The sequence below is a fragment of the Anabrus simplex genome, chromosome 1, assembly GCF_040414725.1.
Source record: "Anabrus simplex isolate iqAnaSimp1 chromosome 1, ASM4041472v1, whole genome shotgun sequence".
Taxonomy (NCBI): domain Eukaryota; kingdom Metazoa; phylum Arthropoda; class Insecta; order Orthoptera; family Tettigoniidae; genus Anabrus; species Anabrus simplex.
In genome coordinates, this window is record NC_090265.1 from 1,534,250,859 (window position 1) to 1,534,322,947 (window position 72,089).

The window sequence follows — 72,089 nt, forward strand, 5'->3', positions numbered from 1 at the left end:
TTTACTTATATATATTCACTGCAAATTAACACCCGAATTTTCTATTAATTTCCCGTAAATTAATTGTTACCCCTCATCTGCACACCAAATATTTTAAGTCCACCTGTCGTGACCCTAAGGGATATACAACAGGCTGAGGACTTGGGTTCGGAGTTCTGGGAGCGTATAGTCAGATTGGCAATGTTTAAACACTAATTATATTCTACACCCAGAATATTCACACATTAACATATACAATAATACATACAATATAAAATCTCTGACACCATTTACTATCAATCCCTTCTCAACTTCAGATCTATGAGAATGTCTTTAAGTCTTGTTCCTAGTACACACAAGAAATACTTATAATGCACATATTTACTGTTGAATACTTAACTACGGAGTATAGCTGATTCTTGTACAGCTGACGTCTTCACTCTTCTCTTCTTGTCTTCTCCTCCTCTGCGTAGGTATCCCTGGAACTCGTAATCTTCGCGGCGACGTGAATTATCCCAATTGCAATTAAGCTGCTAGTCTATAAGCTGATATTCCAACACCTACTTTGACAATCGGTGTGGAGAATCGTTGTGATTGTTCAGCAACAAGTCTCACTCAGTTCAAGAGCCTGATACCCCTCTATCTTACTATCACTTTACTGCGTCTGCGACTCAATGCTAAGTCTATCAGTACTCCAACAGTTCTCCCTAATTAACTATTCACTCTTCTGCGCGATACTGCCTACCGTCGAAAAGCCTCCTTCCAGTGTCGTGAGTCAAAAAGCCCTCTTCGAGGGATGAAAGTCAAAAAGCCCTGTTGTTGACAAGTTACCAAGTCTTATAGTTTCTTCTATTCTTTCTCGAATAATCCTACTGATTCATATACCACCACCACAAGTCACTAGTTCACGTCACAACTGCACTGTTCTCCGATTGGTTGTTGCGCACGGAACCACCCTGTCACGTTGCATTACACACATTGTTCTAGAACATTTGGAAGCTGTTTCTACGTCTCTTACACGTGACTCTGTATATTTCTAACCCACAAGAAGTGCGTATTTTAACTTACACAATGTTTCACAGTATTAAGACACAAAGCTCTTGGCTTACGAGCTCCCAAAGCAACATCGAATATTCTAAATCCTTCTTTGAAATATTCTGTTATTTCTCTTATTATTATTACTGTCATTTATGAATTGTGAGTTATTAATATACACAAACTCTCCTATCATTTCCCTTCATATATACATGTGTTCATATGCCTGCTACTTTTAAATCACAGGCTTTCTACCCTGGAGTTCGCGGATTCGAATCCCATTCGAACCCGTTCGCTCTCTCGTTAATACGCGGAAGGCGCGTCGTTAGCCGCCGTTCACGACAAATCAATCAATCAATCAATCAATCAATCAATCAATCAATCAGACAGCGAACGTCCAGCATTCATGAGCATTTAGGTCTGTCGTCAACTGGCAGCTTTTCTATCGATTTTTTATCTAGTTGTTCTTACATGATTTCAAAGACCTTGGAAATGTATCGAAAATTTTCCTTGATAAATTATTCCAACTCTAATTCTTCTTCCTATAAATAAACATTTGTCCCAATAAGCCATTTAATTCTAACCTTATCTTAAGATTAAGATATTCCTAACTCTAAAAGTTCTATTTAGCTTGTTCGTCTTCTAATATCATTCCAGGAATTCTCTTCACTAATACCTGGGAACATACCGAGTAGTCGAGCAGCTCGTCTCCTTTCTCCGCAGTCGTCCCAGCCCAAACATTTTTGTGATAGTAATATTTTGTTGGAAATCATCCCGAACAAATGGTGCTGCTTTCCTTTGTACCTTTTCCAGTTCAGGTAACAAGTAATCCTGGTGTGGGAGACATACATTGGAACCATGCTCTAATTAAAGTCGTGCCAGAGACTTCTTCACCACATCCTTACTACAACCCCTAAATACTGACAACCACGCGAAGAGACCCGCAACCTTTATTTACACTCTCGTTAATGTGATTACCGCGATGAAGATTCTCCCTCGCTAATACTGACAGTGTTTCCCGGGAGATAATTTCACGTCATCAATACAGTATTTAAAACTGAAAGGTCGTTTCCTCTTTGTTAAACTTACAACTTGACTTTTCATCCCGTTTACAATCAATTTTGATGTTCTGTTTTCCACTTCCAGATAGCAGATAAACCGAAACTCTCTTCGACTATCTGAATAGTAATACTGGAGGGTAATCAAAGGACTTCTTTCATTCTTAAACAGTAAGACTATCTCTTAAGGGAATGAAGCCATGACCTTGCGGTCCGGAGTCGGATACTCGCATGAAAACGAAGTTATTTCCAACTTTCATACAATATAACTTACACCCGAGTCCCTAAAAGTGCACTGAAAAATCGTCATTCTTAAGCACATAAATGTGAAGATGTGGGCACGAAAATATGGGTATGTGGGTTCAGATCCAGTCACAATGAGTTCATTTATTTCTGTTTCATGTTTAAATTCAATGCCTTTTAAGGGAATGTATATTCGTGGGACGTTTTCCATGTTCGTATCTTGGGATTAAATAATAATGTTATTTGCTTTACGTCCCACTAACTACTTTTACGGTCTTCGGAGACGCCGAGGTGCCGGAATTTAGTCCCGCAGGAGTTCTTTTACGTGCCAGTAAATCTACCGACACGAGGCTGTCGTATTTGAGCACCTTCAAATACCACCGGACTGAGCCAGGATCGAACCTGCCAAGTTGGGGTTAGAAGGCCAGCGCCTTAACCGTCTGAGCCACTCAGCCCGGCAATATCTTGCGATTTATAGGTTAGGTTTGGTGTCTCACTCAAAGCTGTGTAATTTTTAACATGTGCTGGTTAGACACCGAATGCTGAGGGGATTAATTTAAACATGTTTGACGTATTCAGTTACGCGGATAAAGTTATATATATCACGCCCGTTATGCTAGGCGGTATCGATACTATCGAGACTATCCGAGAGCTTGTGTTATAACCTAACGATATAGGAGTCGTGGCGCTCGTTAGCGAATTTCCGATTCATTCTTGTTCTTGTGGTGCCTTATCCATTACTGAAGGATGGCCACAATCACAGTGAATTGTGTACAATATTTGGCTGTCCTCATCAGTCTACTAGAATCTAGTCCTGCCCAATCTCGTAAGCGCTTCAGCCAAGAGTCTTTCCTTCGATAGCGACCCCTACGTCCAACGTACGATGACTTCCTTTTCTTGCTTGTACACATCAACATCCGTCCCCTCCTTATGCGTTTGAGTATGGCGGTATTGGAGATATGGTCAGTTCACGAGATCCGTAACATCCTCCGGAACTCCCACATCTCTAAGGGATTTATTCTTTTAATAGTGTTACATTTTAGAGTCTATGTTTCAGCGCCGTACAGAAGCACTGAATATACATAGCATCTGACTAAGGTTGTAGCGTGGTTCCACGCTGAGGCTTCTGTCACATAGTATATTCCTCATTTTTAGAAAGCTGGTACGAGCCATTTCTATTCTTACACGGATCTCTAAATCCGGGTCTAAGTCCTTAGTAACCCAGCTACCAAGATTCTTAAATTTCCGCACTTGTTCAACTCAATCGAATGGTCATAAGAATGTGCGTGTTACATGTTCTGGAAACGGCCATCACCTTGATCTTGTCGGTATTAAGTTTGAGACCAATTTTATCCCCTTCTGCTACGATTCTGTCTACCAGACGCTGAAGACCTTCAGACTGACAGCCAAGATCACAGTGTCATCTGCGTGCCTCATATTGTTGATCAGAATATCGTCATCTTAAAATTACTTATAATTGTAATTCCTCGACTGTTTGATCTGGCCTGGATTAATAAATTAGATTTTTCCAGATTTCGTTTCGTTCTTAATCATAAATAGCAAATTTACCCGTCCTTCGCTACGGTATTCTAAATTATTTCTACGTAAATTACTATACACGCGTCCGTCCGCCTCTGTAGCGTCACGGTTAGCACTGTTAGAAACTTAAGAATGGCAGGAGGGCTGGTATGTGGTTGAAATGGTACATGCAGCTCACCTCTATTGGGGATTTGCATGAAAAGAGCAGCACCACCTCGGGATAAGGACAAGAAGTTTACTTTTACTACACACGCATAGAGTAAGATTATTTTAAATTGGATATCTGTTAGCGTTATCCGAGAAACACACTGGGAGTTCCCCATACATTCTTTCCGATGAAAGGTGCGCGTTGGGGAGTTTTGATGGCAATGGCAGGCCACGTTTGCTACTCCCATTCACAATCGTGTGTGGGAGTTTCTACTATAACGGCAGGCTCACTTGCCTACTGCCATTCTAATTCAAGATGGGGAGTTTTCATTATAATGACAGGCCAATTTTTCTAATGCCATTCACAATCTAGTTGGGAAGTTTTGATTATAATGATAGGCACACTTGTCTACTGGCAGTCACAGTCGAGATTGGGAGTTTTGATTATAATGGCAGGATTCCTTGCATACTGCGGTTCACAGTCGAGTTGAGGTGATATAATTATAATAGCAGCCCCTTGCTACTACAAGTTGCAATAGAATTGGGGTTTCTTCATTATAATGAGGGGCACATTTTCCTACTCCCAGTCACAGTCAAGGTGGGGAGTACTGATTAAAATGGCAGGTATCCTTCCTACTGCCAGTCACATTCGGGTTAGGGAGTTTAGATTATAATAGCAGTCATAATCTCGTTGGGGAATTTTGTTTATAATGGCGGGCAACCATGCCTACTGGAGTATGTAAACGAGTAGGGGAATTTTGAACAAATTGCAGGCTTTCTTGCTTACTAGCAGTGAAATCGAGAAGGGGACTCTTCATTAGAATGGCAGGCCCCAGTTACTAATGCCACTTGCATTGGAGTTGGGGAGTTTCCATTATAATGGCAGGACCACAATCCTACTGCCAGACACAGTCGATGAGGGGAGTTTTGATTACAATTGCAGAAACTTCTCCTACTGAAAATCACTATCGATTGGGGGGGGGGTCAGCACCCTTTCTAGATCGCCTCAAAATGGCTTCAGCATTCACGAGATCCGTAACATCCTTCGGAACACCCACATCTCGAAGGCATTTATTCTTTTAATAGTGTTACACTTTTGAGTCCATGTTTCAGCGCCGGACAGAAACACTGAATATACATAGCATCTGACAAAGTTGTGATGTGTTTCCAAGCTCGAGAATGCTCGATTATAATTGCAGAACTTCATTTCGAGATTAACTGTTGCTAAACGGTACATCATATCGTCAAACGGATTGTGCAATCAGACGCCTTTTTTAGTAGTATACATGGTTGTCAATACGATATTTCCTCATATCTCCCCTATTTATGCGTTAGATTGAGTTAGAAACCATGAATAGGGTGAAATTTGTGTACAGTATGCACATATTTCTTTAATTTTTCTCATACTTATGTGACAGCTAGAATCATAAAGTTTGGCTCCCACATGGTTACTATTTGTGCTAATGTGCATGCCGAATTTGATGATAATGTCTTTTCTATAAGTGTGTCAAGCAATAAAATGTACCTGTAAAAATTACAAAATTCACCTACAATCGAGACATTCAGTTCAGTCTAACGTACAAGGGATCGAAATACGACAAAAAGGCATAGGACCAAAGTTGTAGATCATTCTACACTGAACTGCGATTGTGTTATTTATTTTGCGATATGCCTTACGTTTAGCTACCAAATACCTCGAAACGAAGGTCTGCACCATCATTGAAATTGCCTCCATATTTCGATATTTTTTCGGGGCCATAATGTACACATTTGAACATCTTGGACTGTTGCCTCAAAGGAATTTAATTAAGTGAGAACAGAGAAGAAATTCAAAACCAAACCAAATCGCATTGTGCAACAGCTCCAAAGGGCCTTGGCCTACCTAGCGGCTGCTGCTCATCCCGAAGACCTGCAGATGATGAGGTGTCATGTGGTTAGCACGGCGAATACTCTCGGCCGTTATTCTTGATTTTTGAGATCAGGGCCGATATCTCACAGTTAGATAGCTCCTCAATTGTAATCACATAGGCTGAGTGGACCTCGAATCAGTTATAAGATCTAGACAAAAATTCCCTACCTGGCCGGGAATCGAACCCGGGGCTTTCGGGTAAGAGGCAGGCACTCTACCCCTACACCGCGGGGCCGGCAGAGAAAAAAATTGAAATATCAATAGCAACCGTTAGTGCTATTCGAAGACGATTGTAACCTCCAATGATATTCCTCAAATATCCCGCAGAATGGCAGCTTGACATCTCTCTCACTTTCTACCCAACGAACAAGCACGAGTTTACACGAATGATTACGAAAATGGCATTATGTTATTTCTCTGGTGGCAAGCAGCCAGAGATGTTGCTATGGTAACCCGTAGGTTCGTTGTGTCCGTCACCCAGTCCAGGACATGAAACCCGCAGAAAATGGTAATTTTCTCTGTGATTCTAAGAGTGAGCGAAACTATGTACATAACAAACGTTGTTTAAAATAACGGGACATTTCACATAAAATAGTGTACGGATTTTACAGAAAAGCAACAGTATAATTGGAAAAAGAACTGCTCTGGTCTTCCTATAAACCTCCAGTCTGTTCAGTGATTTTAAGATCATATGCATATCTAAACCTGCTGCTGGATGAGTATACTCGAAATATGATGTTTTGTCGAGGTCTACCTAGCTGTTTCGCCGTGATGGTGGAAAAAAGTTAGACAGACACGAAGGCTAAAACCACTGATATGGTTTTGAGTTGGCCTGAAACGGATAAATATCTTTAAAAAATTGGCAAAATAAACGGAGTTACAGACAGCGTATCCCCTAGAACTGTTTTATAGATTAGGTTTATCCTTGGCGTTCACATAGTTATTAGTTCATCAGGTTTTCTTGAGGCGCAGGGCGGTGCATAATTACGGCGTAAAAGGAATACAATACATTGTGTGTATATAGCCTATAATTGTTCATATTAAATCATGACTTAAATAGTTATATTTTTATTTTGTTAGACTTTTCGTTAAGTTATAAATAATTTAGTTATTCATTACCTACTCAGTGATGACTTATTTTATATTACGGTACATATCAATTGTTTTACACCATGCATATTTTAAATTGTTTAGCAGTATGTCTATTTATATATAAATATTATTTTAATAATTTCAGTTAAAATGTAATTTCAGTTTGGGCATGTACATATTATAACCTTGCAATGGTGTCCAGATCAGTTACTTAAGTTATTTAAGTAGATGCTTTATAGTATGGATTTTCGTAGACAGTAGTAGATCTTCATAATTTCCAGAAGAATAATCTCGGTGAAGCCGGATGCTGCTGGATCGTTTTCCACGTCTTCATATTTATTAATGATGGTATCAGCTGAATATTTTGTATATTAGGTGCTGCGAATATGAGTTTTCCAGGATATGCTGTTCCTATTCTGATTGAAATTATTTGTTATAATTAGTTGCAATGTCTCTGAATAGTATGTGATTTCGTTATTAACAAGCGAATAAATGTTAGTGGGGATACTCAAGTTGTTAGGTAGATAGTTAATTCATGCTATGAGTCATATAATTGATGGAATATAGAAAGATAAAATCTTGGACTAATGAATGACAAATATGAGTGAAACTGCTAATTTTTTTTCATTTTAATTCTATGATTGACGGACAATGAAAAAAATAATTTAATGTGTCGTGATGAATAAGCCTTCAGCAAGTTCCATGTTGGATTTGTTACAAGTCAAGTTTGATTTTAAATTAGTTTATTACCAGCATGTGAGTAGGGGTAGCGTGCCTGCCTCTTACCCGGAGGCCCCGGGTTCGATTTCTGGCCAGGTCATGGATTTTTACCTGGACCTGAGGGCTGGTTCGATGTCCACTCAGCCTACGTGATTAGAATTGAGGAGCTATCTGACGGTGAGATAGCGGCCCCGGTCTAGAAAGCCAAGAATAACTGCTGAGAGGATTCGTCGTGCTGACCACACGACACCTCGTAATCTGCAGGCCTTCAGACTGAGCAGCGATCGCTTGATAGGCAAGGCTACTCAAGGGCTGTAGTGCCATGTGGTTTGGTCTTTATTACCAACATGTGATTAATTATATTTTGATTCAAACCAACAAAGCCTTCAATGTGGATTTCTTTTATATTTTCCAATCATGTTGTAATGTAAATATTACTGTTATTTTATTTCCATATTCAATTGACTAAATTGGAATTTCTTTTATATTTTCCAATCATGTTGTAATGTAAATATTACTGTTATTTTATTTCCATATTCAATTGACTAAATTGGAATATCCTTCCAAGAAACTGGGACTCTCGATATTTTCATTTCGTTGAAATATGAATCAGAATAGCCTTTCATTGTTAAGTATAAAATGAGATATAACCGGTTCGCGTCGAATGTCCATGCCCATGAGTGGAGACTCATGTAACTCCGTTGACACCAGCCGAGGCGTACTTACACCATCTTCGAACGCTTAATTGAATCGATCAACGGACAGTTAGAATACAGGGTGCAGCAGAAATACCTGACGAAATTTAGACGTAAATCACTCAGCAACGCAACAAGCCATACACAATTTTGTTGCGCAGTTTAAAAGAGCGGGGTTGCCATTTATGTCACATACAGTAGATTGGAACGAACTAAAGGTCGTATTGGCCACAGCTTTCAAACAGGTGTTATCGCCGTGGTGCGCGTGGTCTTGGCCTTGGTCTTGGCCTTGGAGAACACGCGCATCGTCTCGTCCGGGCTAGTCAGTCAGTCAGCGAGCCAGTCTCCAGCATGGCGTGGAGTGCTGAACACCGAGGTTTCGTGATAGAGACTTATTTCAAAAATGCCGACTCTGTTACCACAACACAGCGCTTGTTTCGCAGACACTTTGGCTTAGGTCGACATGAGAAAGTTCCGAGCAGGAACATCTTTCTGTTATGGGTGAACAGTTTGAGAAAAAGTGGTTCGAGTGTGAAAACCAAGCCGTCTGGTAGGCCTCGTACGTCCGAACACCAGAGACCGTCCTTGCAGTGCGACACGCCGTTACGCAATCTCCTCAACGTTCGGTGCGTAGGCATTCACGTGCTATGGGACTCTCGGATCGCACCGTAAGGAGGATTTTACACGCAGACATGAAGTTCCATCCGTACAAAATTGTGGGTGTTCAGAAACTCAGTGAACGTGATTGGGCCAACCGCAGAGCGTGTTGCGAGGCTATCCTGGCAGCTGTAGTAGCTGACACCAGTATCCTGGCAAGTGATGAAGCGCATTTTCATTTGTAAGGCTACGTTAATACACAAAATGTTTGGTAGTGGTGCGCAACCAATCCGCAAGAGCTCCATGAGCGACCTCTCCACAGCGAACGTGTTACTGCTTGGTGCGCTGTCGCTGATTTCGGAATTGTAGGCCCTTACTCTTTGCAGAGGAGGTGAGAACTGTAACATTAACATCGGATCGTTACATACAGCTGTTACGCAACTGCCTGCAGCCGACACTCACAGACTTAGGGCGTCGATGGGTCTCCTCAGAGAAATGTTTCCAGGACGTCTCATCTCCTTACAGGGTGATGTGCCATAGCCAGCCCTTCCCCTGACCTCGCCCCATGCGATTTCTTTCTCTGGGGATATTTGAAGGATCGCATCTTCCAACGTAAGCCGCGAACACTACATGACCTGAAAGCTGCCATCCGTGAAGAAATCGAGGCAATACCACAAGACATGCTCAAGCGCTTCATGCGGAACTTCAGGGAGAGGCTTCAGAGGTGCATCGAATAGGACGGTCGGCATTTGGATGACATTATTTTCAAAACCTAGTGTGTATGTGCATGTGACGCAAATGGCAAACACTACTCTTGCCAACTTTGCATTAAATATTCAAATGGCTTGTTGCGTTGCCGAGTTATTTATGTTTGAAATTCGACAGGTGTTTCTGCCGCATCCTGTATATACCTTGGCCTAGTTATGACCAACTTGCTTTAAACAATGAATTAAACTGGTTAGAGAGATCGGGTGAATTGTCCGTCTGGTTACGATAACGTAGCTGTGAGCTTTTATTCGGGAAGTGGTGGGTTCAAATTCCACCTTAGCAATCCTGAAGATGGCTTCCCATTTCCATACCAGGCACTGCAGGGGCTGTGCCTTAATTAATTCCAAGGACATTACCTTCCCAATTCTAGCCCTTTCCCATCCTTTCATCGCCAAAAGTCTTCGATATGTTAATGTAACATTAAACCCCTAGCAAAAAGTAAAGTGAACAAAAGATGTAAGGAAAAGGCCACCTAGTTTTAATCTTGCCAGGATAAATACATCATTAATCAATAAATATTTCAATTAATTAATATTTCCACGTGAAAATTTAATTACTTTATTTCTAAATTTCATGAAATAGAAGTTACACCAGAAAACCTGAAGATACACTGAAATATGATGGAAACATTATAATTCTTATCCGCGAAAATGAGAAAAACTCGTATATCCATGTTTCTAAGATCCTATGCAACATAATCATCAATATACCTATTAGGAGACTTTGAAATATAAAGGAAACAGGTTCTTGCTTCTCCTGTAAAATTAGTTAAACCGGACTTACGAAGTTTTCGTTTGGAGTTGTCGGTTAGCGAAGTTTTCGTTTGGAGTTGTCGGTTAGCGAAATTTTAGAAAATATTCCCAAATTCTTCAATATGTTAATTTTAAAAAGGTTCAAGAATATCGCCAATGGAAACTAGAAGATAAAATGAGTGAAATAAAATCGAAAAAGCTTAAAATATCCTAGGGTGAGCGTGAGTCTAAATGTTGTGGTGTCCGAGCGCTGCATCGAATATTCCTACTGCTTCCATCTAACCTATGGAGGAAATAGTGTGATTTGTCAACAAAAGTAGACTCTAGAAGAAAATAACATTTTAAACCTAAGCTTGCTGCATTCACTTAATTCTAACACCCAAAGGACATATTCTACGAGCAGCCGTGATTCCAACACAGCCCCCGTACATTATAAAGAAACATATATTCTGTAGGACCCACATGTTGTGATGTACTCACCTGGCGGTCATTATATCGGCGTATCGCAAGACGTGAACTACTGCAACATAGCGGTCCACTGCTATGGCTACCAGCGTGAGACTTGAGGAGAAATGTCCCGTGCTGATCGCCACGGAGTGGAGAATGCAGGCCACGAAGTGATGGGCCGAGTATTCAGCTACGCTGCACAGATACCTAGGCAAGATCTGGTACACGAATGACACTCCCACGGTGATATCCGCCACACAGAGGCTGGTTATCAGGATAGTGGAGTTTATGTATGACGGTGGCAGCATTCGACGTTTCCAGTAGCGGAGGACAGCATACAAGATGAACAGGTTGAATGTGATAATGCAGATCACCATGCAGACGTCAAGAACAAGCCTCAGTATGCTGGGAACAACGAACTCGGAGCCAGGATCATCCAGGCATATCATGATGACCTGTGAAATACAAATCAAATAATAATAATAATAATAATAATAATAATAATAATAATAATAATAATAAAGAAAGATAGAACAAAAGTTTAGGAAGAATGAAAGCAGAGAGTAGTACAGGGCCTTCAAACGCAAACTCACTGGCTATAAATCACCATCTTTATGCTTTGAGCGAAAGGACGGCACACTGGCAACGTCAAATGAAGAAGATTGCAGCATTCTGGCAGACTACTTCAAGAATTTACTTAATTGCTCTAAACCGCAAAGCCCCATTGAGACCAAGGAACCCTTACTCAGGTACCCAGATTCCAGACCACCCGACAGAGATGAAATCAAGCGCCACATTGCCCGTCTCAAAAATAACAAAACCGAGCTCGATAGCTGCAGTCGCTTAAGTGCGGCCAGTATCCAGTAATCGGGAGATAGTGGGTTCGAGCCCCACTGTCGGCAGCCCTGAAGATGGTTTTCCGTGGTTTCCTATTTTCACACCAGGCAAATGCTGGGGTTGTACTGCACCCGCCCCATCCTAACTGGCACCGGCATGAGATCTACAGGGTCGCTAACAGGTCATGAAGTAAGAAATAAATAGGCGCTGAACTAAAGTAAGCTTAGAGGCGTACAAGGGAGGAGAAGCGGGGCATATAACTAAAAATGAGAACACCTTCGAATTAAAATATTTGACTCACAAACCGGTTTATTGAACCTTAATGATAATGGGAAATGATGCATTAAATTACCCTAATGAATTACATTAACATTTACAAATGCTTGTTGTAGGTTGTTTGTGGACCTCAGTCCGTTATACGTGATAGAAACGAGTACGTTATCGCGAAGCGATGTATCGTGACATATAGCGAATGGAAATTTCATCATAACACTGAGGCTATATTATCACTAACACATAAAACTAACATGCGTCCGACCACACGTCTGAGCAATCCCTATTATAATAAAGACCTAGATTTCCCAATGAAATGGCAAAAAAATGAAAATACACACATATGATACAACACCTGGGATCGAACCGACCCTCGCTATTCTAGGCATCGTCGAGCTGATGGACAGAACCACCACTGACCTTATGTACAACAACACATGACACAAAAAAAACACATACATGGTACATGATATGCAAGTAAAACACGTAAAAGGCACTGGATCTTCCTTCTGACACTGTAGGCCTCCAATGCCTACGTTGAACATCGAACTGACAACCTCTTGTGATGAAGGCAGGGTCCTGTAATCCCTATCTAATTATACTCGTACAATTAACAACGATTCATTGGCAAACATTACCATCATCTGCCGGGTCGCGTGTTAATTATTTCACAGCTCTGCCGTGTTAGGTAGATCATATTATTTCGCCGTTCAAAGAAAACAACTTCCCTTTTAACAGCCCCGTCCTATCCTCCTCCGCTTACGGGACATTCAGACAAAAAAATACACGCTGGGCCAAGGCCAGGCGGTGATTCACCCTCCCCTAGGGGTCAACACCCACATTATCAGGCGTAACATTCCCTTTCAAAAGGAAACTGTAACACATCACTCGGACGTACTTCCACAATAAACTGCGGTCTTAAAATGACTCGCGCAAATCACCTTAAAATAAACACACATCTACCCAGCAGTATCATATCATTCTTGCAACGCGACTCCCGCCCCATAATGGTAATCTTTGCCCGATTGTTATTATCATTATTATTATTATTATTATTATTATTATTATTATTATTATTATTATTATCGTCGTTCTACATAGCTTACCCGCTACCTTACTTATACGTGGCCATTGCGCGGAATCTATACAGCAATTACAACACAATTAAGCACTCGCGCGGCAATTAACATCTGATTACTGACTGCTAATTAATCGATGGCCGGCACACGGCTACACTATCGTCACACGGCAATACATGCATTAATTAATTACTTTTCACACGAATCGATGTTTAATACACTTATTATGATCACTTCCTGGCATATTTAATCACAGAATCAATTTAAACCTATCACTCCTTATCTAAGTATTTCAAAGGGTGGAAATTTTGAGGTTGTCACGTTGGCCGCTGGGTCTCGTAGTGACGTGCCTTTGCATACCGCAGTACTTACCGTTTTATATACCATGCACTTATCAAATTAATGAATGCTCTAATAACTACTCTCATTGCACTCCCATAAACTAATTATTACTGGTCTTCTGACGCAAATAAACAACAGAATCTCCCAAGAAAGAAAATAATTGAATGAATCACTATCCTAAGCAAAGCTAAAGTATTATATTCCCTTAATTATTTACACTCGATTACTCAGACCTGTAGTCGGTTTCCTAAGCTAAGAATTAATTACTACGCGCCCATTCCGGCGCTCTATTTCCACAGGACTACATCTTTAAATCCCTTATAGCGTCAGTTTACAATAAATATTCCCATCCCTTCTATGCATGCCAGATATTAGAACTTTGTACTCATCTCTATCACATGGTGGTGATGCCTTTGTCAACTCGGGAAGTCCATCCTGAGTTTACTCCTCCTCCATGGGCACCACGGTGATGATTTCCATTAATATTCCATCTTGAAGTTGCTGAGCCATTGTTTGATGATGTTGGAGCCGCTAACACTTAATCCTGCACAGACACAACGACACTGTTTAAATCACACTCCGGTTAACAGCGTTCAATGTGAACGTCCGGTCACGATCTCCTATGCGACTATGTAAGATTCTTATATTATAGTAATCATAATAAGATGATTTTCCACGTCACGGTTTTCCAAAAAGTTAACACTGGCGTCACTGAGATCAAACTAAACACTGTTTATGCAAATTGGATTATTTCACCTTAAATAGGAATTAATTTCTATTGAACAAAGACTTAACGAAGGCTTAAAAGAGCGTAGCTGCGCCGTCAATGAACCGCAAACCCGGACTGACGCTTGTCCCGTTCTGCAGTAGTTTTTACTAGGGAGCGGTACCCCTTCCCCTAATTTGCGTAGCGCCTATTCCCGGCGTACTCGAGGTAAAATAGTGCGGGCGACCGGTGACCAATATCTAGTTGGTGCGATTTAGACATAACCACTCAATTATCCTTCGGTGAATCTCTTTAAATTAATTAAAATCTGTTCTGCTTCCCCCGCCACACGGGGTGAAGTCCCGATCTCGAGGAGCTGTCGTGAGACTAAACAGATGGCCCCAGTACTTTTCCACGCAGAAACAACACAGTATTCTTTCTTCGGCTGAAAGTTATCACGGAAGAGGACATTAAACACCCTAAATAAATGTCCCAATGACATTTATCCCTTTTAAATCGGGAGATGAGCCCCTAATTAGAGTTTTGTTAATTTTCTATCTCGTAGGTAATTAAGTTGGCCAGTCCGATTCCAAGATGGCTCCTATATTCCGTTTCGAAAAAGTTAGTTTCCCCTCATTCTGTGAGTCTTGAGGAGGGATGTCTTCTCTCGAGTGATGTCACAGGGAATCCCCATTCATAACCCCTCCCGGGTCTAAGTTGGCTTGGCTTCATCTACGGGGCCCCCGCTACACAAAGGATAATACTGCGCAATAAGTCGCAGACAAAGAAATCTCGTAGAATAATTTTAAAATACACAATTTATCTATCTCAATGGTATGAATATTAATTAGTTTCGGTATGACCTCTATTAATGATATGTATATTAATCATTCTCAGCGTTCTTTCATTTTAATAGCATTGCGTGTGTAATTATGGAGATCGATATCAACCAAAGGTCCTTGGATCATGCCCCTATCGGGTTCATATTCCCCTCTCCCCGAGAAGAAATGGGTACAGGCACTGGACACATTTCGTCGCTAAATATTCAATTGTCAATATCGATTCACAACTGTTTCCAAACCTTTGCTTTCTGGCGAAGTTCCTGGTTCTCTCTTTCTGAATAATATGCTATCTGACGCAATGCTTCTCTGTAGTTCTCCAGGTACTGACATTCTGGACATTCTTCATCCCCAAGATCTCTCTGTGAAAACAAATTCTCCAAATAATTGACTTCTTCGGCTTCCTCATTTGGTCCCGACTCTTCATCTGACACGTCACGTCGATCTTCTTCTCCGTCTTCCTCATCGTCTTCTTCTTCCGTTGCTCCAAGTTCTTCAGCGTTGTCCACGTCTTCTAAGTTGCCTCCGGACGTATGGTACAACTTCAGATTTGACGCGTTGTAGATGGTTTCGGTCGCGCCGTCCATGCTTTGCACTTTGTACGCGTTGTTGTCGAGGTTCTGGATGACTCGGTAAGGACCGATGTACAGTTCAGCGAACTTGTGGTAGAACTTGTTAGGTGGATCAGAAACTGTTGGTCGTTTAACGAGAACAAGTTCCCCTACGCGCAGTGGTCGATGGTACCTCTTGTTACGGAGACGACGTAATCTTCGTTCTGCTTGGGCCTTCAAATGTTTTGCTGTCTCCTGTATGCATAGCTCAACCGATAGCCTAGGATCCTGCGGACATTTTAAGACCTCGTGCCATGGTCTCTTCGGAAAACTGTCGAAATGAATCACTGACGGAATTTGGCCAGTAGATTCATGGATAGTGCCGTTGATACTTTCTGTGATAACAGGAATCACGTCCACCCAACGCCAATGTTGTCTAGGACAGTAGATACGGCAAAATTTTGCGATTTCCCGCATTATCCGTTCTGCGGGATTCGACTCCGGATGCCTAATTGAACTTAAATGATGTTTGATGTTTAAGTTGTCGATGTCTCGCTTGAAGTTTCCCGATGTGAACTGCGACCCATGATCAGTGAGAACACATTCGGGCTTGCCCATACGTGGTATGATTTTAGTTTTCAACTGATTTATGACGGCTCTAGTGTTTGCCTTCTGGATTGGACAGAGAGTGACGAATTTTGAAAACACATCCACGCATACCAAAATGTATTGAAGCCCTCTCTTTCCCTTGGGAAGTGGTCCGTAAAAGTCTAAAGCGAACAGTTCCCGAGGTTTACTTGGCAACAACGGCTTCGGTTTTTGCTTAAGTAGGTATGGATTGGGTTTTACCCGTTGGCAAATGTCGCAAGTAAGGAGTACCTGCTGAACAGTTTTCCTCAAATTTTTCCAGATAAAAGTTTCCCGAAGTGTAGCAATCACTTTATCTCTCCCTGCGTGACCTGTAACGTGATGAGCGAGCCAAACTAAATCAACCTGCAACGTCGTTGGAACCACGATCCTGAATTGCGTGTGGTCCTCGTCCACGAATTTATGCAGCATACCATTAAAAAACTGGTACTTCTCGGATCTTTTCTGAAGTTCACGGTATTCCTCCGTCCCTGGCTGTACTCTACGTTGAAGGAAATCGATCAATTTCTTCATTTCCGGACATTTCTGCTGTTCTTCACCCATAGTCCGCAGCCTTTCTATGATTTCGCGGTCCCCTTGTTCTATCAACTGTATTTGGTTAACCACGATAGGTTCCGGGTCTGGATTTCTACTGAGGGCGTCTGCAATTACATTTGCCTTTCCGGCGCAGTGCTCAACTGTAATGTCGAATTGCTGCACAAACAAGCACCACCGGCTGACTCTCTCGCTTGTTAATGCAGATTTCATCATGAACGTCAGAGCTTTGTGATCCGTCCTTAACACAATTGGATACCCATAAATGTATTTCTTCCAATGGTTAAGAGCGGTCACGATCGCGAGCATCTCCAGTTCAGTCACGGTGTATTTCAACTCGTGCGATCTTAATTTGCGACTCATGAAGGCCAAATAGGTGATCCTCTGTTCGGGTTCAGGCGTCTCTTGACATAGGACTGCCCCAACTCCTATAATCGACGCATCAGTTTGCACAATAAACTTTTGTGTATAGTCCGGATATCCTAATTTTACACTATGGGCCAACAGATCCTTTGCTTTAGCAAATGCTTCATCGCAGGCGAGGTCCCACTTCCACCTATTGTTTTTCTTAAGGAGATCTTGTAATGGTGCAACTATACTGGTGTAGTTCGGACAATGATCCGCGAAAAAGTTACAAATTCCTAAAAATTGCCTGACATGTTTCACCTTCGTCGGCTTTGGAAAATTTTGAATTGCCTTTAATTTAACAGGATTGGGCATAATTCCTTCTGAGTCGATCACATGACCTAAGAATAGGATACTCCTTTGGCAGAAATTAGACTTGGGTAGGTTCACCTTGAAGTTGTTCCTTTCTAAATCAGCTAATAGTTTATCAAGTTTCTCCAGGTGCTCTGGCAAAGTTTCTGATGCAATAAGGATGTCATCCACGTACCTCACCGTAAACTGTTTAACTTCGTCACTGAGGTTACGATCTAGTGCCCTAATGAGCGCTGACCCTGCTGTTTTCAACCCAAAGGGTAACCGGTTAAAAACGTAGGTTTGCCCATCAAACAGAAACCCGGTCAAAATTTTGGTAGCTGGGTCAAGTTCAACGTGATGAAATGATGATGTCAGATCAACTCCACTAAATAGTTTCATGCCCCGGAACTTCTTAAGGACCTCTTTTATACACGGGGCCTGGTCATACTCTGGGATTAATCGCTGGTTTATTGCTCGCGCGTCGAGGCAAACCCGCAACGAACCGTTGCCCTTCTCCACCACGACCAACGGATTCAAAAATGGTGTGGGTGATTTTGATATAATTCCGTTATCTTCCATCTCCTGTATAATTTTCTTCACCCCAGCGTGAAACTTTTCAGGTATCGGATATGGTCTTTGCCGAAATGGCTCCCAATTGTTGACGACTAAGGAATATTTGAAATTTGGAATTTTCCCTGGACGTGAACCAAATACATTTTCGTGTCTCTCTATGACTTTCTGTAGTGTGCCTTTGTCTTCCTCCCCTATCTTCGCTTCGTCGATCTTTTCTTGGACTACCTCCGCTAATGATGGTCCTTCCTTCTCCGCTTCTAACTTGAAAATCATCCCTTCAAACTCCTTGATCATCTCGTCCCGATAGGCATTCCAGTTTGGGAAGCAATCTCCTCCTTCATGTTTCAATTGTTCTACCTCCATAGTCCAAATCTTCTCCTCCCCGTGTTGTCCCTCGAAGTCGTTTAACCTTACATCTCCCTGAATTGAATCGTTCCTGAATCTAATTTCATTCTTGTCCATGTCAATGACCGCTTTGAATTCCCGAAGAAAATCAGCTCCAATGATGATATTATATTCCATTCTAGTCAAAATTATAAATGGATGTGATATGAGGTTGTTCCCGATTTCCAAATCTAGATAGGCCTGGCTATTGCACGTAGTTGTGCGGTCCGGAATTATTCCTCTAACCTTAATATTGGAAATCGGAATGATTGGAATACATTGCTTCGATTCCAGTTCTTTGACTAATACTTTAGATACCACGCTGACGCTCGCGCCTGTGTCTACGAGGCAACGAACCAGCAACTGGTTGACACGGACAAAAATGACGGGTAACGCTCTGATTGGTTTTGGACATGCCTGAACGGGATCTTCAACGAGGTCATCAGGCTGAACTATCCAAGATGCGATGGTCACGGACGTCCACGGTTCCCCCCTTCGCGTCGGTAGTCCTCGAAAATCCGACTATCTCCTCACTCGGTTTTCCTAATTTTTTTTTAGCTGACCTCCGCCTCCACTTGAATATGGTGGTGCGCGGGGATCAAGATTACTGGCACGGTTTGCAGCATTATGTGCCTGTAGTTCGAGGCTCTCTGCCCCTCGACATTCATCCGACTTAGCAAACTGCTGCATCGAATCTTTCCACCGATCGTTTCCGGCCTGGGTATCTTGCAGATCTCTGACGTAACGACGTGACTCATTCCTTCTGTCGTTGAGGTCACCCCGATAGTATTCTCGCGGTCTGTTGTTCTGTCGACCACGGTTACCCCAGTAGGAATTGGGTGTTCTCTCGTAAGGTCGTCGCCCTCGTGCGCCGCTCTGTCCGTGGTTGTACCTCCCTGACTGATACCATTGACTCCTACCCTGGTCATTTCGACACTTCCATTGGTGGTTTTCCCACTTCGGAGACCTCCAATCCCTATTATTCCTGTTCTGGTTGCCTATCTGAGCGTCTGTCTGAGTACTTATCACCTGAGTACTCCGGTTTACCGACTGATCTCCCTCTCGAACATTTAACGTGTTGATGGCTTCTACGTTTCTAGCTCGACCGTGCCCGACATGAGATGTCTGATCCAACTGTCTTAGCACGTGCTCGGCTTCCACTGCCGTACGAATGTTTGCCGCAATCAACATGCGCTGGACGTCAGCTGGGAATTGCTTTGTGATGGCGGTTATTAATTCACTTTCAGTCGGCGGGCTGTCCAGTTCGCGCATCTTCACCAGCTGGGAAGTGAAATAATCGCAGAACCTTGTGGGTCCTCCCGAAGCGTACCTCCTCGAGTAAAGCTCTAACCTAAGCCCTTGCTGCGTGTCCAAACCCCAGTATTTTTCCAGAAATAGCTTCTTAAAGCCTTCGTAGCTATCAAAACAGTAGCGGAAAGCTTTAAACCATTCAAGGGCCTGGTCTTCCAAGAATTGTTCCACTACTCGTAATTTCCTATCCGCTGGTACCCGATGATCCGCCATGTAATCATCTACCTCGCGGAGGAAACTTTTTGGCGTAGTCCTAGTGCCTGGTTTGAATTTTTTTGGCTTATCGTCCGCCGAACGTAAGAGGCTATACATAGGTAACGAATTTTGGCCAAGCAGGGTCGACGTTCTCTCGTCCATCGTCGGTAATTTATACTCTTCATTGCCGGGTAGTTGCTCCTTGAACAGACTGTAGCCCAACTGATGTGATCCGCTACCTAATTCCATTTTCTTCATTCCAGCTGTTTCCATTTTGAAATGTGGTTCATCCTGAATGTCTAATTTCTTCATTCCCTCTATTTCTTCGCGAAGTGCGTTAATTTGTTCTTCGTGGATCTCCAATTTCACCATCATTTTCGAGCCTTTCTCTTCGCTCCATTCGTGGATCTGTTTAGCAGTCTCTCCTACTATTTGTCCTGACACTTCCTTCCGTAACCTGGCAAAAGTTAGTTTCGTATCGGACTGCGCTGCTTGCGATACCGACGTAATCTTCTCGTCCAGGGCCTCGATTACCGCCAATGCTTTCTCCGTCCTTTCTTCGACGATCCTGATATTTGTCTGATTATCCTCGACCTGCTCCCTTATCTCTTCGATCTTCGTGTCGCGGTCATTCGCTTTGGACCTGACCTGTTCCATTTCACCATTCAGCTGATCGATTTTCCCTTTGACATCCACGATTTCGCCATTCACGCGAGTTATGTCTCTCTCGATACTGGTCTCAACCTGATCAAGCCGCTCAACTATTCCCTCGACCTTTATTTCAACAACGGCATTGAGCTGAGAAACCGCGTCTATTTTGTCGCTTAGTTCCTTAGCCCCCTGTTCGCATTGTTGTTGAACCTCCTGAATTTTGTTCATTAAACTACTGCATTTCTCCTCGATCACCCTACTGGTCTCGGTTCGGTTTTCTTCCAATTTAACCTCAAAATGTGTTAATTTGCCGTCAAAGTTCTCTAATTGATCTCTGACCTCTGCGCGCCCCTGTTTGCATTCATTTTCAAGCGTCTTAATGTCGTCCTTCACACTGTCCCTGATCCGCGCACTATTCTCCTCCATCTTATTTTCGAGCGTCTTAATATCGTCCTTCACGCTATCCCTAATCTGCGCACTATTCTCATCCATCTTATTTTCAAGTGCCCTACTCTGCGCACTATTCTCATCCATCTTATTTTCAAGTGCCCTACTCCGCGCACTATTCTCATCCATCTTATTTTCAAGTGCCCTACTCCGCGCACTGTTCTCTTCACTACTTTTCTTTAAATCGTCCTTCAACTCCCTAATCTGGTCCATCAAAGCCCGCATGGCTTCACTATCCATGTCGCTATCCTTTGAGATGACAGGACCCCCCTCGCTAACGTCGGCGTCAACAAACCACAACAATATATAATTATTATTTATTTTGAAAGAAAGGATTCCTCTATCCAAACTTTACGTTTTTCCAGCTTCAAATAATCTTTACTTTAATCATCATTGCAAATTAAGCCTCAAATACGGCTATCATTGAAGCTGCCTAACCGCCTAACATCATTAAGGTTCATGAAATTTATATCAGAAGGCAACGGGAAATTTCCGAAAATGATTATAATATTAGCCCTCAGATTCAGTTAATAAAGTTGCCGGTTGACCTGTGATTCTAAAATTGGGCTCGATTTTAAATACCAACACATGTGGTATAGTGCCAGTAAATCAACCCATGCCCTCAGCATTGAGGTCCTTCAAACACACAAAGTCATCAGAATCTCAAACTGAACCCATGAAATCAACCTACTGCCACTCGAAAAAGGAAAAGTAGGCGTGAGGTTACCTCTTCTCATCCACGGTTATACCAACGTAAAATATATTTCCTAATAGCAGGTTGTTTGGTGAAGAAACACACCACTGGCTCATATCCGTGAATAAATATGCACTAAGAAAGAGCCACTATTCACTTCGAACCTCACTTATGGGAAATTCATTTTATTGTTTCCCGGGATTCAAACTAATCCCCTTGAATTTTGGATACGCCCCTGCTGACGCGAATGTCATGGCTCTGCCCATATCATTGGACCATGACTGTGTTCTCATTCATAAAACGATTTAAGATTGACATCAAGGTGTCACTTATTCAACTATAATGAACTGGGCCTCGCGTGGAAATGTCAGAAGCAGACACGGGTTACCAAAATAATCGTGCCCACTCCTGGAAGCCGCACCAGTATGCCTTGCCTATTAATCACCACAACACGCCCCTATCTTCGCATTAATGGTATGCGATATGTGGGATAATTATGCGCCTATTAAACATGAAAATTCGTCCATTAAACCGTAAAACATGTCCCACCTGGAGCATCATTTTATATAGCCACATATTAGATGTCATTTTATATGGCGCTACATTTCCTACATTTGGGTAGCCCTTATTTACGGACATATCGAGCCCCCACAGTTCACTTACGCCCTTTTATCTCGCATCACGTTGGACGTGCCATTTTGTATATGTGCGCGTCACGTGGAAATGTCAGATAATATAAATATACGCGCCTATTTATATACGCACCACGATGGAAGCGCCATTTTAGTATATGGCGCAACGTGTACAATTATCCTCCTCGCTATCGTGACTTAGGCCCCACTTGGACGCGCCATTTTATATATGCACCCGCCCCATCCTAACTGGCACCGGCATGAGATCTACAGGGTCGCTAACAGGTCATGAAGTAAGAAATAAATAGGCGCTGAACTAAAGTAAGCTTAGAGGCGTACAAGGGAGGAGAAGCGGGGCATATAACTAAAAATGAGAACACCTTCGAATTAAAATATTTGACTCACAAACCGGTTTATTGAACCTTAATGATAATGGGAAATGATGCATTAAATTACCCTAATGAATTACATTAACATTTACAAATGCTTGTTGTAGGTTGTTTGTGGACCTCAGTCCGTTATACGTGATAGAAACGAGTACGTTATCGCGAAGCGATGTATCGTGACATATAGCGAATGGAAATTTCATCATAACACTGAGGCTATATTATCACTAACACATAAAACTAACATGCGTCCGACCACACGTCTGAGCAATCCCTATTATAATAAAGACCTAGATTTCCCAATGAAATGGCAAAAAAATGAAAATACACACATATGATACAACACCTGGGATCGAACCGACCCTCGCTATTCTAGGCATCGTCGAGCTGATGGACAGAACCACCACTGACCTTATGTACAACAACACATGACACAAAAAAAACACATACATGGTACATGATATGCAAGTAAAACACGTAAAAGGCACTGGATCTTCCTTCTGACACTGTAGGCCTCCAATGCCTACGTTGAACATCGAACTGACAACCTCTTGTGATGAAGGCAGGGTCCTGTAATCCCTATCTAATTATACTCGTACAATTAACAACGATTCATTGGCAAACATTACCATCATCTGCCGGGTCGCGTGTTAATTATTTCACAGCTCTGCCGTGTTAGGTAGATCATATTATTTCGCCGTTCAAAGAAAACAACTTCCCTTTTAACAGCCCCGTCCTATCCTCCTCCGCTTACGGGACATTCAGACAAAAAAATACACGCTGGGCCAAGGCCAGGCGGTGATTCACCCTCCCCTAGGGGTCAACACCCACATTATCAGGCGTAACATTCCCTTTCAAAAGGAAACTGTAACACATCACTCGGACGTACTTCCACAATAAACTGCGGTCTTAAAATGACTCGCGCAAATCACCTTAAAATAAACACACATCTACCCAGCAGTATCATATCATTCTTGCAACGCGACTCCCGCCCCATAATGGTAATCTTTGCCCGATTGTTATTATCATTATTATTATTATTATTATTATTATTATTATTATTATTATCGTCGTTCTACATAGCTTACCCGCTACCTTACTTATACGTGGCCATTGCGCGGAATCTATACAGCAATTACAACACAATTAAGCACTCGCGCGGCAATTAACATCTGATTACTGACTGCTAATTAATCGATGGCCGGCACACGGCTACACTATCGTCACACGGCAATACATGCATTAATTAATTACTTTTCACACGAATCGATGTTTAATACACTTATTATGATCACTTCCTGGCATATTTAATCACAGAATCAATTTAAACCTATCACTCCTTATCTAAGTATTTCAAAGGGTGGAAATTTTGAGGTTGTCACGTTGGCCGCTGGGTCTCGTAGTGACGTGCCTTTGCATACCGCAGTACTTACCGTTTTATATACCATGCACTTATCAAATTAATGAATGCTCTAATAACTACTCTCATTGCACTCCCATAAACTAATTATTACTGGTCTTCTGACGCAAATAAACAACAGAATCTCCCAAGAAAGAAAATAATTGAATGAATCACTATCCTAAGCAAAGCTAAAGTATTATATTCCCTTAATTATTTACACTCGATTACTCAGACCTGTAGTCGGTTTCCTAAGCTAAGAATTAATTACTACGCGCCCATTCCGGCGCTCTATTTCCACAGGACTACATCTTTAAATCCCTTATAGCGTCAGTTTACAATAAATATTCCCATCCCTTCTATGCATGCCAGATATTAGAACTTTGTACTCATCTCTATCACATGGTGGTGATGCCTTTGTCAACTCGGGAAGTCCATCCTGAGTTTACTCCTCCTCCATGGGCACCACGGTGATGATTTCCATTAATATTCCATCTTGAAGTTGCTGAGCCATTGTTTGATGATGTTGGAGCCGCTAACACTTAATCCTGCACAGACACAACGACACTGTTTAAATCACACTCCGGTTAACAGCGTTCAATGTGAACGTCCGGTCACGATCTCCTATGCGACTATGTAAGATTCTTATATTATAGTAATCATAATAAGATGATTTTCCACGTCACGGTTTTCCAAAAAGTTAACACTGGCGTCACTGAGATCAAACTAAACACTGTTTATGCAAATTGGATTATTTCACCTTAAATAGGAATTAATTTCTATTGAACAAAGACTTAACGAAGGCTTAAAAGAGCGTAGCTGCGCCGTCAATGAACCGCAAACCCGGACTGACGCTTGTCCCGTTCTGCAGTAGTTTTTACTAGGGAGCGGTACCCCTTCCCCTAATTTGCGTAGCGCCTATTCCCGGCGTACTCGAGGTAAAATAGTGCGGGCGACCGGTGACCAATATCTAGTTGGTGCGATTTAGACATAACCACTCAATTATCCTTCGGTGAATCTCTTTAAATTAATTAAAATCTGTTCTGCTTCCCCCGCCACACGGGGTGAAGTCCCGATCTCGAGGAGCTGTCGTGAGACTAAACAGATGGCCCCAGTACTTTTCCACGCAGAAACAACACAGTATTCTTTCTTCGGCTGAAAGTTATCACGGAAGAGGACATTAAACACCCTAAATAAATGTCCCAATGACATTTATCCCTTTTAAATCGGGAGATGAGCCCCTAATTAGAGTTTTGTTAATTTTCTATCTCGTAGGTAATTAAGTTGGCCAGTCCGATTCCAAGATGGCTCCTATATTCCGTTTCGAAAAAGTTAGTTTCCCCTCATTCTGTGAGTCTTGAGGAGGGATGTCTTCTCTCGAGTGATGTCACAGGGAATCCCCATTCATAACCCCTCCCGGGTCTAAGTTGGCTTGGCTTCATCTACGGGGCCCCCGCTACACAAAGGATAATACTGCGCAATAAGTCGCAGACAAAGAAATCTCGTAGAATAATTTTAAAATACACAATTTATCTATCTCAATGGTATGAATATTAATTAGTTTCGGTATGACCTCTATTAATGATATGTATATTAATCATTCTCAGCGTTCTTTCATTTTAATAGCATTGCGTGTGTAATTATGGAGATCGATATCAACCAAAGGTCCTTGGATCATGCCCCTATCGGGTTCAGTACCTTAATTAAGGCCACGGCCGCTTCCTTCCCACTCCTAGGCCTTTCCTATCCCATCGTCGCCATAAGACCTGTCTGTGTCGGTGCGACGTAAAGCAAATAGCAAAATAATAATAATAATAACAAAGCGCCGGGGGAAGACTCAGTAGTAGCAGAACTATGGAAATATGCCCCAGAGGAATCACTTGATATCTTGCAAAAGCAAATAGAAGAAACTTGGAACAAGGAGACCCTACCCAAAGATTGGAAAATAGCTTTGATCCATCCGTTACACAAAAAAGACAGCATGAAGAACATCAACAACTACAGAGGAATATCTTTGCTACCCGTGATTTACAAAATTCTATCACTTGCCATCCTGGAGCGTTTGGAAGCACAAGTCGCACATTAAATAGGTGAATACCAAGGAGGGTTCAGAAGAGGTTGCTCAACAGCCGAACAGATCCAAAATCTCAAAACGATCATCAGATATTGTACACTAAGATCCAAGCAGTATGTGTCTGTCTTTGTGGACTTTACGAAAGCGTATGACTCCAATCAAACTAAACCGGATCGCCTATGAACAAAGAATCACCAAGCTACAGGAGGTCTACAAGCTAACGCGGGTTCACTACAACAAGAAGCGCATTTCGATAGATGCAAAATTACGGCACTATAAAACATTCATTCTTCCAGAATGACCCTACGCAGCCAAAACAATGGTGATGATTGACGGTCATTCTAAATTTTGATGATGATGATGATTATGCTTCTTGTTTAAAGGGGCCTAACATCAAAGTCATCGGCCCCTAATGGTACGAAATGAAATAACAAAAAATTCAAATTCATCCACTGACTAAAATAAAATAAAAAATGTCATGAAGAATGAATGGATGGACATGAACCCTACAAAAAAAAAAAAAAAAACTGTGGATCAGCCTCAAAAAGAAGGTAGTTAATTAGAGTATTACTGACCAAGGGACCATTTATAAAGCACAATGATGCTTGATGTCTGAAGGGGTGTTAAATTCACGTCTAAGGCATAGAAAAACACAAAAGAAAAATTCTTCGGAAGATTTATTGGGCAGTCAAGACAAATGACATCTGGATGAAGAGACCGCAGAACGACCTCTATGAAAAGACTAACACCATTACGAATGAAATCGGAAAACTCCGAGCAAAGTTTTACACACACATTTGCAGAATTAACAACTCCAGAGCGGCAAAGAAACTACTCAACATCGTAACAAAGAGTACATGCGGTATGGAATGGCTAAAAGAGGTTCAGAGGGACCTACAGCAGATCAACATAGCGAATCTTAAGGACCGCACCGATTGCCGAAATAAAATCACAAATATAAAATTTGAGTCAAGAATACCACGATAACGTGGGAAAAATTTGGCAGAGGAGCGGAAGAGGAAGCACTCAGAGGGGATGACGAGATTTTGGGAAGAAAAGAGGAAGAACGCCCGGAGATGACATTATGTAATCAACTTCAATCGCTCTACTCGAGTGTAAAAGTGTAAATCGTGTAAATAATAATAATAATAATAATAATAATAATAATAATAATAATAATAATAATAATAATAATAATGCGAAACAAACTCGTGGTACAATAGTCTATTGGAGACTTGACCTGAAAAGACAACTGACACCTCAGCAGGATGATCCGCAGATGCTTTAGTGCTACATCGTCAGCGTAAGATCCTTAGCTTCCAACACTCACTCCATACATTTCAGATAGTAATTTATGTTAATTCATGGAGCTGTTTGGCCAATCTCAATTCCATTTAATATGAGACAGAAAAACCATTACGAACACTATAACAACATAGTTCATCGCACAGGTGTTGTATGTATCCCAGTACAAAAGAACAACAAGTTATATCAACCTCTTCAAGTACCGAGTCTAACTATCGGATACCAGATTAATGAGTCAGATGTCAATTCCTCTTCAACTTGTGAAAAATAAGATGGAAATAAATGTTGTGTGCCAGGAAGAAATACCTTAAATTAAATATAGACTCGAAAATAAAACTGAAATAATCACAATTAAATGTATTTATCGAAGTTGATTTGGAATTCAATTGCCCCATAATTTTAAATTTTTTGGTGGGGAGAACATAGCTTTGCTTCTTGACAAAGAAAAAAGCGATGAATATTTCTATTTTATAATGTATTGTAAAGGAAGATAAAATAACAACACAATTCTCACTGAATGAAGTACGAAAGGTTTATTTGTTAATAAAGTTTAAGAAATTATTAACGTGAAACAATTTTTTTGTAATGACAAAGCCTCCACCTCTTGCAGTAATAGGAAATCTCCCAAGAAGATGATAAGCAAAGCGTTCAAGTTGAACAGTAAGTTATATTGACTTACAGATAGATTACGTTCATGTTCCAGTTGCCGATCTCGTTGATTTAAAGATGATGAGTGATGCAGTACAGTTGAATCGTATGTTTAATTTTTCAACTCGTTCCACTTAAAATAAAGTAAATAATAAATAAATTAAAAAATCTTAAATAAAAACTTAATGAACAATAAACTTGATTTGAAATATCTGTGCAGGGTGGCTTTTTCCTATCATTGCGACGCCGACGACTAGTGGACTACTGTTGCCTCACAGGAAACTGTCATTTTTTTTACTCTATAATTTTTTCAGGTGTTTTAATATTACCGAGACTTCCAAGTTAAGCAATCGACACTTGGTTTAATTTTTTGACTTTGTCGGAAAATAAAATGGGATTAACCAATGTTGTGCTTGTCCACTGAGTTCTTCATTAATATATATTCTTCTGCTTCTGTTCTTCACTGCTTATTTCTGTTTTCGAAATGTCACCGTTTCTTAATATAAAAGAGGTTCAAGAATATCGCAACCATCCAAAAATCTTTGCTGTGTTAGTGTGACGTTAAAATAACAGTAACCAACGTCTTGCGTATTTCAAGTAAGTACATGACTAGTCGCTTAACCATCCCCTTTCATTAGTAAATTAGGGACGTTATCAATGAAACTATAACGGATGAGACAATGTTCGAATTTCGAAAAGCTCATCTTCCAGACAGGATATAGTTCAGAACCGAAATAACAGTCCATAGGAGTTTGGAAATGTCCAAGATGAATTTCAAATATTCTGATCTGAAATATCACAATTTTTTTTCTCACGCTCAGCACTTGCACTTGTATATAGATATATTGTTATGTCGTACATCAGGTGTGACGAGTCATAATCGAGAGCTCTATTCCTCATGTTGGAGGCAGTCGGTGGCATTTTACAAAGGCAGCTGCGTTGCTGATCCAAGGTAACGTATCTGAATTTTTAGAGAAGGTAGTAATATAACGTTCCTATGGGAAGTATGGAGGTCACATGGCTATGATCATGATTACAACAGTCACGATAAAGCACAAGCTGGCTTATTTTAATCATCTCGGACGATTCCTCGTTAAGCCATTGAGGTCAAACTCATAATTTAAAATTATAAGTTTGTTTCCAATCTGCGGAAATGTTACTCACACTGTTCTTATCGCTATCGTATGGAAGGTCGATATACAGGGTATATCAGAATTATACCGACAAAAAAAGTCAGGGGTGCTTTTCGCGTCATGTCAAGAACGATTTTGCAATCGGACTGGAGGAAAAAATGTTTTCGAAAAAATTAGTTTACTTTGTTACGCGTTATTCAAATGACGAACGTGACGAACAGCCGCTGGCTGTTGCTGTGCGTCAGAGGAGGGAACGGAAGGGAGGGGAAGTGGCAGGCAGAGGTGATGTTCGGTGCCAATGCACAAGTTCCTCGTTCGTTTGGCATAGTCACTTCCCAGCCCCAGTAGGCAGTGTATAGTTTGTTCTGCACAAATTGACTACTGTGCGAACCCCGTAGAAGGAGGAGACTAATTTGTACCAAGAATACAGACAGCTTTCCAGGTCGTTCGCGACACACCACACATCCTGAACAGAGTCCAAATATCACTAGTGCACCGTTGTGAACTGGGCACGAAGTGGAGGGGTGTATATTGGACATCTACTGTAATCAAACCATTGGGCGTATTGTTTTCTTCGTTCAGTGTTTCATTCCATTAACAGTGTTGTGAGTGGAGGAATACACAATCGTGGGACGCCAGAGAGGAGAGGAGAAACGATCTGGTACATTCCTTGACTAACAAGTGTGTCTTCGTTTCAGTGTGTTCTTGTACTGTGTGCGCAGTTACGGCTGTTTAATAAACGAACTGCGGATATTACCTATAAGAGCCAAGGACAATCCTGTGCGAGTCGAAGGAGGAAGCTTGTGCACACGTGCGTAGCATTACTTCTGTCCCCATCATACACCCCACTTCCCCCCCTCCCCTTATCTTCCCTGAAGCACGGCGTTGGCTTCTGCTCTAACATAGCAAATGCAGCGAGTTCGTCAATTTGAATCGCGCACGGGGAAGTAAAAAGGTAGCCCATTTATTCGAAAAGAACAATTTTCTCCCGCCAGTTCGATTGCACCATCGTTCCTAAGACAACAAGAAAGAGCACCCCTGATTTATTTTGGCGGTATAGTTTTGTTACACACTGTGGAAATAACCTTCCTCAACATTACAGTAGCTATTGAAGGTAATAGTAATTATTGATTATCAGAACTATGGCATCGTCACATAACCGCTTAAGTTACTGGCGTATTTTCTTGACTCATTCCTTTTTTCCCTACAAATGAGCTAACTGGTCAATAATAGCCCTGAGCAAAGTTTACTCATAATGCAGTGTGACTGGCACTAGATGACCACTTGAAGGACAACAACGTTTAATAGCTGTAAGAAAAACATAGTTTTCTCCTTCATATCTAGTAATGGGTGTTACTTTATTTCCAGTTGTGTGATAATAAAATTGTCTCATAAACAAAAGAATACTATCAAACAAGACCAATGGCTAAAGCAGACCTATGCTCTTGTCCGGGATATACTAAAGGCCTGTAGGCGATTTTGAGGCTCTAATCTAATAAAGGTTTACGCTCCCGGCCCCATTCGCTTGTCGTGCAACGAATGGTCTTGTCACTTTTTCGAGGGGGACACCGTTGATTGCTTATGTGTAATAATTCACCTTTTGTCGACTCAAATATAAAATGCACTGCTGCCTGTTTAGTGAATTATGGTGTCATCCGAGACACGGCATACATCTATTCTGTGCTCGCAATCGAATCTTTTCGTGGTTGTCTATAAACTAAAGATTGCATGAAACTAAGTTATAATGTACTCCTGGACTACTCGGTATACTGTATATACCTGCATATACATAAACGAACCAAACGCCATGGCGCAACAGACCCAAAGGGCCTTGGCCAACCAAGCGACCGCTGCTCAGCGTGAAGGCTTGCAGAGTAGGGGTTGTTATGTAGTCAGCACGACGAATCATCTCGGCCGTTATTCTTGGCTTTCTAGACCGAAGACGGTATCTCACCATCAGATAGCTCCTCAATTGTATTCACGTAGGGTGAGTGGACCTCGAACCAGCCCTCAGATCCGCGTAAAAAATCCCTGACTTGGCCGGGAATCGAATCCGGGACCTCCGGGTAAGTTGCAGGCACATTGCCCCTACACTGCGAGGCTGGTGTACCTTTATGTATTTGCAAGACATATTTCCATTTTCGTGATGTTAACAGGTCAACATTGTAAAAGATGGCATGAGAATATCAATATTAAACAAAATGATAAATACAAACAAAACACTACAATACTGGAGAGTAACCAGACATTCATTAAAAAAAAAAAAAAAAAAAAAGTTTGAAGCTAGTCTTATACTGAATTAAATACGCAATTACAGAAGAAAACTAGAATTGGCCTGTGAGTTTTATGATGTGATAAATGGCAGGAACTCATGTTCGGAATTAACACATTCGAGGCCAAGAAGTGTGTTTTTGGAAAGCCATTGCTATGATCATGATATCAACAATAACAAAATACAAGCTTCCTATGTTTTCGGAGCAGCAAATGATAAGTCATTAAAATACGATTCCTGCCCATTGCTTTTAAAAAAAAAAAGCAAAGTCACCTCCGTACAGGCCATGAAGGCCGTTGGAGGAGTGGAAGGTAAAGGCTTCCACCATTGTTAACCTCGGCACGTGATGGGGTAGAGTGGTTAGCTCTACGCCCGGCCGCCTTTGCCCCCAGGAATTAACCTGGTACTCAGTTTGGTGTAGGCTGAGAGAACATCAGGGCCATATGCACCTCCGGAAGTGGAAACCTCGTTTCGTAAATTTAAACAATTTTCCCAGAGCGTGTACAAATTAGATTTCAGCTTCATTCAGATTAGACCACATTTTCTTTCATCGTCCTAACAAATTTTCTCTCACAGGATGATGATGATAATAATAATAATAATAATAATAATAATAATAATAATAATAATAATAATAATAATAATAATAATAATAACGTGTGGCCTCCAGAGAGGTGGGGATTGATGGTAAAATTAAATGGCGTATGGCGTATAGTGCCGGGAGTGCTCAAGGACAAGTTCGGCTCGCCAGATGCAGGTCTTTTGATTTGACGCCCGTAGGCGACCCGCGCGTCGTGATGAGGATGAAATGATGATGAAGACGACACATACACCCAGCCCCAGTGCCAGCGGAATTAACAATTATGGTTAAAATTCCCGACCCTGTCGGGAATCGAATCCGGGACTCCTGTGGCCAAAGGCCAGCACGCTAACCATTTAGCCATGGAGCCGAACGGTGATTGATGGTGATTGTTTTTAAGAGGGGAACCATCCTCTACTAAAACTCATCAGAGCAAAAAAATTGAAGGGGTCCAACACTTCAAAATGAAGGTATCGGCCAAAGGAAGACAAGGGCAACGAAGGTCGTGAAAATGAAAGACTGCGTTGGCCTCAAATGCTCTAATATCATCGGGGTCGGAAAAAACAAGAGTTGACCAAGGGAGGTCAGACAGGACAGATGAAAGTGAGGAGTCTGGCGCAAGTAAGTGGAATCAATGTAAGGACTCAGATCAGGGCCCAGTGGTTTCAAACCCTCGTCCCCAAGTTAAGAGTCTCTGGGGCTTTCCACTGAGGCCTGGTGCAGGTCCTTGAAGTTGACGCTCTTCAGTATAGGCGACAAGCGCGGCTGTGAGCAAGGGGCACTCTCTATGATGAATTTAGTGCTGAAATAGGTACACACACCAGTGGAATTAAGCAATGAGGGTTAAAATCCCCGACCTGGACGATTGTTGGGCTTGTTCCACTAACTGATATTAAATAACGATTTTCACCCTAAACCACACATCCGAGCGCCCTCGACGTGCCTTGTCCACATGCTCGAAATGCACGTTTAACAGAATAAAATTGTTATTATAACGTCAGAGTTACGTAATGCTATATTGTGTCAGTACCGCAGTGGAGAAGAAATACCGGGGTGTATCATCTGTGACTCGCCCCTCTGATCTCCCTCAAAAGCCATGTGTGAAGACCTCTCAAACGAGATTCTTTATAATATTTTTGTTGTGCAATCTTACCACGAGTATTCATCCATTTTTAATTCCTAGCTTTCAAGAGCTAGCTTATCAGAAGTGACTTTTTATATAGATGAATGCAGGCCTTGTTGTAAATAGGACATCTTTTAACCCTTAAATGCACAGCATTGCATATGTGCAAAAGGAAGTATACTTGCTTGCCATGTCTGCTTTACAATTTTGCAAGTGTGCATTTACTCTCACCTTGCAGACGAATTATCCAGGAGTCACTAGTGTATTAGAAAATGAATAATCGTTCATTTTATGATTTTTCTTGCTAATCAGCTCGAGTGAAGCGGAAACTTTAAACAGTTAAGGTAAAACAAATAAAATGTTGTTTACTTCAAAGAATTCGTTAGCAAGGGTTATCCCTAAGACTGAAGTGTGGCAGTAGCTACAGTTATCGTACAGTTTTGCGTATACAGGTACGTAAAATATTCTTAACATTTCTTAACATTTTGAATGTTCCAAGGAAATAAAAGTTATTAATCTTGACAAATATTTCTTAAATATTTTTATGATAATTTATTACTTTTAGAATGAAAAACCATTATATTTAAAAGAAATAATATATTGCGCTTTTAAGGGTTAACTTGGGTATGCTAACCGTGTAATTGCCCTCGGAGGCATGTGTTACTTGCGCGTGTGTGCATCAAATAATATTCCATATCAACTGAAGATTTAGGAACATGTAGGTAACATGAAAATTCAGCGGTAATTTTGCAAGAAGATAATCACATTTTAAAACGTCAGTAGCATGTGGTAAAATAGCTGGTAACATGACCAAATTTTAGAGTGTCATTTGAACTTCTATTTCCATGTTCCCTGCGTGACTATATTTATTTTTAAAATGCTATTTATTCGGGGCGTCGACCCATGTGGATCTTTTGCCCCTACTGGCACCATATTGTATGTACCTGCGTGTAATTGGAATGGCGGTAGTGTGGAATGTTGTGTGTGAGGAAAGGAAGATTAAGGATGTCACAGACACCCAGTCCCCAGGCCAGAGATTTTAATCATTACAATTTAAAAACCTGACCCAGCCGGGAATCGCCGCCGGGCCGCCGTGCGTGACCATGTAAAAGGGACTGGTATCTCGTTAACTTGTCGAATCCTTGATTGAGACAGACGTTATCAAGCTTCGAGCATCGAGCAGAAAGTACGTATTGTAAACACTGATCAGCAGTGAGAAATACAAGTTTCTGCTACTATTTGGAAATTAGACGCCAACAATATTGTGGACACAAGCGGATACTCCCATTCAATTTCGACGCCTCATGGGGTTTAATTCATCCACCATGAGACTTAAGATGTGAAGCTAACCAACTTTGACAGTCGTCAATTCCAGGGTAAAAAGTAAACTCGTGCCCTCATCCTGAGGTGGTGCAGCGCTTTCTCAGGCACACCCCCAATGGAGTTGAGTTGCATGTACCATTCCAACCACATACCAGCCCTCCTGCCAGTTTTAAATTTCTGCCAGTACCGGAAATCGTACCCGGGCCCCCGAGGACGGCAGTTAATAACACTAACCGTTACGCTACAGAGGCGGACAATTCCATGGTGACGATCCAGCAGTAGGATGGGTAATTTAAATTAAGGCGACACTTTATTGTTATTATTATTATTATTATTATTATTATTATTATTATTATTATTATTATTAGTATTATTATTAGTATTATTATTATTGCTAGTTGCTTAACGTCGCACTGACACAGATAGGTCATATGGCAACGATGGGACAGGAAAGGGCTAGGAGTGGGAAGCAAGCGGCCGTGGCCTTAAATAAGGTACAGTCCCAGCATTTGCCTGGTCTGAAAATGAGAAACCACGGAAAGCCATCTTCAGGGTTGCCGCCAGTGGGGTACGTAGCATTATTATTATTATTATTATTATTATTATTATTATTATTATTATTATTATTATTATTATTATTATTATTATTATTTTGCTATTTTGCTTTACGTCGCACCGACACAGATAGGTCTTATGGCGACGATGGGACAGGGAAGGGATAGGAGTGGGAAGGAAGCGGCCGTGGCCCTAATTAAGGTACAGCCCCAGCATTTGCCTGGTGTGAAAATGGGAAACCACGGAAAACCATTTTCAGGGCTGCCGACAGTGGGGTTCGAATCGTACCTATTATCTCCCGAATACTGGATACTGGCCGCACTTAAGCGACTGCAGCTATCGAGCTCGGTCCTCGTGCTTCTAATTGGGTCAGTTATTTCAGTAGATTTTCATATATTCTCTGTAATGGTCGCGGTTAAAAGAAATGCTGTCACATGACATGCTCGATCAAATGATGAACGGTTCAGTTTCGACTTTTGATGAACAGTACTATGCTGACGTTCTAACGAGGCCAAGTTCCAGATCTGGAAGGACTCGACCACAGATAGCGGTGAACACTCGCTGGAAGAAATGGTAGTTTAGCGGAAGGCTTGACACGTAATTCTAGGGTATATATGTTACTAGTGGTCCTATCGATAAATACCACTTAACAGAAGTTATAGAGAATAATATTTCCGATTATTTATGTTTCATGGTGTTTTACCGTACCGATTATTATAACAAATATTATTTGATATCTTTTTTTTTTTAAATACATCTTCATTCTGAATTCACAGATACAAAACAAAATAACCTCACCCGATTTCTCAACTTAAGAAAGCAACGCTTGACCAAAACCTAAACAACACTGGTAACAAACACGTAAATCCAACGAGAAACTACTATCATCACTGACATGGATGATAACGAAACTACTAAGCTGTAAAATGATCATGGTACAAATAAATTTGTCCAAGAAAACATAATCATACGAATAAATATCACCAAACATTCGCTATGGTTTCTAGGATATTAATTACATCACATTAAATAATTTATCATGAAATTAAATGTTACAGATAATGTAAAAGTTTTATACTGAGAAAATTACACCGGTGCATCTCTATGCCAGTGTATTATCTTACATCAAATATTAGTAGATAGTGACTGTATTAAAACGTGCTCACTTGTCTGAACTATTACAGGTAAGTGATACTATTCCAAACTATGGAGAATTTCAACACAATTCTGAATGGCTTTCTGTAGCAATTCTATTCTTCCCAAAATCACCTAGGTACATATTCATACTTTTGGTCATTTTTCTTAACTCTAACCCGATAAACGCTATTATATACTATCAAATTAGGTGCTACCATGATATAAGTCGTCAGGTACGATCTACCCTTTCGCTGGTAACAACTGAAGCTGTTTTCCACAATATTTTAGCCTTTACGTTAAATATCACAAAATTGTCGTCGACATTCCTAGTTGTCATCTCTTGATGAATGTATCTGACTCGACAGAGGCTGTGGTTTGTATTAATCCTCTAAAAATAACCGAAGATTTCAGTCATATTTATCTATATATGTAGCTTACAGTCTCATTCCCTGTCATGACCTTAGTTATCTTAAAAGTACTATATTATGGTTTAAATAATAATAATAATAATAATAATAATAATAATAATAATAATAATAATGGTCCGCCTCTGCGTTGTAGTGGTTAGTGTGATTAGCTGTCACCCCCGGAAATTTGAAAAGTGGTACGAGGGCTGGAATGGGGTCCACTCAGCTTCGGAAAGTCAACTGAGTAGAGGTGGGTTCGATTCCCACCTCAGCCATCCTGGAAGTGGTTTTCCGTGGTTTCCCACTTCTCCTCCATTCAAATGCCGGGATGGTACCTAAATTAAGGCCACGGCCGCTTCCTTCCCTCTTCCTTGTCTATCCCTTCCACTCTTCCCATCCCCCACCAACGCCCCTGTTCAGTATAGCAGGCGAGACCGCCTGGGCAAGGTACTGGTCATTCTCTCCAGTTGTAGCCCCCGACACGATGTCTGAAGCGCCAGGACACTGGTGGGATCCCTCGCTAAGTCCGAGGGAAATCCAACCCTGGACGATAAACAGATTAAGAAAGAAGGAATAATAATAATAATAATAATAATAATAATAATATGGCCTCAGCTACAATTTGGCAGAAATGTCTATTTTCTGATGCCATTTAGGCTGCTTTCGTGTCGATTTCCGTTTTACTGTACTAGATGACAATGAAACCAGAACTTTCTCTGGCGACCTATGACTCACCAGAGGAAACCACAGGTATGGGATCACAAATTTCGTTCAAACATTCGGAGGTTGATCTACGTCAGAAATAAACCGATACAGGGCCGAGGGATTGCGCCATTGAATCACATTTCATGAGAAAATAGTCCTTTAAATTTACCATTCTGCATACCTGTTGACAATTTATGTATGGGTACTCTGTGTTAATGGTCATCCCTGACTTCCACAACAGAGTCTAATTTTTATTTTCTTCTCCGTTGATATATTTATATCCTTTGACTGTGTCTGTATTCGTCCAAGTCTGCTTATTGTTTAGAAATAACCCGGGTAGGTATAAGCTGTGTCAAAACAAAGTACCTGAATGCCAGGACAGTTCCCATTACAGGTCACGGCACCCAGTCCTCTCACCTAAGCACATCTCCTTCTCCGATACAATTCTCCTGGCCTGAGAGACGGCGTTACCATCTAGGAGGCCCGCCTACCCCTTCATGGGGAGGAATGAAAATATGTAGTAGTAGTAGTAGTAGTAGTAGTAGTAGTAGTAAAACGCACCTTTACTACTGTCCTAGGTTGTAGGTTTATTTGTCGTCGCCTCCTCCCCCTCCTTTCCGTGCGATTTTAGGACAGTAATTAATAAAAATGAAGGAGGAAAAACAGGAAAGGCTAAAATAAAAAAGAAACCATAAAATAGAGAACTGGTACTCCCTGATTCCGAGTTACCAGCGTGTAAATCAGGGATACTAACAACCCTGTCAACTAGACCAGTGGTGCAATAGGTAATTTACTCACACGAACCCTACAAACAGATATGTGGGCTCTTTAATTAAAATGGACATAGGCCAATGGCACAACCCTTGAACTGATATCGGTTTGATTTTAGACGTTCCATTTTACTGTACTAGATGACAAAGAAACCAGAACATTTTCGGGCCACATATGACTGACAACAGGAAACCACAGCTATGAGGTCTCAGAATTCGTTCCATCATTCCGAGGTTTATCTGCGTCAAAAATAAACTGATGCAAGTCCGAGGGTTTGCACCATTGAATCATATTTGCCGGGCTGAGTGGCTCAGACGGTTGAGGCGCTGGCCTTCTGACCCCAACATGGCAGGTTCGATCCTGGCTCAGTCCGGTGGTATTTGAAGGTGCTCAAATACGTCAGCCTCGTGTCGGTAGATTTACTGGCACGTAAAAGAACTCCTGCGGGACAAAATTCCGGCACCTCGGCGTCTCCGAAAACCGTAAAAGAGTAGTTAGTGGGACATAAAACAAATAACATTATTATTATGAATCATATTTAACGAGAAAATGACTCTTTAATTTTACCAGTATAGAATTTTCCACGATAGCACTGCTTCATAATTTTAGTATTTCCATGTAATCACATTACCAATAATAGTTTGAATGAAATCGGTGACGCCATTATTGTGGCTTTCCCTTGTAAGTTTATCGGGGAATACTAAATGTGTTGCCATTGATCTCTTAAATGTCGATATCGTACCGCACAGAGCGCCGAATGGACTTCCGCACTTCAAACATCCGACTGGCCGACCATCTGCCACTGATTCACAAAAGACGATGCCGTGAGTACGTAATGCATTCAGGGACAGCCAGAGTCGGTCAACGATCCTACTACAAGGCCAAAGGTGCCGTCCTTTACGGCAATGGGAGGAAAACAAAAGTAAGTCAAATAAGAAAATAAGATCACTCTTTTGTGACCACAGCAAAGGGACCATCAGATTTTAGTGGGATCACTAAGCACTGGTGGGTATTATAACCCTATCTGTTTACAGCTACCACTCCCCCAGACTTTGGGAAAACAAATGAAAACCATAAAACTCACCTTGGCCAGATTTTCCATGCAAGTATAGCTTCAAAATGTTAGTGTTTCCGTGTAATCACATTACTAAGTTTAGTTCTTATTTCTTTCTTCATTTGTCCGACTCTAGCTGAATGGTCAGCATTGAGGCCTTTGGTTCAGAAGGTCCCGGGTTCAATTCACGGCCGTATTGGAGATTTTAATCGCGTCTGATTAATTCTTCTTGTCCTAACACTTCCCTCTTCATATTCAGACAACACACTACACTACCAATCACTAAAGAAACACGCAATAGTGATTACATCCCCCATACAGGGTTGGCGTCAGGAAGAGCATCCGGCCGTAAAACAGGGCCAAATCCACACGTGCGGTAAAGTTCGCACTCGCTGTCCCACATATTTGCGAGAAGCGGTAGAATAAGAAGAAGAAGAAGAAGAATTTATTTCCTACCTCCTTCTTCCCTTCTTAATTTCTTTCTTTTTTCTATTTTCTTTCTTTTTTTTATCCTTCCTTAATCTGTTCACCCTCCAGGGTTGGCTTTTTTCTCAGACTCGGCGAGGGATCCCACCTCTACCGCCTCAAGGGCAGTTTCCTGGAGCATGAGACTTTGGTTCAAGGGGATATCACTGGGAAGGAGGACCACTACCTCGCCCACGCGGCCTCACCTGCTATACTGAACAGGGGCCTTGTACAGGGATGGGAAGATTGAAGGGACAGGCAAGGAAGAGGAAAAGAAGCAGCCATAAACTTAGATACCATCCCGGCATTTGCCTGGAGGAGAAATGGGAAACTACGGAAAATCACTTCGAGGATGGCTGAGGTGGGAATCGAACAACCCTCTACTATGTTGACCTCCGAGGCTGTGTGGATCCCGTTCCAGCCCTCGTGTCACTTTCAACAATATGTTGTAGCAGAGTCTGGAATCTCTTGGGGTTCCAGGGTAGGCAGTTACTCACACTAACCACTACACAACACAGGCAATACAGTAGTCCTTATTGAGAATTGAAATACTCTTATGGCCAATAGAATAAGAAGCCGTACGATGACCCGATTATGAAATCAAATCTATATAAATAATAAACTAACAACACAATAAGCTGAAGACGATAAGTGACCTGTATAGGCCACGGGCAGGTTATTAGTGGAACATAAGTTCACTTAAAATCATGGAGACCACTTATCTAACAAAATCTGTATTTTAAAGGAGAGCAAATAAACAGTCCTATGTTTGAAAATGTAAACTTAAGTTTAAAAATATGATTACAATTGGATAGCAATCATACTGATTCGTACAAAAAAATTAATGTTATTTAAATACTTCCATTTTACGCTTACGACTGGACAAGTGTCATAAACTACAGTTACGTGATGGCTGTGTTCAATCAATCAATCAATCAATCAATCAATCAATCAATCAATCAATCAATCAATCAATCAATCAATCAATCAATCAATCAATCAATCAATCAATCAATCAATCAATCAATCAATCAATCAACCAATCAATCAATCAATCGATCAGTCAATCAATCAATCAATAAATCACTACTGATCTGCATTTAGGGCAGTCGCCCAGGTGGCAGATTCCCTATCTGTTGTTTTCCTAGCCTTTTCTTAAATGATTGCAAAGAAATTGGAAATTTATTGAACATCTCCCTTGGTAAGTTATTCCAATCCCTAACTTTCCTTTCTATAAACGAATATTTGCCCCAATTTGTCCTATTGAATTCCAACTTTATCTTCATATTGTGATCTTTCCTACTTTTAAAGACACCATCCTAACTTATTCGTCTACTGATGTCCTCCCACGCCATCTCTCCACTGACAGCTCGGAACATACCACTTAGTCGAGCAGCTCGTCTCCTTTCTGCGAAGTCTTCCCAGTCTTCGTAAATATTAAGCAATTCTATTGGATATTTTGTCACCTAGTCTCTACAGACCGATTCGGAGGTTTCGTACAATAACAATGAACCAATAAAACAATATGTCAGAAAATAGCAGATACGATGTCCCTATTCCTAAGCGACTATAATATGTACAGCCATACCGTACTCAAATTGCTGAATTAATGGACTAAGATATCTCTTTGGAAAACATCCAATTAGCCTTGAGTTATTAACTCAAGAAATAATACTTAAATGCTATAGATTCTTAAATATACTGTGTTGCGGGGAGTAAGAAAGTTGAGCAGTGCTAAATGATTCAATAAAACTGCTTACTGATATACGTCAAACAAATTCCTCAGCTGCGTGAACGTTTCACTTCACATTCTTCTATTCTCAATGTGATCGATTTTGCAGTGATGAACAGTACTTCTCAGATAGCACACGTCACATGCACTGGCTTGCAGACTTACTTGTGTCGAATACAACATCGTGAGCACCTGCAAATTATAATGCAGTGTCTGGGAACTCAAACCCTTTCCAAGGTTATTTGATAGTAATTGTTATCTGCAAAGCAGCGGTATTACCCGGGAAGGCCAGCATTTACTACTGTATATCATTATTTTGTTCGAGAACTCGAGTGTGGGAACCAGTTCTTCCATACCCCCTTTATTACAGTAGTATACATGTTACAATTGTCAACACAAAGACGAAATACAGTGTGTTACGAAAGGAACCGAATCTTCACTCTCAATGAAAATAAACGTGCATTTATATAATCGTAGCTGGGAGGTCTTTCTCTCTTAATCCGTTTACCCTCCAGGGTTATTTTCTCCCTCGGACTCAGCGAGAAATCCCAACTTATCGCCTCAAGGGCAGTGAGACTTTGGGTCGAGGAGGACCACTACCTCGCCCAGGATGCCTCACCTGCTATGCTGAACAGGGGCTTTGTAGGGGAATGGGAAGATCGGAAGGGATACATAAGGAAGAGGGAAGGAAGCGGCCGTGGCCTTAAGTTACAGTAGGTGGCATCCCGGCATTTGCCTGAAGGAGAAGTTGGAAGCCACAGAAAACCACTTTGAGGATGGCTGAGGTGGGAATAGAACATCTCTCTACTCAGTTGACCTCACGACGCTCAGTGGATCCTTTCCAGCCCTCGTACCACTTTTCAAATTTCATGGCAGGGCCAGAAATCCGGGGGTGGCAGCTATTCGCACTAACCACTACACCACAGAGCGGACTAGTTAGGAAGTAATTGCGTAAAAGTAATCTGATTACTTATAACGATTACATTCTTAAAGTAATTCTTTTTACAAAAATTAATCTTTGCTTGTAATTTACCTCTTGAAATACAATTGTAATCGTTAATTTCTAGTAATTAATATACATCGCTGGAAGCAGAATAAAATGATGAAGCTCTACTACAGCGCCGGCCCCGCGGTGTAGGGTTGGCGTGCCTGCCTATTATCCCGAGGCACCGGGTTTGATTCCCGGCCAAGTCAGTTATTTTTACCTGGACCTGAGGGCTAGTTCGAGGTCCACTCAACCTACCTGATTAAAATTGTGGAGTTATCTGAGGGTAAGATGGCGGCCCCGGTCTAGGAAGCCAAGAATAACGGCAGAGAGAATTCGTCGTGCTGACCACACGACACCTCATAATCTCCAGGCATTCGAGCTGAGCAGTGGATGCTTGGTAGGCCATGGCCCTTCGGGACTGTTGCGCCATGGTGTTTGGTTTCTACTACAGCAGAACCTGTAGCTCCACCGGTGCTGGATGAGGTACTCCAGTATTTATCCCAGCGATATCTTCTTTAAAATTAATATTAGGAATTCCCTCAAGTGGCCCTGTGGGGCATCATTTCAGTAAGTGCCAAGTTGTACTTTCCACAAAACAGGTCGAGGCTTAGTGATGAGAATCTTAAGAACCAACTATTTTAGTTGTAAAATAAATGACACATTATTTGAAACGCTAGAAGTCATTAATTGATAATTGATAATGATAATGAATTTATTGAACTGAACATAACAGGCTTTCGCCCAGTTACAATGTTCCAATACAGACTATTTATAGCTAGGCACTAACTACTTACTACTTAACTACTTCTAAATCTACTTTGTAGCATCTTGCACATGGGCGGATCGCCAGCTCCACATGCAACACACCACCTACCTAAACTAACTACTTTACTACATAAATATATACTAAATCTATCTTAAATCTGTCTGGCCGCGACATCACCCCTGGTGAGGAACTGCTACCACCCTTCCCTGGGATGTCACGACCAGACATGTCTCATGAGGCTCGGAAACCGATTAGAAGTCATTAACTAAAATAAAAATGATGGGCAAGGACCATTTCGCATGTATTATGTTTAGTCTCGTTCTGTGATGACAGCTACTTAACGTCTCTGTGCTAAAAACACACACAAATAGTGAAGTAATCGGATTTTGTTAAGACTAGCGTTCTTTAAAGTAATTGTAATTTCACAAATTACTAGTTGAAGAACGTAATTTGTAGTTGAGTAAAATATGTCTCGGGTAACTGTAAGTCAGCCCGATTACTTGTTTCTTGTATTCTTTCCATCACACTATCAATCAATCAATCAATCAATCAATCAATCAATCAATCAATCAATCAATCAATCAATCAATCAATCAATCAATACTGATCTGAATTTAGGGCAGTCGCCCAGGTGGCAGATTCCCTATCTGTTGTTTTCCTAGCCTTTTCCTAAATGATTTCAAAGAAATTGGAAACTTATTGAACGTCTCCCTTGGTAAGTTATTCCAATCACTAACTCCCTTTCCTATAAATGAATATTTGCCCCAGTCTGTCCTCTTGAATTCCAATTTTATCTTCATATTAGGATCTTTCCTACTTTTATAAACGCCACTCAAACTTATTCGTCTACTAATGTCATTCCACGCCATCTCTCCGCTGACAGCTCGGAACATACCACTTAGTCGAGCAGCTCTCCTTCTTTCTCTCAGTTCTTCCCAGCCCAAACTTTACAACATTTTTGTAACGCTACTCTTTTGTCGGAAATCACCCAGAACAAATCGAGCTGCTTTTCTTTGCATTTTTTCCAGTTCTTGAATCAGTTCTTGTAATAATAATAATAATAATAACAATAATAATAATAAGAATAATAATGTTATTTGTTTTACGTCCCACTAACTACTCTTTTAAGGTTTTCGGAGACGCCGAGGTGCCGGAATTTAGTCCCGCAGGAGTTCCTTTACGTGCCAGTAAATCTACCGACACGAGGCTGACGTATTTGAGCACCTTCAAATACCACCGGACTGAGCCAGGATCGAACCTGCCAAGTTGGGGTCAGAAGGCCAGCGCCTTAACCGTCTGAGCCACTCAGGTCGGCAAATCAGTTCTTGTATCTTATACTTTCCCCTAAGTGCCGACCTGAGCACCGCAGTCGGTTGCCTTTTTATCCTCCCGTTTCTATGAAATCGGATTCCATTCCGGCTGATGTCGGGTCATTTGAAGGAGTATGAATGTGACAACACCGTGTCATTCATTTCCGCCATATTAATGAAATCCTGTGGGACAAAGTACCGACACTGTAGAGCCTTCTAAGATCTTCAGCGGCTCATGGGACATTAAGAAGTAGTATTATTATGGTATTTATTTTTGTTAATTATAATTAGTTTACGTTCCACGAAGTACTTTTATGCTTTTTGGAGGGGCCGAGGAAATGTAGTGGCATGAGACTGGGGTATTGGAACACCTTCAGATATCACTGGACTAAGCAGGAATTCAACCCGCCCACTTCGGCTTAGTAGGCTAGAGTTCTTCTGCATGAGTGGTGTCGTAAAACTAGCGCCGAGTTAAAATCAGTGGTCATTATCCATCAGGGAATTCCACAGGGAAGTTTCGTGTTTCAGAATGTGACAGTGTCCACTGCGTACTTACCCCTTATCAGTGTTTTCCAGCCACTTGCTAGACTTGGTTTGTTAAATAATATCAAATCATTCAAGTAATACTTAAGCGGCTGTTTCAGATTCAGCGGGGATCGTCTCAATAAGACATAATCAAAACAACGCTGATCTAATGAACATTTGCGACGGAAAACTTTAAATTTCAATGTAATAGCCTACAAGTTAAATTTAATATTCTGAAAAATTTACGGCCATGTTACGAATGTTTACAATACTTTTGTAAATTTCCGTTATTGTTAAGATTAAAAAAGCTTCTTCATGACGCTGATGGTGGAACGTAGGCCTCCCATCACTGCTTCGGCGGTTCAATATCCGATCACTTTAGATAGCGTGTATGCTGGACAAGGCTGGCGTTCAAAATATTATCTCTGGTTTCTTCATCTTTATATCAACATCACTGTTTGAAACTATTTCACTTGTCATTTATTAATATTTTATACCCCGGGGAATGCGACAGGCATCGCCAGGGCACACAATTTCCTTTCCTTGGCAGTAGCTATGGCTCATTTTTGACCCCTATCACATCTTAAAAGGTGCATGTCGGGGGAAACGTAGGATGAGACAGTTTCTTCTGTTTTCACTGGTCATTCTTTATTCAACAAATTCGCTATCATTTCATTTCATTTGCCATCCATTAATCTTTGTCCAGAAAAGTACGTCAGACCTTGCATTCGGCAGCACATTCTTCCTTTAGCGGTATTTCATCCTTTATTCATTCTATTCCTGACCCTGTCAGATAGCTACAAACAGGCTGTGGATATTCTTCATAAGACTGAAAGGCTGATTCCATGTTTCGACACTTGGTTTGTAAATAAAGTCAAACTACGTAGTTATACACATTTCACACACGGATATAAATAAGGTGCAGGTCTTCTAAATGTGCAAAAAACCAACATTGATAGAGTGAATAAAATTTCATATATATTAATTTCAAAATATCAGTACGGTACTACAGATATTCACACCATTCGCTGGACCTGAAAATAAGCCCCTGCGGTGCAGCGCAGATAGCAGATGCTTAAGACAGCTGTCAAACCACTTCTACTCCCGGCGGGGAATCTCCACGGCGCAAATTTTACTCGGCGCAACTTTTACAGAACCGCATGAGAAACTTCGTTCGTATATTCTTCCTCTTGTTTCGTATAGGCCGACTAAGGAACACAATATTCAACTATTGCGTTTGGGGTGGGTTTTGAAGCTGTCATGTGGTGGGGAATTTCTATAGCAAAACATACATTGGTCGTTGAGTTTCTGTGTCCGTCGTTTGTAAAAGTTCGATTATTATCGCCTAAATTGTAATTATTCAGGATATTTGTGGTCGGCCATTCACGGTTTGTGAAGTGTTGTCTTTTGAACTAATAAACAGCAGGCCTATGAGCATGGCTATCTAGCGTCATTATCTGTCCGCTACAAATGACAGTCCTCAGTATTTCTGCAGACAGGAACGCGTCGCCACTGCTGGGCACATAACGGAGGCTTGGGGAGAGAAAAACCGTTCACGACAGTAGGAATAGAAGTAGGCTATATCATAATGGCTGGAAATGATGTGTTCGAGACGTGGTGCAAGGAGAAGAGGCGTGACATCCGATAAAATTGGGCAAATGGTTTATGAATCCACAATAAACTCGTGTTCTCTAAAGCGGCCAGCCACTGGAATTACTAGAAGACGGATTCCTAAACCTCCAGTGATGGTGAATGCCTTCAGCCACGTTCTCTCTCCGTGGATCAGTAGTAGAGTCCTGGCAGGCCGTGGTTTCAAATCCGCCAGAAGTTCAGTAGTCAGGGTTAGAGCTAGATTTAGAATTTTCTTTGTCAGCCTGTTGTTATCCATTCTGTGTAGGTGTCCGTAGAATTTTTGTCGTCTCTTTCTGATGGTATCTGTGATTTTTTCTGTGAATTGAAAAATTTCGTGCGGTTTCTTTTTCATCCAAATTCCATTTTCGAACTTTGGTCCTAGGATTTTCCTGAGAATTTTCCTCTCTTGTTTCTCAATGCTTTTCATTCGTGACCTGCCGCCAATGATCAGTGTTTGAATTTGTCTACTTGGGAAATTATTCCACATTTGGTGATTAATGGTTGATTAATAGATTAATAGATTATTTTACTATTATTATTATTATTATTATTATTATTATTATTATTATTATTATTATTATTATTATTATTATTAGCGAATTCCCTCAATATTGGAAGACGTTAAGCAAATAACTCTGGGTTCTTCTTCTTGTTCCAATAGGTTTTCTTTCTCTCCGAGAAGGTTTCTTTATGTTCTACCGACCACTTTGGCCTGTACTGATGTTGTTGTGGTAGCTCTGATGTAACTTCCCAGTTGTTTACTTTGTGTCTAAGGATGTCTCTTTGTAGGATGTCTGTTGACCTTATGTTTGCGTTTCTGAGATCCTTTCGAAGTTAGTTAAGCCAGGGTGTTGAGTTCTTAAGCGAGGATACATAATCTATTGTCCTTTTTGTCAATCGATTTTCTGGTAATCTAGTCAGATGTCCAAAGAATTTTATTCGTCTTCTCCTAATGTTGTGATAGTACATATATCACACCCCCGAATTATATGTAGAAAGTAGAGATATTATTGTTAGTATTCGATTTATTATTATTATTATTATTATTATTATCATTATTATCATCAGTATTTCATTTGTATATTTTGCCATTTATATTGGTAAGCTGGAAGATATCCACATATGTAGGTATGAGTAATTTGTTTTGCACGATTGGGAAAACATTGCTTTAATAACTCTGGTTATTCTATGAGTCATGTAAATATCCCAGTGTCTTATGAGATGTATTTGTTGTGGTCGTCGGCAAGTTCGTATGAGTCATGTAAATACCCCAGTGCCTGATGAGATGAGCTTGTTGTTGTGCCAGGGAAATTCGATGATTCATGTAAAACTCCCGAGTGTTTGTTTATCTCTTGGAAGCAAGGAGAAGTTCAGGGCTTGGTCTTGACTTGAGATCACTCATGATTGGCTGGCAAGGACCAATCCAGACGTATCATCTGAGAGGAGGGGGATGTTGATGTCTATAAAGGTTGATCATACGGCGGCAACCGGGACATTGTAAGGGTGATTGTAAGGGTGATTGTAAAGGAACGAGAAGGAAGATAACTACAACCAGTAACACTGTATGAAGGAACGACAACTGATACACTGTACGAGAAGGAAGTAGTGCTGATACACGGTACTGGAGTGACACGGCTGCAATGGACTGGACTTCAAACGTTCGTGGAGCGTAGTCTTGTTATGTTTGTGGAAAGTGGCTGATTGTGGAGAGTGCTTGCGCATTAAGTATTGTAGCACTTGTGGCGGCCTAGCATTATATGTTGGTGAAAGCTATCTCAGACTTTCCATAAATTTATATGTTGAGGATCGACAGACGTGTGTATATATCTTTACAACAAGTGTTAAAATATGTGAACACAGTAGTACAAGGTACAGTATCTGTGTGATGTGATAACTGCCGATTATGAGAATCGGTAAGTCGAATTGATACAGAGACAGTGAAGGGTATTTATCTTCATACATGTACATTGTTCATCGGACTATTTACAAATGGTAACATAGTTCTCGCTTTCGTTTTCCCACGATTTTCATTATTTTTGTTGTTGTTGTAAATATGGAGTCTTCCAGCAATATTTTATGTGTGTATTATATGTATAATGTTGTATGTTGATGAGGTGCTCATGCACGGAGTTTGTTAAGAATATAGTTAGCTATTTTAGAATCAGTGTTATTGATGAACCTAGGTGCAGTTCCTACCTAATTAGTCGTTTTCAGGAGGTTAGGTAAGGCCTGCAGCAGATGTACCAGTACGCAGCATTATGCACACGCCCTGGGATATAAAGTTTATCATGCTCTTATCTAAATTCGAGGGATCCATTCTGGTGAACTCTGGCGCCCATACTACGGACATTTCGGTTAATTATGCTTATTAATTTTATTAAGTTTTTGAGTAATTTTATTTATATTTTTATTCATGATTTTATTTATTTATTATTATCATCAAAAAAAGTTACAATTGGCTTCCCAACGTGTGGCTGAATGATTGGTACATCTGTTAGGCTTATAAGCGTAGGTGCACTTGTCAGGTGTGGATGGAATTCTACAAACTATGTCAGTGAAGTGTTTTATATGTATGTGATATGTATGTTGGAGTATGAAGAAATGTTGTAGCGAGTCGAGTATTATAAAATTGAGAAGTAGAGAGGTTTTGAAAGTTGTTGGTACTATGAATCAGGATAAGAGAAGTCAAAAGAATTCCACCACATTGAGTTTATCTAATTTAAGTGAGAGTAGCGAAATGGCTGATAGTAGGAAGGATCTATTGGCAACGATAGGTGAGGAACAGAGTAACCCGTCTCAAACTCAGAATGTAGGGGATCAAGGGGCGACCTTAACTGTTAGTATGCTTCAATCACTATTTAATCAGTTCAGTAAAGAGTTGAAGGGTGAATTTAACAGTAAGAGTGATGTATTGTCCAGTAAGATTGATAGCCAGAGTAAAGAGTTAAATTCAGTGTGTGTTGAATTAAATGCTGTTAACAGTAAAATCGATAATCAGAGTGTTGTTTCTAATAGTAAGAGTGATGAATTGTCCATTAAAATCGATAATAATAAGGTTGAATTGTCTAGCAAGATTGATAGTCAGAGTAAAGAGTTAAAGAGTGAATTGAGTTTTTTAAGTACTGAAATATACAGTATTAATAGTGAATTAAATTCAGTTAGTACGGAACTGTCCAGTAAGATTGAGAATCAGAGTAAGGAATTAAATTCAGTGAGTGTTGAATTATCTAGTAAAATTGATAGTTTAAGTAGTGCTGTGAATGGTAGAATAGATGAATTAAACCAGAAGTTTGACCATCAAAGCAGCGATATTCAGGAAGTCAATAATAAGGTAGAATCTCAACGCTTGGAATTGACTGAGAAAATCGAATGCCGATTTAATGTAGTTAGGAAGGAATTTGTTGAAAACAGCAAGGAATGTGATAAAAGAATAAAAATAGTGGAAGATAAAGTCGAAGAAATAGATAGAATTAAAACCAGCCAGAATGTTTTAGCGAAGCGAATAGATGAAAAGACTGAGAAATTGGAGAAAGACCTCAAGTCAGTAGAAGGAAATGCCAGAATGGTAGTTGAAGAAGGAATTAAAGCATGTCATGTAAAGTTAAGGCAGGAGATCAGTCAAATCCAAGTAGGTAGCGATATATATAATAGGTACGTATCTTGTACGAAGGACTCTGAATTACCCGAGTTTAATGGTCGGCAGTTTAATCCGATGGAATTCTTGAAAACGGTGGAGAAACGGTTTTCTAAGAATCTTGACGATGGTTTGATTGATTGGAGTATGGTTGATGAGCTGTTGGATGTTGCATTTGTTGGAGAAGCTAGATCTTGTTTTCAAGTTTATAGACAGGGTATTTCGAGTTTAGAGGAATTTAGGGAGACATTTAGTTCTAAATTTTGGAGTGAAGCTATTCAGGGAAGGGAAAGAGATCGCGTGCTGTTTGGCAAGTATAAACCTCAGGAAGGTGTATCTATGACGGAGTATTTCTTAGCGCATGTTCTGATCAGCCAGAATATTGAAGGTCTAGCATCGGAGAGAGATACAGTCCGCCAGATGTTGAGGCATTTTCCTGAGAAGGTCGGATTAGCTGCATGTATGCAGAATATTGTTACGATTAAAGAATTAGAGCAGCTGTTAGAGAGGTTTGATGCTTTGGAAGGGCAGGGGAGGACTAGGCAAAGTGAAGGTAGAAATTACGGGGATAATGGGAGACAAGGTAATCAGGTAGCGGGAGATAGGAATAATCAGAATTTCAGTCATTTTAGGCAAGGGAATCAGGGTGGTAATTCCGGAATGGGAAACAGACACTCTAATCAGGGAGTTAATCACTAGGAATATTTTGGCAGAAGACCTAATCAAGGGGAATCAGAAAGTAGGGGGCGTACGGATCAAAGACCTCCAGATCAAGTGCAGAGACATGATAATAGTGAACAGTCCACGTCAAGTAATTTAAACCGGAATCGGACTTCTTAGTTGGGTCAGATAGGCAGTCCGATACCGAAATTCCTATTCACGTGATGAAACAGGTAAGTTACGATGTAGACGTGAAAGAGGAATTATTGTATGACCATGTGTTTTGTGTTCAGGGAGATTTTGAGAATAGGGGGCGTGATGAAAGTAATAATGATGTGTCGGATGTCTTACTTTGTGCTAGTGGTGATGGTAATAGCGGTGTTGCGATCGATAATCTTGTGGAAGTTTCTGAAATTGAAAGTGAAGTTTTTTGTGAAGTTGATGAAGGTTGTTTTGTGAGTGAAGAGTGTTTACGGAGTATACATCATGAGGATGTTTTTGTTGATTTAAGTGTACGTGAGGAGAGTAAAGTTAGGTCCATTATGTGTGAAAATGGTGACTTTGAGATTAATGAAACTTCTGATAAGAGAGTCGAAAGTAGCAGTGTTGTTGGCATGAAAGTGGTGCAAGTAGCAGCTGATATGGAAGGTGGTGAAGATGGATTAATTGTTGGGTCATTAAGTAGTAATGACAGCAATTTCGAAGTGTATTATGGTAAGAATTTCTGTAATCGAGTGAGCGTGAGTGAGAATGAAGTGCGTATGTTTGACAAGCGAGTGTGTAATGTTTTATTTAAGTCTGATAGTTGTGTGAATGATTTGAATGACGTGCTGAGTGATAGCGATGTGGAATGTGTGAAAAAGTATGTGATCTGTTTACTTGCATTAATTATGGGTTTGTGGAAGAGGCAACGTTGTGAGATTCTTGCGTATTTCAGAAATAGGAATTTATTGGTTATGAATGTCCTGAATGAAAGCTTGTATGATTCTTGTGTGACTGGATGGGATGAATGTTTGTGTGTGAGATAGTGGATTCCAGACGTAGTTAGTTTTATTACGGTACGCATTCCTCGCTTATCGATGCCAATGTTAAGTTTATACATAAGTTTTTTCAATTGTATCAGGGTCCGTATACGGTGGACAGTAGAATAGGCAAGTGTGCTTATAGGCTCCTAACCACTGACAATAAGGTTCTTGGAACATTTAATATCTATAGCCTTCGCAGATATAAGAGATAGGATCTGCACCTTGGATGTACTGTATATATTATCAATTATTAGTTATGTGTACAGTAGCAAGAAGGGATTGTGTTCAATGGTATATGAAACAATCGGAGTTGTGTGTATATAGCCATACTATGATTATTATTATTATTGTTGTTTGGACAAATTGTATTTCGTGTGTGCGAATACAATGCAGTAGACGCAATGTATATATCATTATTACAGTAAATTATGTGTTCAGTTATGCCATTATAAGGTTAAGTATGAAGTTCTGTTTTATGGTGAATCATAATATGTGATATCATCGATTCACCAAGGGGGCGTTATGTGATAGTACATATATCACACCCCCGAATTATATGTAGAAGGTAGAGATATTATTGTCAGTATTCGATTTATTATTATTATTATTATTATTATTATCATCATTATTATTATCAGTATTTCATTTGTATATTTTGCCACTTATATTGGTAAGCTGGAAGATATCCACATATGTAGGTATGAGTAATTTGTTTTGCACGATTGGGAAAACATTGCTTTAATAACTCTGGTTATTCTATGAGTCATGTAAATATCCCAGTGTCTTATGAGATGTATTTGTTGTGGTCGTCGGCAAGTTCGTATGAGTCATGTAAATACCCCAGTGCCTGATGAGATGAGCTTGTTGTTGTACCAGGGAAATTCGATGATTCATGTAAAACTCCCGAGTGTTTGTTTATCTCTTGGAAGCAAGGAGAAGTTCAGGGCTTGGTCTTGACTTGAGATCACTCATGATTGGCTGACAAGGACCAATCCAGACGTATCATCTGAGAGGAGGGGGATGTTGATGTCTATAAAGGTTGATCATACGGCGGCAACCGGGACATTGTAAGGGTGATTGTAAGGGTGATTGTAAAGGAACGAGAAGGAAGATAACTACAACCAGTAACACTGTATGAAGGAACGACAACGGACACACTGTACGAGAAGGAAGTAGTGCTGATACACGGTACTGGAGTGACACGGCTGCAATGGACTGGACTTCAAACGTTCGTGGAGCGTAGTCTTGTTTTGTGTGTGGAAAGTGGCTGATTGTGGAGAGTGCTTGCGCATTAAGTATTGTAGCACTTGTGGCGGCCTAGCATTATATGTTGGTGAAAGCTATCTCAGACTTTCCATAAATTTATATGTTGAGGATCAACAGACGTGTGTATATATCTTTACAACAAGTGTTAAAATATGTGAACACAGTAGTACAAGGTACAGTATCTGTGTGATGTGATAACTGCCGATTATGAGAATCGGTAAGTCGAATTGATACAGAGACAGTGAAGGGTATTTATCTTCATACATGTACATTGTTCATCGGACTATTTACAAATGGTAACATAGTTCTCGCTTTCGTTTTCCCACGATTTTCATTATTTTTGTTGTTGTTGTAAATATGGAGTCTTCCAGCAATATTTTATGTGTGTATTATATGTATAATGTTGTATGTTGATGAGGTGCTCATGCACGGAATTTGTTAAGAATATAGTTAGCTATTTTAGAATCAGTGTTATTGATGAACCTAGGTGCAGTTCCTACCTAATTAGTCGTTTTCAGGAGGTTAGGTAAGGCCAGCAGCAGATGTACCAGTACGCAGCATTATGTACACGCCCTGGGATATAAAGTTCATGCTCTTATCTAAATTCGAGGGATCCATTCTGGTGAACTCTGGCGCCCATACTATGGACATTTCGGTTAATTATGCTTATTAATTTTATTAAGTTTGTGAGTAATTTTATTTATATTTTTATTCATGATTTTATTTATTTATTATTATCATCAAAAAAAGTTACAATGTCAATTTCGATATTTGAGAACATTCGTGTTGTTTTGATTGATTGCAACCTGTAACCTTATTGGGTGTATCTTGCTACTAAGATTTTCTTCTCTTCTTTTTTGATTCCTTCAAGTTCTTGCTTTCTGTTGAGTACCAATGTTTTACTTGCGTAAAGTAACTGTTGGTTTTATGACTGCGTTGTAATCCCGAATTTTTGTATGTCTTGACATGCATTTTTTGTTGTGGATGTTTTGGACCAACTCTAATGCTCTTTTAAATTTTTGGAAACGAGGTTGTTGTGAGATGTTTTGGACCAACCCTAATGCTCTTTTAAATTTTTGGAAACGAGTTTGTTGTGAGATGTTTTGGACCAACCCTAATGCTCTTTTAAATTTTTGGAAACGAGTTTGTTGTGAGATGTTTTGGACCAACCCTAATGCTCTTTTAAATTTTTGGAAACGAGTTTGTTGTGAGATGTTTTGGACCAACCCTAATGCTCTTTTACATTTTTGGAAACGAGTTTGTTGTGAGATGTTTTGGACCAACCCTAATGCTCTTTTACATTTTTGGAAACGAGTTTGTTGTGAGATGTTTTCAAGGCCAGTCGGTTCGATAAATTCCCCAAGGTGCTTAAAATAAGGGACTCAATTGTACTGTATTTTGTTCTCAGACTCTTGATATCTGTCTTTGAACAAAAGAATTTAGTTTTTTTCGAATGATATCTGTAGTACTACCTTTTCTGCACTTTCTTTAAGTATCTCGAGCTGTTCTTCTCATCCTCTGCTAGTACCGCCAGACCATCTGCGAAAGCAAGGTATGGAACGTAGAAGTTATCTTTGGGAAAGCCCAGTCGGAATGGCTTCCAAAACTCACATTTCCTGAGTTATTTTCCCATTCTTCCATAACCTTGTCTAAGACAACGTTAAACAGAATAGGAGAGAGTCCATCACCTTGTATCGCGTCTGTTTTAATGTCGAAGGGTTTTGAGATTTCCCCTATAAATTTCACTTTGGATTTCGCGCCAGTCAGTGTTTCTTTTATCAGTTGTCGAATTTTGGAATCCAGTCCCCTCTCTTTTATAATTTGGAACAGTGAGGGCCTGTCGATTGAATCATAAGCCTTTTTGAAATCTACAAATACGAATACGAGGGGATTATTGTCTGAGAACTTCCATTTTGAGTATGGTTTTGAGGTTAAAAACTTGTTCGGGGAATGACCTATTTCGTCTTAATCCTGCTTGATATTCATATAATTTGGGTCCAAATTGCTTTTGTGTTCTTTGCAGGAGAAATGCTGTTAAAATTTTGTAGATGACAGATACAAGAGAGATCCCTCTATAATTATTTATATCTGATTTGTCACCTTTCTTATGTAGTGGATGGACTAGAGCAATCTTCCAATCATCAGTGAGCTTTTAAGTTTGCAGAATGTTTGGAATTATTTGTGCAGTTTCCTTGAGTGAATCTGGGCCTAAATTTTTCCAAATTTCAGATAAAATTCCGTCCTTCCCTGATGCTTTGTTGTTTTTAAGTATCTTGAAGTGTGAAAAAATGTATTCTTGTATCGGTGGTGACGAATTTTCTAGTATGATTTCTGGCTGTATTTTCTGGAATCCCTGTGTAGGTTCTGAGCAATTTAAAAACTGTGAAAAATACGTGGCTAGTCCCTGGTAATTTTATTTATTTGTTAAAGCCAGTTTACCATCTTGTCTCCGAAAGCAAAAGTTTTGTGGATAAAACTCTTTAATTTGGTACGCGATGGTCGTGCAAAAATTATGTGTGTTGTAATTTTTTGAAATCGCCTTCAACTGACTTCAGTTGATCCTTGACGTATTTCCGTTTGTCTTAGAACCTTAGGAGCTTGTTTTCGAACTTCGAAAAATTTCTTCTGTGTTTCTTCTGATTTGTTGCTATTGTAATTTTGAAATACCTTTTTCCTTTCTTCTAGCGTGCTCTCACATTCTTGATTCCACCAAGGATGTTTTGGTTTCTTGTGAAGAGGGATGAGATCATTCGCCGTTTGGATGATCTTATTTTGAAGTTTCTCCCAATTCTCTGCTGGTTGCTCTTCCCATTCTTCTGTAATTCTCGAGTCTTTGATTTTGTGTAGATCAAATTTTCGGACCACCAGAATTTTACCTTTTGAATTTTCCTTTAGGTGTGAATACAATTTAGATCCTGGTTAAATAATGATCCGAATTGATGTTAGCACCTCTGCGCACTTTCACATCGTGAATTTTCTTTTGGTAATTGTACGATATTGCCATGTGATCTATCTGAAGTTCTCCTAAATGGTGAATGGGTGATCGCCATATACTTTGTTTTTTGGACTTTTATGGAGTGAAGTTGGCATAATTTTCAAGTTGTTTTGTTGGCAGAATCCAATGAGACGTGTTCCATTCTTATTGGTGAACCTGTGCGCCGGATATTCTCCCACTGAATTCTTTTATTTGCGGTTCATACCAATTTGTGCACTGAAATCGCCGAATAGAATTTTCACGTCATCTTTTGGGGTTTTAACCACCTCTGTTTCAAGTTCTTCCCAGAATATTTCCATTTTTCGGGCTCTTTTTTACTGTCATCATTTGGTGTATGGAAATCAATCTTCTAGTTTTCGCTAGTGGTGTATAACCAGGGATTGTTAGTTCCTGGAGCTTTTTTACATGGTGAACAGACGCTGACCACTTTGCTGCTTGCTACAAGTCACACGCGAATTGGTTTTGAATCAGTTCTTCCGCGCTCTCTGCCATTGGGATGAACCCTCTTCTGTCGTCGAGGCCGTTGACCATTTTTTCCTTTACCTCAGGTGATCCGCGAGTGCTTATTTGACTAAGCCTTATTCGCACCTGCCCTGTAATCTACAGGAACTTCCACTGTCAGCCATTGGCACGCGCCGAGTCGGGGTTGAGGTGCCTCTACCTCAGTGTCACACGCAGGGTTGTGCTTAGCTCTTACTCAGTTCGAGCGAAACCCCCACGTAAACTAACTCTCTGCGTACGATTCTTCTTCTTATTATTATTTTGTTATTCTACAAGTTCCTTTACGTCGCATCGACACAGACAGGTCTTACGGTGACGATGATACAATAAAGGGCTAGGAGTGAGAACGAAATGAATATACAGCCTATTGTGGAAATGGAAAAACACGGAAAAACCTCTTGAGGGAGGCCGACGGTTCATCTCCCGGTTGCAAGTTTATAACTACGTAATCCAAACCCCGCAGTAACTTACTCGATTAAAGAGTATTATTCACTCGTTCTTTCTTTCTTTCTTTCTTTCTTTCTTTCTTTCTTTCTTTCTTTCTTTCTTTCTTTCTTTCTTTCTTGCGAACCGGCCAAACTTAGGACCACGCCAATACCACTTCACTTCCTTCTTATCATCCCTTCTTCCTTCTTCTTTCTCCACAGTGCCTTCATTCTTTCAGAATGTTGCGCTCTTCTCTCTTCAGCCCATCTTCCCCCTCTGCGCTCTTTCTTTCCTTCAACAAGTTTTATGTTGGAAAGTCTTTTCCTGAATTGGTCTCTATCACGACATTCTTCATCTGCAATTCCTAACCTCTTGAGTTCTTCCTTCATCTGCTTGGCATATCCCCCTGGCTCTTCAAGTAGTAGGCTATACTTTATTAAAAATTTGTTTATTTAACCTTGCTGGATCCATCCTGACCATGTGTCCATAGAATCGCAGCCGTCTTTTCCTTATTCTTGTTTCCAGGTCTTCTGTTCTTTTGTATATCTCCTTATTTGATGGTAATCTGTAGTTTCCCTCTACCACACTTGGGCCGTAAATCCTCCTTAATATTCTCCTTTCAATGTTTAGTAGTTTTTCCAGGTTCGTTAGTGTTGCTGTTGGCATTAATGGAAATATTATTTTTGTTGTAAATGGCTTTGGTGGCAGTGTTTAACCTTTCCAACGTAAGTCTCCTATTTCCCATGGCCTCTTTATCCATCCCGTTGCTGCTCATAATCTCTCCCAGGTATTTAAACTGCTTTGTGACCTTAACTTCGCCATATTTCGTCTTCATTGTTCTCTTCACATAATTCCTGTCCGTGCTCATCATCCCTGTTTTTGTGAAGGAGATTTTTAAACCTGTTTTCTGGGCTATCTCCTGTAGTTCATTTATCTGTGGTAATGCTTCCTGTTCTGTCTCAGCGAAGAGTGCCAAATCATCAGCAAAGGCCAAACACTTGGGTTGGACATGTTTATCTATACTACCTATTATACCACCTGAGTCATTATGTTTCCACAGTGTTTTCATAACCTTATCTAGAACCACGTTGAAGAGTGTCCGTTCATTCATTATCATTATAGACTGTTATGCCTTTTAACGTTCAGTCTACAAGCCTCTGTGGATTTATTAAACGTCACCACAATCCTCAATTTGCAACTACTGCTGTGGCCTCATTTAGTTCTATACCTCTTATCTTTAAATCGTTAGAGACTGAATCTAACCATCGTCTTCTTGGTCTACCTCTACTTCTCTTACCCTCCATAACAGAGCACATTATTCTCCTAGGTAACCTATCCTCCTCCATTCGCCTCACATGACCGCACCTCAGAAGCCGGTTTATGCCTACAGCTTCATCCATCGAGTTCATTCCTTCCTCATTCCGAGTACCCTCCTGTCATTGTTCCCACCTGTTCGTACCAGCAATCATATTATTATTATTATTATTATTATTATTATTATTATTATTATTATTATTATTATTATTATTATTATTATTATTATTATTATTATTATCATTATTATTTCTTCGTTATGCCCATTCATAAAGCGCGTTTGAACTTGTTAGTTGGTTTGATGGTTTGTGCCTTCTTTATCCTCCCAAAATCTCTTCATGAATGCACTGTGTTGCATCTTGCGTTCTGTCGACCACTTCCTACCAGTTGCCTTTTTGGGTTTCTCCCTAAATTTATGATTGCTACTTTTGTTCTAAAAGCTCCACGATTTTCCATGATGTCGTCTGTGATATTTATTTCTTGGAGGTCCGCCTTAGTTTCTTCTAGCCATTTTATTTTGACCTTTTTTGAGTTGATTACTTTGAATAATCTTTTACTTAGTCTGTCGCTGTTCATTCTGTAGATATGGCCATAGAAATTAAGGCGCCTTTTCCGTACGGCATCAGTAAACCTGTCGGTAAAGGAGTAGAGGTCCGCTGTTCTCCCCTTAATCCACATTCCATTTTCTCTCGTATGACCATAAATTTTCCTGAGAATTTTCCGCTCCTGCTTTTCAATTTGTGTAATTTTAGAGTAACCACCTAAGCATATGGTTTCTGAGGCATATAAAGCTTCAGGCAATACAACTGTCTTGTAGTGTCGTAATTTTGCATTACGCGATATGACTCTTTTGTTGTAGTAATTCCACGTCAGTCTGTATGCCTTATGTAGTTTGGTGTTTCTTTCTACATTAGCACTACTGTATTTGAAGGAGGGCACCTGTGAAATTGTGCCGTTTTCCATCTCTAGCGGAGTTCTTTTGCTATTTTGACGTAGATTTTCCATGTACTTGGTTTTCTTGTAGGATATATGGAGGCCTGCCTTTGATACTCTAGAAGAACTCAGAGTGGACAAGAAGACCAGAGCACTTATCGAGCAGACCCCCACAAATACGACCTCTAAAGTGAAATTCCTGTATGGCATACCTTGTTTCATCCTTGGTCTTAGTAATGACTGCGAGATCATCAGCAAATGCTAAACATTTCACATTGACCTAGCTTCACAAATTTCCGATGTTCACACCCTTGATATCATTTTCCCACTCTCTAATAACTTTGTCTAGAACTAAGTTAAACAGAATAGGGGAGATGCCGTCACCTCGACGAACGCCCGTACATATTTCAAAAGGCTCAGAGTTTTCTCCAAGGAATTTCACTTTAGAGGTCGTATTTGTGAGGGTCTGCTGGATAAGTGCTCTGGTCTTCTTGTCCACTCTGAGTTCTTCTAGAGTATCAAATACTGTTTGTCTGTCCACAGAGTCATACGCCTTCTTAAAATCCACAAAGGTGACGATCGTGCTGGCACTTCGGCGAATCCTTAATATAGTCTTCAAGTTCCATATTTGTTTTGCACATGATCGACCTTTCCTGAAACCCGCTTGGTACTCGCCAATCAGGTGATCTGTCTGTTTTCCTAACCAAAGAGGCTACACAATATAGGTAAATACAATCTAGAGTGTATTTGATATAGGCTAACCGAGTTGTTAACGTATTGACCGACTGAGGAGCAACTTACGGCTATTCTTTAAACGAATGCCATAACAAAATGTGAGGATATTAATATGGGAAAGTTGGAGTGGTAATGAGCTTTCTCCGACTTTTACAATGTCCTGTCACAATATGTAACAGGGATGCGCATTATTTATCGATGGTCGTAGGTCCTTTCACCTTTACATTGAAACCTTTTATTATTATTATTATTATTATTATTATTATTATTATTATTATTATTATTATTATTATTATTATTATTATTATTATTATTATTATTATTATTTCAAATCATTACGAATGCTTATACCTCTAAGTCTTATCAGGGTACCAAATTTCGAATAAACCTACAGTACCGGTCAAATATTTAGGACCACATAAAGAAATCACGAAATGTCATCTAGAACCTAAAATTGTGCCACTAGACCTCTGTAATTTTCTTTCTGATATCTCACATCTCATAGGATATATGTCGCCTTATTTCATTTAGTTACTTCAAGTACTGCAGAAGTTATGAATTTTTAACTCTTGGAAGGTCACCAAAAAAAAAAAAAATCAAAAATTTCGGTAATATAATGTACTGAATACTCTAATTGGTTGCAAGTATCACCAACAAGATTTTTCTGTAGACTTAGGAATAGGTGGGGGCCATTTTAGTATAAATATAAATATTCCTGAAATATGCGGCACCAGTTTTTTTTTCGTGTTTTCTTTTTTTTAACCAGGGCCAAAATTGTTGATTTTTCTTTGCCTTTTTCATGTATGGCCCAAGGTCTGACTGTGAGCTATCGGCGTCAAACTTATCTGCCCTGATAGTTTCATTTGCACTCTGTGGATGGCATCCAAGAATACGTTTCTGATGTCGATAGTTCACACTGAGACCTATGACAAGAACAAGTAAAAATTGACTATTTTAGCACTGGTTTGAAAAAAATAAACCCACAAAAATGGGTGCCGCATTTTTTTCAGAATTTTCATATTTATACTGAAATGACCCCTAACTATTGCTAAGTCTGTACAAGAATCTTGGTGGTGATACTTGCAACCAATTAGAGGATACAGTACATAATATTTTCAAAAATGTTGACTTTCTGAAGCGACCTTTTAAAATTGTATAACTTATACAATACTTGGCGTAAATCACTGAAACCAGGCGATGTATATCATATTACATGCAAGATCTCAGAAAAAACATACAGAGGTCTAGTAGCAAAATTGTAGGTTCTAGATAGAACATGATTTTTCAATGTGGTCCTAAACTTTTGACCGGTACTGTAGGCTTTTAGATCCCTCTCCAAGTATAGTAATCATTTTCTGTAATATTCTAACGGTTTTCACATGTTTAATTAATTATTCTAGGGCCCGGATTCTTATGTGGTAGTCAGTTAGAAGACATACTTTTCGAGCATTCGCTACATACACGGAATACACGAATACACGGACTTTGACACGCACTAGCATAGAAATTCTCCACTTCATCCGTAAGTAAAACAGACTTTTTCTGACATATCCATTTAAACGTCTTTAAAAAAATGCCATAACAAAATGTGAGGATATTAATATGGGAAAGTAGGAGTGGTAATGAGCTTTCTCCGACTTTTACAATGTCCTGTCACAATATGTAACAGGGATGCGCGTTATTTATCGATGGCTGTAGGTCCTTTCACCTTTACATTGAAACCTTTTAATATCCGACGTATAGGCGTAAGTTGCTCCTCAGTCGGTCAATACGTTAACAACTCGGTTAGCCTATATCAAATACACTCTAGAGTGTATTTACCTATATTGTGTAGTCTCTTTGGTTAATTAAGCAATATTATGTTACACGTGTGACTGTCAACAGCGCCATGCGGTTAGTCAAATTGACCACTAGCTCTGTGCTTTAACCAGTGACACGGACTACGCGATACGTGCCACGATCTTTGGGCATTGGAAGCTGGTCAGGGGTCCGTAATCCACTATGGCTGCATCATATCGAGCAGGCAGTGCCATGATCACACAATAAACTGTGATCTTATTCGTCATACCACAGCATCGCCCCTTCAAGGTGTAGTTATACAATACGCCGAAAATTCAGGTCAAAACGGGGTTTGTGATCAGCTGGCGTGGCGCGTGATTCTTATGGAAACGGAAAGTGAATCGGCACTTACAACTTGGTAAATACGTTCTCAACGTACAGAAATCTTGATCTCATAATACATTATCGTGTAAATTTCATGAGTTTGGGATTACCAGGGTGTTCACGTGCTCATTTGATCCTTAAGACGAGACGCCCCTGACTGGCAGAAACGTTACTTTGTGAAAAGTCTGTTTCCTTAGACACATACGCTCTGTCTATTCGTGGAGCTGTGCCTTCGTGGACATATGTAAATTGTGCATTACTGCCATGTTTGATTTTCCAAACATCATAAAACTGAAGTCCCTTTACTAACGCTCTTAACCCTTTAACGCTCACATTATTATGTTTAGTTTGCGCACATGAACAGTGGCTAAGTATTTAGACACTTCAATAAAGTTGAATATGCTTGAGAGAAGCCACTGATATTGAGTCCTATCTGCAGACGTTCAGTGGCTTAATATTAGGCCACTTTCTGTTCTGTGTGTCATTTCCTGCACTGTGATGCCATTTGGGATGAAAGTGGCTTGTGTTCTTTCATACCTGGCAGTACCACATGTTGTGTATATTCTCTGTTGTTATATATTGAATGTTTCTGGAACGGTTGCTATATGATATCCCGATATTCATAATTTCATGTAGTATAATGTTTTTAACTATTTTCAATAATCCATGCGAAGCTAATAGATAACAGTGCACATATTTAGCCACCAGCTTCTGAAGTTCATTTGAAAAGGTTTTTTGAAAAAACAATATCAAATCCAATTTACAGTTACCCCTGCTACAAATAATGTTCTTCTAATAAAAAATACAATTTCATCACTCAGAGAAAATTCAGGTGGCGTAATAGGCTATTTAGTCACTGACCTATAAAGGGTTAAGCTGCGATTGTGTTTGATCCCTTGCGACCACTGGTCCGTCAACTGAGTCCTGGCATTGCTTGCACTTACGTGTGCCAGGCTCATGACTTTCATCTATCCTATACGACCTCTCTTGGTCAACTCTTGTTCTTCTCCGACCCCGACGGTATTAGAGCACTTGAGGCCTAGGGACATTCTGAAGAAACAACGAAAGATCATGAGGAAAATTCTTGATCCAGAAAAAAATCATTAAACGTATGCAGACTGACATTCCGTAAAGCAGCGGAGAAACTGTCTAACCTGGCTGCAGATATTAGAAAACGAATATTGAAATTTTATGGACACGTTCGAAGTTGACTATCCTCGAGTCCCTTTTGAACGTTGAGACATGTGATTGTTTTATTTTAGCGTCCCATGATGTGATGTTCTAACACTACTTTTGTATGTGAGGGTGGTTCAACTATGCTCATGGTCTCTACAGATGGTTTCGTAATGTTTTGTTTACCTGTGATAAGTGCATTTTTGAAGTATTCGTTTCTTCTAGGCTGGGAAGTGTTGGTGAAGTGACGTCACTAACACTCTCAGTCATGTTAGTTATGGTAGGTTACTGCTAAGTCAGATTCAGTCAGCACAGTGTTATATGTCCGCTGCCTAACTTTCAAACCGGGTTGGATTATACGATTCAGACAGCCCACCTGTAAATGTATTGTTTCCTTACAGTTTTGTAAAGAAAAAAAATCGTGTACCTCTTTCTAGCCTACTGCAGCCATTGTAAGGCAGACACTCCGACGAGGGTGGACGGCATGTGCCGTGCATATGAAGTTGCGTATTATTGTGGTGAAATATATTGATGCGTGAGTTGCAGGGATATTTGGGACAGTACAAACACGCAGTCCCCGATACAGGGGAATTAACCATTTGAAGTGAAAATCTCTGGGCCGGCCGAGAATTACTAGGTCAAATATGAACGCATTTTGTCCATGGTTGTCAATTAATAATAATAATAATAATAATAATAATAATAATAATAATAATAATAATAATAATAATAATGAGACGGGTACAGGTTACAATCAATCAAAACAACAGAAAAGTACTCAAACATCGAAAGTGACATTAGGGAAAGACGAATGAAATTCTTCCGCTATCTGGCTAGATTAGCAGATAATAGATTGATGAAAAGAATAATAGATTATATAACCTCGCTTAAACTGAACACTCTGGCGTAACGAACTTCGAAAGGAGTTCAAAAACGCAAACATATGTTCAACAGACATCCTAGAAAGAGACATCTTCAGGCACAAGTAAACAATTGGGAAACTACAACAGAGTAACCACTGTAAAAACGGTACAGACAAAAGCGAACGGGGGAACGTATACAAGCCTTCTCCGAGAGAATGAGAACCCATTGGATAAACAAGAACAACCCACATAAGAAATGATTATTTTCTTAACGTCTTCCTGTGTTGGGAGAATTCACTACTACTACTACTACTACTACTACTACTACTACTACTACTACTAATAATAATAATAATAATAATAATAATAATAATAATAATAATAATAATACGTCAACTACTATCGGTATAAGGAAGCATCGGCAACTAACATTTGTTCTATAATGAGGTCCATTAAAGTGCTAGGGAATGTGCTGCTACGGATCGCTTGAATTGAAGTGATCTTCAACGTCAACCAGCTGCAACTGATTTCGATTCTTAACTGACCATGTACGTACGCTCAGCATAGATTTCAACGCCACTACAAAATACAAACTACTGAAAGTAATATTGCCGTATTGAACTAATTACGTTGCTATTCAGAGCTATACTAACCTCGTATCGTTTAGAAGAGAAGACGTGGTTCATGCCGTGCACTATCATACCAGGAACTGAGACCATTAACAGAAGTGCACCGGGATGAAAGTACCTGATACATCTTCTTCTTTCTAATTATACTTATCCAAGTAGAGCCAGAGGCTCTTCCGCTAATTACTCTTGAATTTTCTAACCTTGAAACCGGACAGACTCTTCTTTCCATTGAAAGATCATGAACGTACCTTTCAACCAGAAATTTATGTGTACCATAGTTGAGATCACCTTGTGTATACATAGTAATTTCCCCGGAGGACCAGTGTTCGATTCTGGCAAGTTCTAGAAATGTAATTCTGGATTGTGAGCTGATTTTCAGAGAAGCTCTCTAATATTAAAGACCATGGACTCGGTATGTCTCGTATCGAGTCCACATCTTCACCTCTATTAATTGAAATAGCAAGCAGCTTGTACAAATCTTGCGCAATACGTACTCATAGAGAGGAGTCTAAATTGGTCTCAAGTACCCAGGTGCTCTAGTACATCAAGTCTGTAGATTTACTGGCATAGAAACAATTCCCGAAAGAACTTAATTTAGTTACCTCACGTTGGTGTATCTGAAAACCGTAAAAGTAGTTAGGGACATAGAGAAATTAACATTGTAATTTTTGTATATGAAGGTTATTCTCTCCCTCCTAGCTTCTACTAACGATTTCACCTCCATATAATAATAAATCCTGCATCTCATCACTTTTGATCCAGTCTACCCACGACAGTCCACAAATATAGCATTGAAGGAGCTTGTATTCTCTTTCTCCCGGGCCTAATTATCGCGCAAGAAGCAGACGCATACCTTATATAAACGCCAGAGTTCCACCCAGGTTCTGGAGGTAGATGTATTTGTCCGGTAACTATTGATTTGTTACACCTTGAAAGACTCGATTAATCTTCGCTGCGTTGCACAGCATTATAGCAGCTAATTTACCAAATGATTAACTATTGGCTTGTTGATCAAGTTCCATAACTACTCACTAGATTCCATCCGTCGCACTGCTTTGCGTTTGTATACAAGATGTGTATGTCCTCATCATCAGTGTCTGAAGGCAACCATTCTTCTCCCTCCTCAGCTCCTCGTTTCATTTCATAATAAGAACCATAATGAAGTCTCGTCCAGCAAACGAAAATCACTTCAGACTGGAGCATGCGCACATGTAATTCGTCGAGCTTCGAGTGTTCGTGCAGCGAGATACATACTATTGCCAATAGAGCTTCAAAGTGCATTAAAGTCGGTGGTGGGAGATTTACACATGCACTGTGAACTGTCCCTAAGAACACAGGTTTGTGATTCAATAAATGTATCGATAAGTCACTTGCTCCGAGCAGAGTGGCTTCGGCTTTACAGCTCTGCATTCGGAAGGCGCTGGACTGGCCCCACCGTCCCCTGCCCTGAGATTTGTTTTCCATATTTTTTCCCATTCTCTTCACTAAGGGGAATCCCGGGATATTTTTATAGGCCACGGCCGCTCCCCTCTCACACTTCTCTGCACCTCAGAACACCGCAGCACAACTCCTGGCCAGACAGAGGGCGTCACCCACTGGAAGGCCCGCCGTACCCCATCCGGGTACGGAATGAAACCTTAAAGAACGGTCACTTGTGTTGAACTGTTGTTCATTATGTAAGTTATTTGCATCAATGAGTCATTTGGATTGAACTGTTGCTGTTTTGTAAGGTTGTTCTCATGTGCGCCAAACAAACTGCTGTAATTTCACACAATTTGCAAATTGGTTAAATGTTTATATGACCTAAATTACTCGAAATAACCCATGCTACTACCTTCTGACAAATTTACCATTCGTCCTCAAACACTCTGTATAGTTAGAAGATAAAATCGTGATGCGTCACAAACCCCATGAAGTGAAGACTTCCTAAAAATGTGCGTGCTCCCTGCATGGAAACTACTGTGTACCCTATCTAAAAAGTAAGTGGGGCAGGGGAGTAGGGTGATATGGGGGGTTTGCGGTATCCGGTACCCGGTGGTCCCTGGACGAGGCCTGATCCGGTGGGTGACGTCACAGTGCAGTGTGGGCTGCTATAGTTCTTTCCATGTTAAGAAAACAGGGTTGCCATATCGAACGGCTCTGCTCAGCACCGTTACGGAAAAACGGCCGTACATAAATTTGTGATATTCATTATTTTAATTCTAAATAAAATGGGGAAGTAACAAAGCTGCAAATTATTTTTATGAACTGAAGGGGGCGGGGGTTTACAAGGGCTATTTTTTGTTTGTACAGAATCAGAGGTGAATTACGGCACATACAAAACTTCAGCATTGAAGTGTATGGCAAATTGGGAGAGAAAATAGAAAAATAATATTTTTATGGGGTTGAGTGGTGAGGGATGCATTTAATTGCATTTAATAAATTTACCCTGACAATGCGGGTTACTACTAAGCTGTCGTATCGCTCACAAAAACAACAGTAAGATATAAATGCGTTCGTAAAAGCGTGGTAAAATTAAAATGCGCTTAAGAAAGAACAGCTAAATAACAAAAACAATCACAAATAAAATACACAGCAATTTTATTTTTAGCAGTACATGTTATGCCATGACGTATCGCTGCCCGCCAAAAAACAAAAATCTTAAGAAACAACTTCTGTACAGTACGAAAGTAATAGAACACACACAAATACTATGCATTATACAACCAACTCTCACTCAACACAAGACAGGTACTCGCTTATTTAAAGCCTAAAAACACAGACGCAACAAATAAATACTACAGATGACTTCACTACAGAAGTGAGCTTCCAGCGGTTCACAGAGTGAGGGTCTACACGATGCTTGTAACAGAGTAACACAGAAGGAAAATGAAGGAAGGCAACGAAGCGATGGCTGTTCCTGTCCTTGTGCTTCCTCCCTAAGAATATATTTATGAAAAAGAAAATGTTATGTAGTTATTTAAATAACACACGGGCAAAAATACCTCATCCTTTTTATTTGTCTTTCATAATACATCACAAAGTACAGTATAATATCCCTTAATGACGAAGAATTATGGATGTCTTAGAGGGGGTGTGTTCACTCCTTGTAGGTCCACAAGAGCAGTACTGTTTTCTTAACTTGGAATGAACTATAGTTAAGAACGCGCCCTTAAACTTACCTGACCTTACGCAGGCTACGTGTCTAGGCTTAACCTTACAGACTCCCTAGGTTAGACACCAGGCCTAACGGCGTTAACCGCAGAGACCCTAGTTTGAAGCACGTGTCCAGGCTCAACCTTACAGATCCCGCGATTGACCCCAGGCCTAAGGGCATTAAACTTACACAGCTAAGTTCGATGCCGAGGCTAACAGCATAACAGTGTAGGCTTAACCTTACATGATATGAATGGCTTGAGGTACAGGCATAGCATTACCTTGACCAGGCGTTAACCTAAACGGTCGCCCTTTCCTACACGTTGGCCAAAAGTGCAGGCATAACCTTACGATGACCAGGCGTTAACCTAACCGGTTGTCCTTCCCTACACCCTGGCTTTAAGTCTAAGCCTAACTTTACGCTGACGGGGCGTTAACCTAATCGGCTGCCCTTCTCTACACTTTGGCTAAATGTGCAGGCTTAATCTTCCACTGACCATGCGTTAACCTAAGTTACTCTCCCCGGAATTGAAGCTGAAAATGGAACAAGGTGGCGGCTACACATGGGACTTGAAAGCAGTGTTGCCAACTTATATTTTCAAGATCCGCTAAATACAACTAAAAATCCGCTAAAATTCCGGCAAGAAATCCGATCTCAAATAATGAGCAATAAAATGAGTAATAATAATAATAATAATAATAATAATAATAATAATAATAATAATAATAGTAAATGTCTGCACTCACCAGATCTATGAGTTTCACTGGGATTAACCCCCTGCCTGTGAGCCGGCGAGCTAAAACTTGCTGGCGTTTTAGTGCCGGGTGCAAACTAGGTGAATCCCCTACCTCAAGTGCCACACACAAAACAGGCCAGTTCATTACACGGTCTTCTTTCATAGCATAAATATAAATGCCACTCTCTCACAGTTTCATTATCTGTCGTCATTCGTCAACTGAGAGATAAGTACCCTTTCCGCACTCATTACAAATTTATGATACCACGATCTCATAACATCAAATCCAAATAACATGTTTTCCTCATGTGATTACTAGCTCCTGATAAGAAATACGGAATAGCTCGGAGACAGACTGGAGTACAATTTTTTTAAACTTAAAATTGATAAAACTCTAAATTCCGCTATAATAAATCTAGAATTCCGCCAAAAAATCCGCTGTCCGCTAAATTATATGTTTCTCCGCCGACAGTCTTCTAATTCCGCCAAATTTAGCGGAAAATCCGCAACACTGCTAGAAAGATGGCGTAAGGCTTAACACATGTGCTTTATTCATAGGGGCCATAACGTTAGACGCTGAACTCAGAAAGAGATGGCGCACGGGACTAGGGAGATAATGTAAGCCTTAATGCATATGCTTTATTCATAGGTTGAACAAAAGTAACATTAGTCAGTATATCTAACCTAGACAGAGATGGAGACTGGGATTCTCTTGAACAAAAGATGAATGGACATCGAACTTGAAACTCTCTTAGACTGAAGCTCAACATAACCAGGAAATCAAATACTAGGTTTCTCGTGGATCGAAGACTAGTGTAACCTAACAACTCAACAGAATTGTTTTGTGCAAACACCAGGGGAAAACCTAGAACCTAGAAAAAATTTGCGAATATAGATTTTTGTGCATTTAGCTAGGCGCTCGTACATGTCGTCGCCCCGGTCTGCCGTGTGAAAAAAATATGCCTACTTTTGAACTTTGACTGATTGTCCTTCCCTACACCAGCTCGGACATAACATTACACCCTAACTAATTGTGTAGGTTTAGCCACACGCTGACCATGCGTTAACCTAACCGGTTGCCCTTCCCTGCACGAGCTTAGTGGCTACACAATGAACTAATAGGACTAGGGAGGTGATGTAAGACTCAATACATTTGCGTTATTCGTAGGGGCGTAATGTTGGAAGCACCGTCAGGGGCTTGGAACTGAACTTGGAATCTTGAACAAAATAGCTACTACACATGGGACAAGGGAGATGGTGTAATAATTATTACATATTCTTTATTCATAGGGGCGTGCGCGTTTGAAGGCTCACTCAGGGCCTTGGAGGTGAACTTGGAACAGAATGGCGGCTACACATTGTAGGCTACTGATGGTACTAGGGAGATGATGTATGATTTAATAAATATGCTATATGCATAGGGGCGTAACGTTGGAAGGCAACTTCAGGGGCTTGGAGCTGAACTTGGATCAAGATAGCGGCACGGGACTAAGGCGATGGTATAAGAGTTAATGCATATGCTTCTTCATACGAGCGTATCGCCGGAATGCAACCTCAGGGGGCTTGGAGCTGAACTTGGAACAAGATAGCAGCACGGGACTAGGGAGATTGCGTAAGGCTTACTACGCGTGCTTTATTCATAGAGGCCGTAACGTTGGAAGCTGAACTCAGAAAAGGATGGAAGCGGGTGGCTAGGATGGTAGTGTAAGCCATAATGCCTTATTCATAGGTTGTACAAAAGTAACATTAGTCGAAGTGTCTAACCTACAAAGAGATCGAGTCTAGGACTCCCTTAAACAAAAGAAGAGCGGACATCGAACTTAGGACTCTCTTAGAATGAAGCTCAACATTACCAGGAAACCGAATACTAGGTTTTTCTTGGAACTAACAGCTCAATCCGCTACAGAAAAAAGTAGAGGGGGCTTTGAGGCTGAGATTCGTGGAAGCTAAACTTGAAAACAAGATGGCGGCTTCACATTGGACTAGGGAGATGTTGTAAGACGTTATTCATAGGAGTGTAATATTGGGAAGCATCTTTGAGGATAGAAGCTAAGCGACTGCGGAGTCCAATACGCTAGCGTGTGAACTGATGCGTAATGCGCTATTGGTTTTCAGGGTTAGGAACACTGAATTTCTAATTTCAATATTTCGTTCTTATATATTTGAACTCTAGAGACTTATAGTAGCTTACAATACTGTGCCCATTACATTTTCTGGCACGTTATAAAATAGCGTCAATGTAAATGTATAGCCCACGCAGGACGGAATTATGTGAAACGAACTATGATTCAGAAGTTCACAAGGGGCCGAAATCGGATAAAGAGAGCATAATCATGAAGGCTGTGGAAGAAAAGAACATTGAAATGCTAAGTGGATTGTTTAAAAGAAACAAGATAAAATTTAATATATTATTACACAACTAAATTGCCGTGAAACTGAATGGTAGACAAAGACGTCAGCTGTGCAGAATCGTAAAGATATTAGCCAGATTCCGTTAGAAGATACTGAAAATAACTGTTGAGAGAAGAAGATATAGCAGAATATTATATATTCAACATGAAAGAACAGTAGTCCAGCTGAAAATAAGGAGATTAAAATTAAATAAGCGAGGCAAGTGGTCAGACAAGGACCGTAACATTGAATGCTATTGGAATTAATGATCGAAAATAAATAGAGGATAAGAATTATTTCTAGAAGAAAGAATTAAGAGATACTAAAACGTCAGGAAACGAAATTATTATTTGAATTCCCATAAAAATTAAAGCAAAATTGATACTGGAACTATACTAATCCCAGTATTATATATTTGAGAGTAGCCAGATTAATTAACAAACAGATAAGAAGAATATTGATATACTATTTTAACTACTGGAGGAGTTGATATGAACCTGTACGTATCAAAACTTTATTCTGTTGAACCTAGTCCAAGAAAGAATAATATCAATATGTGCTGCTAAATCTACACTGGACCGACCTGGAGATGAGTGTGTCACTGGCCGACCTACCAACCTGATGTAGAAGTGGAGACCAACTGATCCATGGGTTCCAGCCGGCCGAGGACAGCAGTTGTAGCTCAGAAGGCTACAGAATCGTCGTATGCCAGAGAATGGCAAGCTAAGTTTACCAAATTATAGTTCTTAATTAAATTAGGATATGAGTATATCATGACATTATTGTTTTAATGGTGTACTTAGGATGTCAAGTGATTCAGTGAAGTGCAATTTCAGAATCTAG